The sequence below is a fragment of the Caenorhabditis briggsae genome, assembly GCF_000004555.2.
Source record: "Caenorhabditis briggsae complete genome, chrV, whole genome shotgun sequence".
Classification (NCBI taxonomy): domain Eukaryota; kingdom Metazoa; phylum Nematoda; class Chromadorea; order Rhabditida; family Rhabditidae; genus Caenorhabditis; species Caenorhabditis briggsae.
The window spans coordinates 14259640-14329459 of NC_013488.2; the positions used below are offsets into that span (position 1 = coordinate 14259640).

The 69820-nt window shown below is 38.4% G+C and overlaps 14 protein-coding genes across 14 annotated transcripts in view; 7 read left to right on the forward strand and 7 right to left on the reverse strand.

The window, feature by feature from the left end:
* Positions 1-6113: 6113 nt before the first annotated feature.
* Positions 6114-12368, forward strand: Cbr-srg-54 (the record flags this gene model as incomplete). Its single annotated transcript, XM_045238086.1, has 14 exons — positions 6114-6184; positions 6229-6310; positions 6353-6493; positions 6542-6748; positions 8350-8463; positions 9283-9380; positions 9427-9545; positions 9595-9807; positions 9856-10113; positions 11285-11368; positions 11420-11624; positions 11940-12036; positions 12091-12246; positions 12294-12368. The coding sequence occupies 14 exons, from the start codon at positions 6114-6116 to the stop codon at positions 12366-12368; spliced, it is 1920 nt and encodes a 639-aa protein (XP_045094603.1).
* Positions 12369-12452: 84 nt separating this feature from the next.
* On the reverse strand, positions 12453-14471 carry CBG11609 (the record flags this gene model as incomplete). The annotated part of the gene is made up of 4 exons (XM_045238087.1): positions 12453-12805; positions 13907-13955; positions 14016-14213; positions 14265-14471. 4 exons carry the CDS (start codon positions 14469-14471, stop codon positions 12453-12455), a joined length of 807 nt encoding a protein of 268 aa, XP_045094604.1.
* Positions 14472-16843: 2372 nt separating this feature from the next.
* On the reverse strand, positions 16844-24366 carry CBG27214 (the record flags this gene model as incomplete). The annotated part of the gene is made up of 11 exons (XM_045238088.1): positions 16844-16871; positions 16974-17093; positions 17146-17204; positions 21754-21850; positions 21892-22169; positions 22217-22310; positions 22358-22474; positions 22523-22728; positions 23248-23338; positions 24054-24154; positions 24202-24366. 11 exons carry the CDS (start codon positions 24364-24366, stop codon positions 16844-16846), a joined length of 1356 nt encoding a protein of 451 aa, XP_045100815.1.
* Positions 19554-21658, forward strand: CBG11611 (the record flags this gene model as incomplete). The annotated part of the gene is made up of 7 exons (XM_002637695.2): positions 19554-19653; positions 19701-19849; positions 20860-20952; positions 20998-21129; positions 21176-21359; positions 21406-21509; positions 21554-21658. 7 exons carry the CDS (start codon positions 19554-19556, stop codon positions 21656-21658), a joined length of 867 nt encoding a protein of 288 aa, XP_002637741.2.
* On the forward strand, positions 22945-23502 carry CBG27215 (the record flags this gene model as incomplete). The annotated part of the gene is made up of 3 exons (XM_045238089.1): positions 22945-23136; positions 23296-23371; positions 23408-23502. The coding sequence occupies 3 exons, from the start codon at positions 22945-22947 to the stop codon at positions 23500-23502; spliced, it is 363 nt and encodes a 120-aa protein (XP_045099200.1).
* An 850-nt stretch (positions 24367-25216) lies between the features above and the next one.
* Positions 25217-25641, reverse strand: CBG11613 (the record flags this gene model as incomplete). Its single annotated transcript, XM_002637696.1, has 3 exons — positions 25217-25276; positions 25405-25535; positions 25584-25641. The coding sequence occupies 3 exons, from the start codon at positions 25639-25641 to the stop codon at positions 25217-25219; spliced, it is 249 nt and encodes an 82-aa protein (XP_002637742.1).
* Positions 25642-26367: 726 nt separating this feature from the next.
* CBG11614 lies at positions 26368-27023 on the forward strand (the record flags this gene model as incomplete). The annotated part of the gene is made up of 2 exons (XM_045238090.1): positions 26368-26642; positions 26975-27023. 2 exons carry the CDS (start codon positions 26368-26370, stop codon positions 27021-27023), a joined length of 324 nt encoding a protein of 107 aa, XP_045094605.1.
* A 1731-nt stretch (positions 27024-28754) lies between these two features.
* On the forward strand, positions 28755-31449 carry Cbr-haf-7 (the record flags this gene model as incomplete). The annotated part of the gene is given in 4 exon segments (XM_045238091.1): positions 28755-29256; positions 29466-29663; positions 29712-30523; positions 30541-31449. The coding sequence occupies 4 exon segments, from the start codon at positions 28755-28757 to the stop codon at positions 31447-31449; spliced, it is 2421 nt and encodes an 806-aa protein (XP_045094606.1).
* A 185-nt stretch (positions 31450-31634) lies between these two features.
* On the reverse strand, positions 31635-31995 carry CBG11617 (the record flags this gene model as incomplete). The annotated part of the gene is made up of 3 exons (XM_002637699.2): positions 31635-31772; positions 31819-31911; positions 31960-31995. 3 exons carry the CDS (start codon positions 31993-31995, stop codon positions 31635-31637), a joined length of 267 nt encoding a protein of 88 aa, XP_002637745.2.
* A 1012-nt stretch (positions 31996-33007) lies between these two features.
* Cbr-tag-333 lies at positions 33008-52736 on the reverse strand (the record flags this gene model as incomplete). Its single annotated transcript, XM_045238092.1, has 22 exons — positions 33008-33161; positions 33216-33684; positions 33728-34840; positions 34890-35181; positions 35753-35918; positions 40508-41029; positions 41700-41781; positions 42509-42676; positions 42727-42826; positions 43028-43193; positions 43911-43995; positions 44092-44220; positions 44701-45099; positions 45151-45282; positions 47592-47683; positions 47920-47990; positions 48065-48290; positions 48356-48528; positions 49247-49398; positions 50450-50553; positions 51630-51901; positions 52368-52736. 22 exons carry the CDS (start codon positions 52734-52736, stop codon positions 33008-33010), a joined length of 5436 nt encoding a protein of 1811 aa, XP_045094607.1.
* A 5198-nt stretch (positions 52737-57934) lies between these two features.
* On the forward strand, positions 57935-58992 carry CBG11621 (the record flags this gene model as incomplete). Its single annotated transcript, XM_002637703.1, has 5 exons — positions 57935-58044; positions 58093-58191; positions 58239-58449; positions 58747-58817; positions 58953-58992. 5 exons carry the CDS (start codon positions 57935-57937, stop codon positions 58990-58992), a joined length of 531 nt encoding a protein of 176 aa, XP_002637749.1.
* Positions 58993-59202: 210 nt separating this feature from the next.
* Positions 59203-61450, forward strand: CBG11622 (the record flags this gene model as incomplete). The annotated part of the gene is made up of 7 exons (XM_045238093.1): positions 59203-59413; positions 60172-60352; positions 60405-60486; positions 60528-60674; positions 60717-60838; positions 61122-61314; positions 61358-61450. 7 exons carry the CDS (start codon positions 59203-59205, stop codon positions 61448-61450), a joined length of 1029 nt encoding a protein of 342 aa, XP_045094608.1.
* Positions 61451-61811: 361 nt separating this feature from the next.
* Positions 61812-62324, reverse strand: CBG27216 (the record flags this gene model as incomplete). The annotated part of the gene is made up of 2 exons (XM_045238094.1): positions 61812-61878; positions 61936-62324. The coding sequence occupies 2 exons, from the start codon at positions 62322-62324 to the stop codon at positions 61812-61814; spliced, it is 456 nt and encodes a 151-aa protein (XP_045099201.1).
* Positions 62325-62359: 35 nt separating this feature from the next.
* Cbr-ret-1 overlaps positions 62360-69820 on the reverse strand; it is a gene marked incomplete at both ends in the record, with an annotated part of 14864 nt that continues 7403 nt past the window's right edge. Inside the window, 7 exons of the mRNA XM_045238095.1 lie at positions 62360-62514; positions 63670-63822; positions 65819-65899; positions 65946-66762; positions 68210-68281; positions 69140-69433; positions 69489-69607. Of these exons, the coding sequence (XP_045094609.1) occupies positions 62360-62514; positions 63670-63822; positions 65819-65899; positions 65946-66762; positions 68210-68281; positions 69140-69433; positions 69489-69607 (1691 nt within the window). The remainder of the gene's footprint in view (positions 62515-63669; positions 63823-65818; positions 65900-65945; positions 66763-68209; positions 68282-69139; positions 69434-69488; positions 69608-69820) is intronic.

Here is a 69820-nt window from a genome sequence, read left to right on the forward strand (position 1 = left end):
GAGAAATGCAACATTTTTGGGTTTGTTTTTGGACTCGAAAAAATCTAATCTAATCTAGAGCTCTTTGCTAGAGCAATGAATCAAAAAGAGTTTCCCGAAATAGAGAAAGTCATAAGAAACGACGACTTAGTAGAAATGGATTCTTCTTTTTTCCAACAATTTCACATTCTTAGAGCAAAAAAAGCATTTCAGAGAGAGTAGAGAGTAGAGAGAAAAGAGAAATCGATGAGTAGCTTGAAGGGGCGGCGTACGGAGAAGAAAAAGAAAAACGGGAAGAAGGGAAGAAAACGAAACGAGAGACGACGTGTGTTGGAAAAGGACCTCTCTCTTCTTCACTCTTTCCTTTTCTTCCTCCCAGAGAAAGACTCTTCGAAGCTCTCAGAGCACACATTGAACCACAAAGAAAACGCCGACGAGACAAGAAAAAAAAACGAAAATGGAGACGAGATGTTGTTGGGAGGACCCGAGAGGACTTTGAAGTATTTTGAGAGAGGAAACAGAAATCGGAAACATCCTGGAAAAAAAAGATTTGAAAGGTCCACATGGTTCAGACCACTTTTGAGGATCTTTTGTTGAGGCAACCCTTTCTTTGAAAATTTAACGGAATTTCAGAGATAACCTTCATAATTTAATAAACCGTAAAACCTGTAATAGAAGGGTCCTTCTTAAAAAAATTAGAAAAATGGTTAATGGAAAAAATATATAAAATTTTAAAAATCAGAAATTCCAAAAAATCGCAAAAGCTCTAAATTTCTAATAGTCGAAAATTTCGGATATTCCAAAATTGAAATTTTTTAATGAAAACAGGAATCCAAGAAGTTTGAAAAACAATCAAAGTTTTATAAATTCGGAACTTCAAAAAAAATTCCAAAAACCGAAATTTCAAAATACCAAAAATTGTTATGCAACCACCGAAAGTCCCAAATATTAAAACTTTCATAATCCAAAAAATGGAATTTGGAAATTTCAATACATTGAAATCGCGAATCACAAAATTCCAGAAACTCCTAAAAACCAAAAAACTGGGAATTCAAAATATACAAATTTAACCTCTTAACTGTAAGCCAGTTTATCTCGGTCAAAGATTTAAAATAGTTGTTTAAAACAATTTATCTCGGATTTAAAACAATTTATCTCGGTTACTATCAGAGATATGAAAAAGTTGTCAACTGATAAATTGTTTATCATATTATCACAAACATTTTATCAGTTGACACATTTTAGATATCTTGCATAGGACCCAGGAAAAACCTGCTCAAACATGCCAGTGTGTCCCTCTATTACAGGCGGGCGCCCTTCTATTACAGGCGGTGTAGTATTTTTTCGAAGATCAAGAACTCCAACTATCTCGCTCATAACCTCTCAAATTAAAATTTTTCGACCTTATTTAAAACGTAGAATTCCAGAACTTTAGAAATTTCCATCACATCGTAAGAGCAATTTCTGATAATCGAACGATTTTACGGTTGGGTAAACTCTTTGAAGGAAATCTTTTAAATCACAAGCAAATCCAGAATATGAACTTTCATTTAAGATTTTTAGGCTTAGCGCAATCAAAGTATTTAGGTAACAATTTAGAGAAAAAGGCTTTCAAATTATAATAAAGTTCAGGGGCCTCTTGATAAACTTTGGCTCCTATTCCTAGGATTGCGAGTAAGCCAAATATTCAAAGAAGCAAAAAAATGTGTATTGCATCGAAACGTAAAAATGTATATCCAGTTCTTCTTCTTCTTATATTTTTCTCTGTGACGTATGTTTGCGTTCCTGTGCCATAATCCTGGATTTACGACAGCTCATTAAATTGGCATGAAGAAGAAACAAGAAGAAAAAGAAGAAAACGATGTTCATCAAAGATGTGTGATCTCGAATCTCTCAAGAATAGCTAACAGCTGTTGGCCTTCTTCTTGTGCAAAAGTGTGTTGCGGTTGATCTGTCATCCCAACTTATCATCATTCCTGTTGTGACGTGACCGTCCGCCACCGCAAGGACATAACACTTCCTTCGAATCCCTTCAAGCGGCGTGCTATTTTTGAAATGTTTGGAAACATTTTCAGGCGTGAAGAGAAAGTTAAACAGACCTAGATTAAAAACTTTATTTATTGTAAGAGTGATTTTTATGAACGTTTTCAAACCTCAACACATATTTTTTGTTTGACCAGAACAAGACAACCAGAAGAACACAACCAGAAGGACCACTACAAATACTAGGAAAACAAAGACACCGAATTCCGAAGAGGAAGCGAAAAACCGAAGAAACTGAAGAGTCGAAGAAAAACACGCGCGCAAGAAAAGCAAAGAAACAAATCATAAAAGAAAGTTCGCAAAGTTTTGAAATCCTGATGTTCCTGATGCATCCTGATTACATCCTGATGATTTGCTCTTTGGCATCCGGAATCTAAAACTCAACTGATTAATTTTAGGAAACCTATTTTTCTGACCTAGTCGAACTTGCATGAACGTTTCTGAAATCCTTTTTCTGCGATGTTGACGGCGTATCTGTCGGGCAACCTGAAATTATCATTTTCAAAAAAATATAATTTTTCAAAACTGCTATATAAATTTCAGAAAGTTTTGATCGTTTTTCGAAAAGTTACAACTAAACCTTAAAGATGTTCTAACCTGAGAAAACTTCGAAACTTCACTGACTCCCATATCCTCACCTTTCATTCTATTTGGTCACTCCTGTCATCTGAATTCCAATCCTGTTAGTCTCGGAAGCTGTTCTCGAAATCTTGGTAGTTTCAGCATCCCGAACACCCAACAGCTCCTGGAACTTTAACTTCATTTCCTTTCTTATTTTGAACCATGAATTTTGCGCTGGATTTTTTTCACTGATTTTTTAAATTAGAAATTTTTCACATTTCGAAAATTCCGGGCAAAAAGTCGCGACTTAAGTTTTCGAAAAGTTGTTAAACAATTTATCGAAAGATTTCTTAGGACATGCTCAAAATTAAAAACCTATGAAAACAGGGTTTTCGAATTTTCAAAAAACAGAACCCGCGAATTTAAAATTTTTCTTTCCGAATCCCCATTTCCTTACCTTTCGTCACTCCTGTCGTCTGAATTCCCATCCTTCTTATCACCGTCTTGGAAGATGTCCTCCAAATCTTCGAAGTTTCTCCATCCGGAACGCCGAGCAGCTTCTGGAACACTAACATTGAAAACTAAAAATTTAATTTTCCCTTACTTTCAGCTACTCCTGTCGTCTTGATTCGAATCCTGCCAGTTCTGGAAATCGTCCTCGAAGCTGTCGTCGACGTCTTCGAAGTTGGGGTGAGGGATCTAAGAAATCAAGACCCCTAAACTTGAACGTTGTAAACTGTACTGATTTTTCGTTGTTATTATGAACCCTGGACATTGCCGCATTTTAATAGGCTATCACGGAGGCACTTTACACTGACTCTGAGTTCACGAGGAATTCGAATACCGTAAAACCTGTAATACAAGAGCCCTTAACTTTTACCTTTTAGCCAATTTATCTCGGTTACTATCAGAGATATGAAAAAGTTGTCAACTAATAAATTGTTTCTCATAATATCACAAACATTTTATCAGTTGACACAATTTTAATATCTTGTGTAGGAATTGAGATGATTGAGCTCAAACAGGACAGTGTGGGGGTCCTTCTATTACAGGTTTTACGGTAACTGTTCTGTTCTGTGACTATAGTTCTATAGAAGTTCGAATAAGCCAAAAGAAAAAAATTACACGTTCTAACCTACCAATTACTGAATTTCAGAATCTTAGAAACCCCCACAGAACTATGTCCCTCCTTTCAGAACATACAAAATCAAAATACCTAGAAAAACGTCTGGTGAAAATTGAATCAAAATATGATTTGATAAATAAGTTCAAAAATATAAACACGAAGCATTTTTTTTCTCTCCGTGCAGGTGTTTGAAAAAAGTAGACATTTGAAACTGAATTGCAGGATATAAACTATTTCCGATATTTGCCATATGTATATAACTATTTTTTTGATTTTTTGAAAACTTTGCGTATTTCTTTTTTCCACTTTTTCATAAGGTCATATTTCCGTTTTGCCTCTGTTTTGATTTCGCATCAAAACTGAAAGTTTCTCAATATTTTCTAGGAGCCAAAAAAACATCTCCCACGCTTTCTGTTTTCAGGTTTTTCTAGTTTATAGTAAAAAAAATTCAAAAATTTGAATCTCATTAAAAAAATATGAATGAGTGAAAAAAACCGTCACGGTTCGTGATAAAATCTCACTATCAGACATGTATCTCACATGCCAAAAACAAGAGTTGATGTGTGCACTGGAGCGAACTTTCTTATCCTTTAACCTTGTTACAGTGTACCCTGCTACTAGCCTAGTACTCAAGACATTTTGAGCCAAGATGTTTCACTTTTCAGAGAACAACCTTTATTTTTTAGACACAGGTGATTCGCGAACAATCCGTTACGGACGCTCAGCGTTCGCGCGCGGTTGAAATAGGAACCGCATACGGACCGCACGCGACCCGTTTTCAGAAAACCACAGCCCATTATTTCGTATTCCTCCGTATTCTATTCTTTCGCGAACTCCGTATCCGATCCGATTGCGAATGATGAACAAACCTACCCGTTCGCGAACTCAGATTCGCGAAACTGTCCGTAAAGGACCCGTTACGGATAGAAAATCTAGTGAACACCGAAACGGATCCGTCCGCATTTTACCTGTGGAATTATCTTTTGAGGTCTGGTACAAAATGTTAAGAAACATTTCACTAAATCATATGTTACACATTTGATTATAGATTTTGAAATTTGGAATTTGGAATAATTCTCTTCTGTTTATATAAACATCACCTTATTAAAAATCTTTAGTCTTTCAGATAGAATTCGTTTCAATTGGTTAAACTGAATTTTGAGAAAAAAAGCCAATTCCATTTTTCCCACGATATTCATCTGGGCGGAGTTTGTTTTGTTCTTTCTCTTTTTGCACAACACACTTTTTGATTCATTGTTGTTTTTCTCCTACTGCGAGATTGTGGAATTTGTGTTCTGGAAAAATGAACCAATTTCAGATGAAATTGCTCACAGTCGTACAGTTGGTTTATGGAATTCCCTCGTTTTTATTACTATGTTTTTTCTTTGGACTACCATTTCGTTACCGGAAAAAGTTGAGCAATCCATTTTATAGATTGTTGCAAATCGACATTTTTGTGGTGAGTTTGAAGTTAGGCTTCCATTCGGTCGGGAACTTAGCCGACCGACTGACCGCCAACCCAACCGACCAAATCTGTGCGTCAACATGACAGAGAGTGTTTGCGTACTATGCATTTTATTTTATTTTGTAGGTTACGAAATGCTGTGTACGCAAACACTCTCTGGTACGGTGCACGAATTCGGTCGACGGTCGGTCGGCGGTCGCCAATTTCCAACAGACCGAAATGGAAGCCTGAAATTCATATTTTTTCATGGAAAATGAAAAAGTTCTTTGATTTTCACATATTGGGTTACGGGCAGCCAAATTAACTTCCTTTCTGACAGAAGGCCAGCAATTTTTTTTTAAAATTTTCCTCTCCTGCTACAGTAACCCAAGCATTAGTTTCAAAATTCGAATCTACTATGAAATGTTGGTCCTTAGAAAAAATGTTGATGGATCTATAAAAGGATCTACATTTTTATCGCTACTTTCTAATACCTAAATTATATTTGAGGACCAATGTTTTTTCTAAGAACTCAAATTTCGTAGTAGAGCTCAGAGCTCTTTCCTAAACCTAGAAACCAGAGTATTTAGTATCAAAAAGTTCAAAAACTCACAATCAGTAAATGGCAGTTTCCGTCGTAGGTGGTCTCCCACAGCCATGACATACTAACCATGAAACCTCAAATTTTCTCACAATTTCTCATGTTTTCCTTCATTTTTCTTGTAGACAATGTTGCTCAAGTTGATTCAATTCAAAAAATCAAAAGAAAATGACTAGTATGTGCTTTGAATGAGATTTTCTAGAAATTCAGGAAGTTTGGAGTTCTCACTCATGTTCCCTCAAAAACATCTGCCTAGTGAAAAATTTAAGAAACAAAATATGAACTTTCGAAACTTCTAGAACATCACATGTTACATCAACACATGGATATCGTTGCGCTTGGAATCTTTCGAAACTGGGATGCGATTTTTGGTGTTTCTGGAAACTTCGATTCCTGGAGTTTTGACGCTTTCTCGAGTTTTAGTGACAGCGTAAGGGATGTTGTGATTTAAAAATCAAATATTCTTTTTTTCAGATATTTTCATATGCAAAATGTTACTGGACTTTCTCTAGTAGCTTATAGATTCACATCGGTTTTATTTTTAAGATCCGAACAGGTTAGTTTTTCCCAGAAAACAAACCTAAATCTGAGTTTTTAGTATTGGAATCGTTGGTACTTTTTGGTTCCAATTTGCGGAGTAGTCTACTCGTTTGCAGTAATTTCTCCATGGTGGCTGTTCAATAACTACACTGGAACAGTGGAAATTAGAAATGGAACTATCTATAAAAATGTGAATGAGGTGTGATTTTGAATTTCAAATATGAGCTCTTTTTTTCCTAAATTCCAGAAGGCAATGTTCACTCAAGCAACAATAAGTCCAATCTTCTCAACATTTTATTTTCTTATGATTTTGCTGATTGGAGTGTGGACAACTATGGCAATAGAGGATAGAGGAAAGAAAAGTCAATCGAGTAGACATCGTCATTTCGTCAAGAAATTGACACGAGTTATCGTTTGTAACAGCATTCTCATGTCGGGAAACTTGCTATTTTTGGTGAGCAATCAAGGAAAATAGAGCCATAAACTATATTAATACTTTCAGATTATTTTGAGTGTAATACAAATATTTTACCGACCAGCAGCATTAGTGCCGATTAAATCAGTTGTCGTCACTTTTACATCGGATATGGTAAGTAAGAAAAATGAAAATTTGAATAAAGAATATGCGATTATTTGAAGTTAGTGATTATTGCAGAAAGTCATGTTCATATTTACACATAAAAAAATATTCAAAAAAAGATTGATTTAGAAAAACGCCTCAAATAAGCCAAACGATGGCTCGTGGCTGAGTATGATTTTTCTAGCCCCCGGCCAGCTCGCGAAAATTTTGAGTTTGAATTTTTCAGAGTTTTTTTCTATCTCCAACCGTTTTCTTTTCTTACGGAATTGTTTATTTCTATAACTTTTGGATATTGTTTAAAGAAATGTCAAAAAAAATTTACCGAGGGAAACATGTTGGAAGTCGAAAAAATAACAGAAAAAATCAAATACAAAATTTTCTCGGGACTAGTAAACTCACACTCGGCCGCCATACCAATTTGCTTTTTCGATGGAATTTTCCTAATTTTAAAATTTTATTTTGGAATTTTTTCTTTATTTTTATGTGAACCTACATACCGTAAAACCTGTAATAGAAGCTACCTCAGACTGTCAAGTTTGAGCTGACTTTTCTTGGCTCCTATGCATGATATCAAAAACGGGTTAACTGATAACATGTTTGTGATATTATGATAAGCAATTTATTAGTTGACAAGTTTTGCATATCTTTGACAGGAATCGAGAAAATTGGTTCAAAGTGAAAAGCTAAGGGCTCTTCTATTACAGACCTTACGGTACTTTTCTTTGTATAAAGCGAAGCAATAAAAAATTTCCGCACACCACCTTTAACTTTGAAAAACCGCAACAACTTGTTAGAACCTACGATTGTTTGAGGTCAAAAAATGTTCTCACAATCAGCTATCATGAAAGTGTTCATTTTCATCTGATCGGTCATCTCATCATATGATAAACTGGAACATTTTTCGTAGAAAACAATGACTCATTGAAACTGTCCGATCTCCCACATGTTCTGCTTCCAATCTCTATTAATTTTCCAGGTTACCCTCCCAATGCCGTATATTCTTTTTGCCTTCGATTCCAACGTTCGACGAATTTTAAGAATTGACAAAGTGCCAAATCTGAGTGAACGGCTGAATACATATACTGCGAAAACTATAACAAACTATGCAATAAGCTAATTGAGTTTTGATTCCCATTTGATTTTCTATGTACCGATCTTCGATTCATACGATGAAGTGATATCATCAATCTATCGTCTTCTTCTTCCCAATTTTTCTGTTCTAACCCATATCACTATTTTTTGTTCTGTCTCTTCTTCTTCACTCAATCTTACCAAGTTCGGCGAGAAAGATGAAAAAAATATCGATTCCAATTTTCATTTGTCTTCTCTTCTGTTTTTGTTTCGATTAACTTTTTTTCTGTTTATTTTGAAAGAAGAGATCAATTTGAAAACCTGTTAATTTTCCCTTGTTTTCTTTTTTAGTCTTGTGACTTCTAATGTCAGTTATCATTTATAAAATCCTATTCAGGTCATCCATGTGGCATATTATTTTATTGGGAATCGTTGGGCTGGTGACGGCTGGAAGTCCTGGAACAAATGGGGATATTAATCAGCCAGAAATTCAAAAAGAGTTATTGGAAGAGGCGAAAGTGAGAGTTTCCAAAAATAAAAATTTCAGAATTAAAAGGTTTCAAAGTTAGGGATCTCTCTATTTCTCAACTTGCTAATTTTTTACCGTAAAACCTGTAGTAGAAGGGTCTCCTTAAGTTTTATTTTTGAGCCAATTTTTCTTGGTTCCTGTCAAAGTTATGAAAAAGTTTCTAACTGATAAATTCTTTATCATAATATCGCAAACATTTTATCAGTTGACACGACTTAGATATCTCTTATTGAGCTCAAAATGGACAGTGTAGGGACCCTTCTATTACAGGTTTTACGGTATATCCTGAAATTTCAAAATTAAAAAGTAAAGTGGAATTTCTAAATTCCAGAAGTTTAGGCACTCCAAATTTCGAAAGTTCTGAAACTAAAGAAGTTGAAAACTCAAGAATTTGAAAATTGAGAAATTCAAAAGATAGAAAAACTTGGACGTTTGGATTTGGAAACCTTTCTGAATTTTGAAACTCTCAAGTTTTCGAACATTTTTGAATTTTCAAATCTCTGAACTTACAAACTTTGATGTTTCGAATTTCTGGATTCCCCTATTTCTGACTTTCCAAATTCTTCAAATTCTGAAAATCTTGATTTCGAGATTTTGAATTTCGAAATTACTGAAAGTCCAAGTCTTCGAATTAGGAATTTCTGAAACTCTGAGTTTCCTGATTCCCAAATTTCCAAATATAGATCTTGAAAAATAGTCCCTGAATAAAAATGACAACATTTTTGAAAGCTTAAAGATACTGTAAGCGGACACCAGGGTTTGGTTTATGTTCGAACCGAAATTCGACGAAATTTTAAAAATTTTGCAGGTGTATCTCTTCAAATTCGGTTACATGATTCCTGATGCTCACCAACCTGTAAAATCAGTTCAGGAGCCAACAGCACAACAAGTACACGATGCCCTTGTGTATGGGTTCTCTTTTAGTCTCCACAATCAAAATTTTCATTTTTAGGCGCTTCCAATCTGCCTTCCTATACTATTCTTCCGGTACTGTTGATGTTCCAACACAAGCAAAAATGAATGAATGGAGATGTGCGAATAATGATATGGATAGAGGATCTCCTATTCCTCGTAAGCTTTGTTTTAATAGGATAAATAACAGGAATTCAATCATTTTCAGCTGCTTCCAAGAAAGAATTATGGACCAAAAAATCGCTGACTTATAAAATTGTGAACACTCCAAAAACACTATCCGAGGCACGAATCAGATCAGCAGCTCACGAGGCCTTTGCGCAATGGACCAGAGCCAGTGGATTCAAGTTCGTGGAGAGCACTGGACAAACTCCAGATATCACGATAACGTTCTATGATGTTCCACAGAGCAACTTGAGAAGTTTGAAAAAGTTTTCAGAGAATTAGGGATAAATCAATAAATTTTCAGTAGCCGGCAGTGCATCCAAACCTCTGAACAGTCATATTATTCTGGATAAGAATCAAGAGTGGGCATACAAATCACAAGCGCCAATGGGAATTTCTCTCTACCACACACTTCTTCACGAGATTGGACATGTTCTCGGTCTTCCGCACACGTTTTATAGAGGGTCCATCATGCACCCAATTTTCAAGCCAGTCCTTCTCCCATTCGGTACTTTGGACATTGTTCCGAACGTTGATCGTTTGGCTATTCGTAAAATATATGGTGAGTAATGCCCTATTACTAATAGGTGAAAACGGGAAAATCGTAAATGAACAATCATCACAATTCGGTCAAGGAAAGTTGTTGCCATGCAGTAAGGTCATTTTGATTTTGATGTTTGAAAGTTCAATTTTGAAATTGAATGTGTAAAGGATCGTATTGGGGCACATACTGTTGAAAATGCATTAAATATATGTTTTTTGAATCTAAAATTTCCCATGCGTCTTCAGTGAAAAAGCAAATTTCTCGACTTCACAGACGTTTGTTGAACAACGCTCTTTCTCTCAAAAAATTTCTTGGTTTTGTTGAAATTTGATCAATTTTTATAAATTTTGAACGAAAATACCCCCGAATTTTTGGGTGAAAATTGAAAGGCGTGGTTTTCTAATACAGGTTCTATGGTTTTTCGACTTGCAACACAATTTTTGTCCTGGGGAAAACTTTAAAATGTTACCTTCTATTACAGGGACCCTTCAATTAGAGTTGGTCCTTCTATTGTCTTGTCAATTTTTTCAAAACTTCCGTCAAAATTATAGTAAATTCAGATTCAAAAAGGCATAAAAATCTGTCAATTTGTGAGCAAAAACAAGTGTTTCAATAAACTTCTATTAAAGGGGCCCTTCTAATACATATTTTACGGTTTAAGTAATTGTCCTACAAAACCAAGAATCCGCGAAATTATGTTCTTTCGCCTTCGCTTCGTTTCAAGAGTCATTCCTGGGTTTTTTGTCCATTTCGTGAAGAACAGCTGCTTCAACTTCTGCTCTTTCCTCTTTTTCTCTCTAATCTCTCTTCCTTCCATTTCTAAAAAAAAAGAATTCATTTTTAACTCACAATCACTTCTTCATTCCGCCTCTCTATTTCTAAATGAACTGGAATTTATCTTTATTTCTTCTGGTGTCCTATAATGTCATCTGTACACTCAGTGGACCTCCAGGAATTGAAATAAATACTAACGATGTTGAGAATAACCCGAGTACTCAAGAAGAAGCATCAGAAAGAGGTTTGTCATATAAATTTTGGAATTTTAGAATCTTGGAATAATCTCTAGCTTCATTTTACTTGATTAAAAAAGGGTTTTGCCAAAGAATGTGCACTCAAAGAATCTGTGGAATCTTAGAGCTTGACCGGAAACATGTGACATGCTCACTTGTCAGATCATCTATCTTTTCAGGACTCTCGTCCATTGATCACCCATCCCCAACATCCGATGTTGCTCACTCCAAGTGCCCGAAGCATGTCGACTCGGTTGTAGCCAGTGAGTCTTTCACAGACACCTTTTTTCAGGAAACACAATTCATAATTCCAGTTAACGACCAAGAATGGCTCCTATTCCGTGAAAACAAAGTGTACAAACTGGAAAACAGAAAGTTCGTCGACTCTGGCCGTCCGATCCAACAAGTCTTCCCACGTGGACCTCAATTCGTGAATGCTACAGTTTCATCTGGTCAATTGACTCTTCTGTTTGTTGAGAGAACGATCTATGGATACGAGTTCGATGGAATACAATTCACGTCAGTTTGAAAACAAGGGCCCAGTATCCAAGGGTATATCGAAAAGGGTTTTCATAGTTCTTCGGGTACATTGGTTCCAGGGGTACATGATTTTGTGATACATGTGGGAGGACGAAAAAAAAGTTTACAGTCGCTAAAGCTTTTTGCTCGAAATTATAGGCTCACGCTAAAACACCCTAGAACCCAATATCCAATATGCCTTCTTAACCAACGTACCCTGTAAGAGCTCGATGTACCATTGATGCATTCTTTTTTGATGTACCTTTGGATCCTGGACCGAAAAAAGGCTAATAAAGCATCAATAATTGTTTTCAGAGAGGCTCAAAACTATCCAAAGGAGCTTCATGATCGTGTACTGTTCTATCCACAAGGGGCGTTCCCATTAAACAATGGAAGTGTTATTCTCTTGTCTGTAAGTTTTTTTTGTCTAGCTGAAAATATCAGATGATCTACGATACAATTTCAGGGAAACGTGTTCGCCACCTACAATGTAAACCAAAACGCTCCATCATTCCTAAACGATAAGAACCGCTACTTCCCTAATCTTCCAGACGACGTTAGAAGTGGTATCGAGAAACGTCAAGGATCCACAGATGAATACTACATGTTTGATGAGGCTACAGTAAGCGTTTCAACAGGCTAAAGCCTCAAATAATTACGACTTTTCAGGTCTCGGACTACGATATGAATTCGAAGCAGGTCATCCAGCTGGAGAACATTCCGGACTTCTTGAAGTGTGTCTAAGCAATGTATATAAATGCACAAAGTTTGAATAATACGTACTACTAATAACGTTTTATTATTACACCAATAAACTTTTTTTGAATGTTATCTCTCTATAGTACTTGGATGATAGCATTCGATTGAAGCCACTCTATTCAAAGTTCTCTGCATTATCTGAATTCGATGTTCATGTCTTCTCGGCCTTCCCGATTCAGCAGTTGCAAATATTGATGGTTCTCGACTCGACGCTGGAGCAGATACGATGGCTTCTTCTTGCTGAGCAATCTCTATTTCATCATCCAAATTCAGATCACATTCGTCTTCCGAAGCGATATCACTGATAGTATTCAACTCGTTTTCACCGGGGAACATGAGCTCTTCTGCTGCATTTTCGAACACAAAATTAGATTCCGCTGATCGCTGACTCTTTGTTTTTTCGCCGATTTTCTTTTCAGCAGCTACAAAAAATAATCTTGTTTTTCTTGTTTTGGTGATGTCGTAAAGAAAAAAGAAAGAAAAAACAAGCAAATCTCTTACCAAAAAACGTTCCGATTCTATCTGAATTTTGGCGTCGGTAAAAAATATAAAAGGAAAGAAGAATGCAGGTGCTGAAGATTTGGATGAAAAATAAGAGGGTGTCTCGGATAAGGGATGGATCGAATAGGTTCAATAAGAGGTTTCCGATATAGAAAATTCGGATGAAATGATCGAAAAAGAACTTGAATAGCATTGTGAAATATATGAATAGTTTTCCAAAAGCATTGTAGGTCCCGCATTTCATAAATGCTACACATTTTTCGCGGAATAGAATCACTGAAAAAAGAAATCTAGAGATACCGTAAGGTCTGTAATAAAAGGTCCCTTAATTTTTAAATTTGAGTCGATTGATTTCGGTTCCTGTGAGAGATATCAAAAAGAGGTCAACTGATAAAATGGTTGACAATTTTTTGATATCTTTCATAGAAATCGAGATAATTGATCTCAAAGTGTACATAGAGATTGAGATTTAAGCATAGGTGCAACGGGCCGGGCCGAAAAAGGAATAGCCAGGGTATGCATTCTACCGTCACGGTGTACAACGCTTAATGTCACTCTGCGTGCAGCTGTCGTCCTCGCCTTTATGTATGCAATCGGGCTACCGTTTTTTCTTTCCCGCGTGGCTCAGTCGGTAGCGGCGCCGCACCCGGAATCCTCGCCCCCATAAGTTCGACTCCTCGAGGGGCATATTTGAACGGAATTTCGAGAACATTATTTTTTTCATGTCCCCCCCCCCCCTTTAAAGGGCCGGACCGAGATTTTGCAACTATGGCTTCAAGCTTCCATTTCGGATGGTCGAAAATCGGCGACCGCGGACCGATCGCCGACCCAGACGACCGATTTGGTGCTTTTGCGGATCAGTCTGCCAGAGAGTGTTTGCGTTCATTAAAAAAAAACCAGAAAACCCACACTCTCCGGCATGTTGACGCGCAAATGCACAAATTCGGACAGTGCGGTCGGTCGGTCTAAATTTTCCGAACGAATGGAAGCCCCAATCATAGTGTTCTCTTTAAAAAACTCACTTGAGATCACATGTAGTGCAACAACGGTTGTTAGATAACACATTGGATTCTGAAATCTCCTCTTTTATTCATTTTCGTTCATTTCCTTTCCTTTTTTTTTTGAACTCACCTCAATAACAATCAAGAGAACCATGGCAACAATAACTGAAATCAAATTGAGCGCCGAAAATTGAATTATAACCTTGATTGGGAGTTTGAAGTCTCCATAAAATGTTGAGTAAATTATAAAGTTAGACATGATGACGTAGAATACTTCAATCGCACAAACGATTCGTAGATTAATATTTTCGGGGAAACTGGAGAAACGCTGGAACAAATTGTGATTTTTGATATTTTCTATAGCTGGTCGAAAACTTACCTCAACACCCTCGAACATAAAATAGTCCATGAATATTTTGACAGTGAGAAAAAGGATAACCACTACTGGTTGAGAATAGTATTTTCTCTGAGCAATAACTACAGTAATACGGATAATTAACAAAATCGAAGTTAAAATTGGAGACCAATTGGAATAGACAGCATCATTCCAGGGTATTGAAGAAGATATTGATGAGGTTTGCAACATTTTTATTCTGGAAAATTGATCAGTGAGTCGTGATAGAAAACGGAGACGGAAGAGGCAGACGGAAAAAAATTTGGAAAAAAAGGACATTTAAAGAAAATCTTCGAATAGAATTGAACCCTCTTCTACCGTAAAACCTGTAATGAAAGGGCCCCCTCACTGTCAAGTTTGAGCTCAATTATCTCGGTTCCAGTGCTAGTTATCAAAAATCTGTCAACTGATAAAATATTGGTATTTGGATAATACGACAAACATTTTATTAGTTGACATACTTTTGATATCTTGCATAGCAATTAAGATAATTGAGCTCGAAGTTCAAATATATTAGTAAGGAGTTATTTTCTCCAGACTTCAAAAATTTTTGAGAAAAAACTTCCAGACGATTTTTCCTATGGCCAGAATTCACAATCGAATAATAGTCGCAATTTCCATTCCTGATAACTAACGTCATTCAGAATTTTGTTCATTTCGAGCAATCGAACTTTTGGATTCAATGTTATTTTTTGGAAAAAACCAACGCCTCCTATTTTTTCGTTATCACCTGATTATTTTATTCCTAGAAATAGTCTACCCAAACCGGTTAAAATTCTTGAACTAACTTTTGAAAAAAATTAAGTTATGCATAAGTTAGAGAGCTGTACTTGTAGACAAAAAAGTTTACCAAAAATGACAAGTTTCCAAGAACAGAGTTTGTGTTTTCCAACCAAAAAAAGAGGCATGAAAAGAAAGAGATCTCTTAATGAGAATTCCCGTTGAAAAACAAAAAAAATCCCCTTGGTGGTGAACACAAACACTAGACGTTTAGTTTCCGGCTTTGTCTGTGAGCACTTCGAAGAATATTACAGACAGAAGGAAATTGGAATTGTATAGGAGTAAATCACGAGTAATTACGAATGCACAAAAATCCAATCTATGATCAATTAGTTCATCAATCAGATGAATGGGTTCAAATGACGTGGCTTCTTTCAGAGATGTATTCTCACTTCACGAGGTGCTAACTGGCTCTTTATCTGGAGGACAGCTAGAAAGTAGAAGAGGTGAAAAAGAGTTGAAGAAAACCGGTGATTATTGCTCGATATACACATACACAGCAGCAGAAGGAGACCCAAATTTGGCAGTTTTACATGTTCACCTGTCTATCTGGAGAGCTATTTTGTTCTATAGATAGAACGACGACGACGTTGATAAGGAACTGATTATATTTTAAATTTGAGATGATCAAATTTGGTCGAAAGTCTGACTAGTCTGATAGTGACTAGGTTTAGTTAGAGAAACTTTCAATAATGGAATTCCGAATTATCACGAAGCGATTCTAAGGGCAACTGACATTTTTGATTTTGAAGGAGAATGATTATAGTGTGCATTGAGAAATAAAGTTCAAAATGGAATATGTATAAGTTTTTCGAAGTATGATTTCAAAATTGGGTCTCAGTGGAAAAGAATTTTACCTGAAAAAGAGAAATTCTGTAATAACTTCGAATGCCCTTAGGAATACAAGGAACTCTTGGTTAAATTCTTGTTCAGGAAATTAGACTTTAGTTTATTCGCAGGGAGTTCTCCGTAAACGTGTGGCGCCCAAGTTTTCGGACGCTTTTCCATAATTAGAAAGGTGTTTTCCAAAGCCTAAAATATGAAACCAAAACCGCAATATTCTGGAAAATTTTCGTTGATTTCTAGGACATTTTGGAGAAGTTCAGTACACAATTTCTAATTTTAGGACCCCCCCCCCCCTCCAATCCTACAGTTAACCCATAACTGGGACAAGACCGGCATTCACTTGCAAGTAGTCACCTTGGCAAAACTCCCTTGTCCTATCAAACATTAGGGAATCCGGCAAGCAAATGAAAACCAATGGAATCTTGGCTTACCCTGCATTCAAAATGTCTCGATAGAAGTTCGTTGCATATTTCAAAGTCTGGAAAAGACTTTCACCTTTAAATTATCTACAGAATTCTGAATATCCGAAGATCTAAGTCAAACCAAAATTCCCGAACAAAAAAAGTAATAAAGTGAAAACAAATAATGATAACTGAGAAAGTAATGATTGTCTGCTATAGCTCCTTCTTCTGTTTCTCCGCCTCCATTTCCGCTTGTTTTCGCCGTTGTGCCCTTCGGGAATTGATGAACTTTGGATGGGCTCTCACATGATCTACCATCTGAAGTTTGTATTTTTGGTAAATAGGAAAGTTCGAATGTATTGAGTAAGCACTACTTACAGATTTCACTTGTTCCCGGAATTCGATTGGATCCACATGGTAGTTGGCGAATTTCAGATGTTTTTCGCCGCTTTGAGGATGCTTTCCTTCTTCATCGGAACGGATTAGATGGATCTGAAGCTTTGAAAAATAGATATCAGAATAGGAACTATACAATAATTACTTTCTCTTCAGGCCAAGTGAAATACTTGACTCCTCTCAAACGAGCCAAGTCTGAATAGCATCCTGGATCTCCACAGTTGTAACTGAAAATTGAAGACTAAATTAACAAAACAATCTTCAATCTCACATTTCAAAAATTGCAGCCCAATCTGGGAGAAACAGGAGATGTGTGAGTCCTGCTCCATGCATACCAATAAAAATATCAGTTTGTGAAGTGGTGTTCAACTGCCGCAAGAATGGTATACGTCTGGAAAGAAACCACTTGAATTTCACTGGAAGCACTCAACCTTTGAACTCACTCATTATAATCAACAACTCGAGTTGTCACATTTGGCAAGTGTCCAAGTGATTTGAGAAGCTGAAATGGAGACACTTTATGACAACTGATATGTGGTTTCCTCGTGATTCCGGTGCCAGTCGGTATCAGGTTTCTGTTCCCCCCAATAAAAAGTAGTATTACTACGTTCGTTCGCCTTTCTTTTTCTCTCTTCAATTTTCCAACGTTATGATTATATTCGAGAGGCCATTCAATTGCACAAGATCGCCACTTCGTTTACACTTGTTCCTCCCTTTCTCTATCAATCTGTCAGTTGAGATCATCGCCCGGAGAGAATATGTTCATCAGCTCACATTTTGTTGTTTAGTCTTATTCAAAGAAATCCTTTTCTTTTCAAAATGTCTGGTTTTTGGTATTTTCTCCTTTAAAATCACGACTAACATGCAATTTTAAATCCCAAGATACATTTTTTATTTTACTAAAGAGTAATCAAAAAATCAATTGATTGAAAGACTTTTCAGACTGGTCCCAATTCAATTTTTAAGAAAGTTCTCGCATACCGTAAAGCCTGCAATAGATGATCCCTCCAACTTTTAACTTTGAGCCAATTTATCTCGGTCCCTGTCAAAGATACAAAAAAGTTGCCAACTGATAAAATGTTCATCATAATATCAGAAATCTTTTCTCAGTGAACACATTTTTTATATCTTGCATAAAATTTTGACATAATTGAGCTCAAACAAGTTAGGGGCCCTTTTAATACAGGTTTTTCGGTACTTGTAAATCTTAAGCTGAATACAGTACTGGAAATATGAAGCTCGATATTTACATTTATTTTTTAGAGTTTTTCATAAGAATCTAGAAACAGTAACCCAAATTTTCCGGCATTTGGTATGCATCATTTTTTGATTATAAATTCTGCGTACTGTTTGGAATCGTATCTCTGCAATTTAAAAGCTTTTTTAATCACCGTGTTTACTCTAATAAAAGCCCATCCAAACCTTTAACTTTGAGCTCAATTATCTCGATTACTGTGAAAGGTAGCAAAATTTTGTCAGCTGATAAATTATTTATCATAATATCACCAAAATTTTATCAGTTGACAAATTCTTGACATCTTTTACGGAAATCGGGATAATTTAGCTCAAAGATAACCGAGATTTTTCTAAATCTCAATTTTTGAAATGTAACGCTGTTTTTACGAAAGCTGTTTTTGTCCACAACTGCAAAAAAAGTTATTTAAGTTTGTTAGCATTTGATTATTCTGTAACTTGAGAGCAGATTTCGATTCGATCCATGTTGAAAATAAGATTTCCACTGTAGACTACCCTAATTCCTTTATATAGAAGCCCACACAAACCGTTAGCATTGAGCTTAATTATCTCAATTTTTATAAAAGATACCAAAAATGTGTTGATTGTTAAAATATTGGTGTGATTAGGATAAAAAATTATCAATTGACAAATTTTTGATATCTTTCACAGGAATCAAAATATTCGGGTTCAAAATTGATTATTCGGGTTGGCTTCTATTAGAGCAAATATGGTATTTTGCAACTTTAGAGTTGATCCCAATTCGATCCATTTGAAAACAAGATTTGAAAACTGAATTTTTCGGTAATTTAGAAATTAATTTTAGTCAATTTTTATCAGTTTCAAAACAATTGAATTTCAGAAATTTTTAGGAATCGGACAGCTCAGTAGGTTAGCAGATAAATGTAGAACACGGTCAAAGTGTTTTTCTGATCCCATCTTACTTCCTCTGTCAGCCATAACTCTTTTTTCACTCACTCCCTCTCTCACTCTCTCTCTCTCTCTCATGATCGATAGCTTACATATCAGATGCTTCTGGCAGAGCCAATTTTTCATTTCTCCCCCTCTCTGATCCCCATCAACTCCGACTAGCCCCAATGAAACCCACAAGACAGACACCAAGAGCAATGCAAAAACCGATGAGATCCATTTTCTAAATGATGCACTCACTGAGACGTGCTTTCAATTTTACAACAACATACAGAATATAAGCCAGGGGACCCATGAGAATGTGAGAAGATGCATTTTTGAGTCGTCTCTTTTTTTTCCTACTCCGACTCAAAACACTTCCCTATCTTCTCAAAAAATCAGAACTTTTCTCCTCTCTTTCTAATTCAATAATGGCGGCACCTGTGCCGTTTCGAATCGATCAAACAAAGGTATGTAACTTCATGATCTCATCAAAAAGCATTCCCTACTCCCTATTTAATGGTCCCGAGAGTGATCATAAACTCGACGATTCGATGACATGTGTCGTGCCTTTGACTATCATTTCCGCTCTCTTTTCATCCGTTCTTCTTTCTCTTTCTTTCTTTTTTCTATCATAGTGAGGAGCATTTAATAGAAAAATAGAAAGTAACAATAAACAAAATCATTAAAACTGATTTCTTTGCAGCCAATGCCCAATTTTCCGCCCACTGTCTACTATCGAGATACCTATGGATTCGATGATCGACCCAGTGAATCAGATAATGATAGTATTACCACAAAATCAACAGGTTTGGTGTTTCTCCTAAAATACCCATTTAGTTTTATTTATTTTTAGTAACCGTACGAACGACGTACAACATAAATCCGGGCGGTGGCGGCGGAATGGCTATTAATCCCACATATCAACACATTCAGAATCGAAACGGGAATAATGGTGATGCTTCGAAAATTATGAACTATTCACATGTCTCCAATTCGTTTCATGTAAGTCTACGTTTTTTGTTTGAGGTGGTGCATAATTACCTGGACTCAAGTTTGTACTAACACAAAATTTTATTAAAGCGCTGTATTAGGTTCAAATTTGGAGTGCAAAATTCAGAAAATTCATCAGTATTGTCGAATTAAAAAAAGTAGGACCTGAGAATTTGAAAGGCGTAGCTTTTTTTGATCTAGGAAAAAGTGCGGCAAAAAAAAAATAATATTTCAGAATTTCGTCTTGTTCAAGCTACTTTCGCAATTAAGTTAGGTTTTTCGATGAAGAGCAGATTTTAGAGATGCTAGCGATCATTTTCACACCAAGAAATCTAAATTTTGTCCCGAAAATTCAACTGAATTCACAGAAATAAGTTTCGTTTACTACTGTAGTGATTTTGAGGCAAGGCCTCGAAAATTGACCGGGAAGCCGCCGCGAAATTTTCAAGGTCCCACTTTTTTTAATTCGACAATAAACTGGTCAAAATGCAATTTATTAGATCAACTTTGAGCTGAGTTTTTGCTTGTCGAAATTGCATAATCTCATGAAAATCACAAGAAACATTACGCCGTTCATTTTTAGACAATCAAAACAAAACCTAGATTTGAGGAATCGCTTTGAAAATTTCAGCCGCTTTGAATCAAACGTAAAAATATACTTCTACCGATTTTCGAGCTTTCAAGATACTCATGCCTAAGGATATATCATAAAACCATTATTAGAAAGGCCGGACCTTCTATTTTTCCAAAGTACCTCCGCCTTTCTAAGGTACTTACTTCCAAAAATATAGCCAGATGTTGAGTATGAAAATAGTATTTCATCAACATTTCTGTGAAATTATGAGATTTTTAGACTATTTTTCACTGAAATCGGATGGAAATGGGAGCCCTTGTATTTTTCCAAACTTCTTTCGGAAGGTCCTCCTATTAGAGGGGGGGGGGGTCTAATACAGGTTTCACGGTACCCGGTTTTATTGGAGTGGGTAGTTGTGAGCCACCTTGTAACAAGAATTGATCTTCAGGTCGAGCAACTAGTGACATCAAAAATTCTGACACCGAATCCCAGAACAATATTGATATGTGTGTTGATTGCAGCAGCCAGTGCAATCCAATTGGTACAGTTCGACATTTACAAAAAAAACAATACAACATAGTTTCAGATGATCTTCGCAATGATCGCAGTTTTCTACGATGGACCGTTTCCATGGCCAATCTTGTTGTGTTTTCTGATGCTTTGTAACTGTTTGGTCATTTTTATTTTCATTAGATGTCTACCCACGAGAGGGTGGCTGGTAAGAGTGAAAAAGTTTCTAGAGCAATAATAGTTTTTTTTTTCAGATTGCAAGTCTGATTGCTGCTGCTCTATCGTTTATTGAATGTACGAGTCTATTCTTTTGGACCGCGCTGCTTATCAGTGATGAAGAAAAATATCTGGAAAGTGTTGGTGCCAACGATAACCGGATTGTAACGAGTACTCGAATTGCGATGTATATGTGTCAGATGCTATTCGCACCTATTCACTGTAAGTTTTTTTCCTAATTAGAGCGATTGAATAAAACTGATTTCAGTGATAGCATGTGGTTTGATAATTTGGAAGCTACGAACTCAACTATCTCCATCCGACGAGATAGTCAATGGATACTTTTTGAGTGAACCGGAACTTGGTCATCAGGTGAATAAAGCGAGCTAGTTAATATCTCAAGCATTACTTTTCAGAAAATTCTGGTTCCAATTGAGCTTCGCCAAATTAGAGATCAAAGCGATGATGAAACGGAAAACGCTTCAATTGGTGTTCAGACGGGTGGATCAAGGAATAATTGAAACTTAAAAAGATACGACTCAAAGTCTTTCCCGATTTCACTTATCTCAGTTGGCTTTCAACTACAAACTCAACTATAAACGATTTACGAACTAACCTCTTTTATATTCAGAATTCGACGATAGGCAGTGGATCTTGATAGAATCACAATTCGAACTTTTTCCAATTCTGCTTTTTGAGGTTTTATACCCAATCTGAATTTCAAAATTTGCTCCTAAATTAAAAACTAACCAACCTGTGAAGTATAAACTGCGAAAATGTTTTTAATAAGGTAGATCCGGAGCATCCATAAACGAGTGGACTATTATAGAACAATCCGCTTCTCTGTCGAGCCAATAATGGCATCATAACGTTTTTGAAGCAGACTCGTTTTTGATCTGAAAGTATATTTTCCGTAATTTCGTAGTTTAAAAATTCAAGGGACTTGCCAAATTCCTTGAGCTCAAATGGTTCGTTTCTGGAGAACGCTTTCCATGTGATACCATAGTAATGATCGTTATAACCTCCTGGATGCTGAAAGATTATAAATAGAACTGTCTTTGATTTCGAAAGTTGTATACCGTATCCCAAAGTATTATGTCAATGTCTTGATTAAAAGTTTGATTGATATGAAGCGAGGCATATAGATTTACGAAGTCACAAAAATGGTGATATCTGAAAAAATATTAATTTTGGAACAAAAAACTTTTAGTTTTACTTACAGATTTACAGCAGCATCTAGTTTCATGACTACTGTGGGCTTCTCAAAAATGACATCACAATGCTCTTTGTCCATTTTGAAATCCAGATTAGACTTGAAATGCTGCAACTCGTCGGCCCTTGAAAACAAATACGATTTAAGAGCGCATCTTTTTTGGAACACATACCAACTCATCAGATATCCTTTCACATTCAAATTGTTATCCAGCAATTTCCTATCAAAGTTTTCACAATTGCCTTCAACTTGTCCTGGCTGAATTACATCTTGTCGGTATCGAGTAGAACTTTTGATTTTCAAATTGGAAAAATCAAAATAGATGTTTGAACCGATGCAATGTGTCAGATGATCGGAGCAGGATAAACTGGATTTGGACTGAAAACTTTGTGTTTTTTAATTTTTGAAATATTTTGAACAACTTTTTTCATCCTTTATCCACCCTAAAAGTTCTAAATGACGAATTTTCCAGTTGGACATAAACAAACAGATTAATATAATCGCGACCTATAGGTATACTATAAAAAGACCCCCCAATTCGGAAAATACAGAAATCTCAAATTTTCTACTCATCCAACAATGCTCTCTACCAGAATGACTATTCTCCTTATCATCGTTGGCCTGGTCCTTGTTGATTCAACCAACCCAACTAACCCTAGCCCTGCTCCAGCTGGAGTTGCTCAACCACTTGGAGGAGGATCTACTGGAACCAATCCAAATGGACAACCACAACACAACCCAGTCAATGCTAACAACAATGCTAATAACAAAAGTGATGTAGATGGTGCTGGAAAACCAGTTATCAATTAATTTTCAGAAACGAAACTTGTGACAGTCATTTATTATCATTGTTCATCTTTTGATAAAGTGTTAATCAGGGACTAAAGGAATACTTACCGAATCATCAGAAGAACAGATACTGTGTTTGACTAAACGGGATTCTAGATATCCAAAGTCTCCTTGTTCGTAGAACTTTTCAGCAACTTTTCTGAAACTTTTTTGATTTTCACATACATTACCAGTCAATAAGATATACAAAACATACTTGCAAGCTCAGGGCTCGGCGGGCCCGGGTTCTCCGAACTTGGAAAAAATTTTGAAATTTCAGAAATTTTTTCAAATTTTTTTTTTGTGAAAAACGATTTTTATTGACAATCTATTTTTGAAAAGTTTTTTACTTGTTAGAAAAATCGTCCATTTTTTTCTGTTGACCCCGAAAAATTTTCGAAAAGACAGGAAAATTGTTTCTGAAAACCCGGGCCGGGCCCTTAAAAATCTGAAATAAGCCCGGCCCGGCCCGTTGCAAGTATGATGCAAAACATAGTTTCAGTTGATTTTTGAAGAGTCTTAAACAGACCTAGAATGAATACTTTTCATTCGCAGAACTTTTTGTGAATTTTTGGTTTTTCAGATATTCGCCGACACCCCTTTTCAACCCGGTTTTGTACGGAAAACGTGAAAAGCAGATGTCTTTCAGAAATCGGCAAATATCTGAAAAACTAGAAATTTTAAAAACATTCTGTGAATGCAAAGTTTCCAATCTAGGTCTGTTTTATATTCTCCAAAAATTTCAAAGTGATTGGAAACTTGATAGTCGAGCTCCAATCTCCTGAAAATCGTCAAAATGGCCGAAAATAAATTGAACAATACGTTTTTGTGTATCTTATTGACATAAACCGTATAACAAACTCTGAAACACTCACGGATTCAAATTGTTGTCACAACTTGTGAACTTGCTTCTGAATCCTAACGAATTCTCATTTATACAATCATCCTCGAAGCCAAAACATTTTGAAGCGTTGAGCTGAAATACATAGAATTTTTCAAGTTTCACTTATTTCCCAAACTCACATTAATCTTACATGTCGGATCCTCACTACATCTATCTCGAAGATTCTTATTTGAAGATATATGGTATTCTAACAGCTGTCTAGGAAGATTAAGATCTTTGACCCAGGTAGATTCGCAGACAATGAAAAAATACAGTAGGATAAATGTACAGAATAATGGGGACATATTCAGAGAAAGTTTAGCTATGGCAACAGAAACATTGGGATACTAGCTCTTCAAGTATTCTTTTCAAAAGTGGGGCTCATAATAGGGAAGAGAGAAGAAGAAAAAGAAGGAAGAACTACATAGAGATACGGAAAAATGAGAGATAGGAGACACAGACGTGTCAAGGTAAGACCAAATGGAAAGATAATGGGGGTTTATGAGACGGTCACAAACCCATCTCAAGGTGATTGCCCGAGAAAAAAACACATCGAGAACGGCACATTTGCCCCATCCTATCTATTCAATTAGGGCAAATGCCTTTTTAATGGGGAAAAAGGGAAATGCCTTCGTCCTTGAATTTCTTTTTTCTTGGAATTTTTTATGGTGTTGCAAGAGTATTGTGCAGTTTTCATGTCATTTTTGAAATGTTTGTTAAAGGTGATGTGGTATTTTATTGCTTTATTTTGTTAGAAAAAAATGTAGGCAGCCATAAAAATTAAGAAAACATTCAAAAAAATCCTAAAAAGAGTAAAACCGCATAAGAAGCGGAGGATTATCCGGTGACTGGCGGCCCAGTTTCAGTTTATTCCTCGGCCAGCGAGTCTCAATGAAAGATTTTTTTGAATTGTTTCTTCATTTTTAAGTGAAGCTACATACTTTTTTAGACAATATGAAGCAATTTTAAAAAAATCACCGCACAACACCCTCCAGCAAAATTGATATGAAATTCAGTTGAAAACTTTTGTAAATTCGAGTTTTGTTAATTCTTCGAAAACCTTTTTTTACAATTGCTCGAATAGAAAATAATGTTCATTTACAAATTCAAAATACACAATTCTCAGTTATCATTAGAATTTCAAATTTAAAAATTCTAGTTTCCAGTGGTATTGACAAGTTCCGGTGCACGATAAGCCAACTGTGTCATGCTTCCCTGAAAACGAGATTTTGTTTTTTTCTCTAAATAACTAGACGCTCACATTGTATAGTTTCGCTTTGATTCACTTTTCTCCAATGCAGTAAAAATAACAGATGCCTGGATTCCAGTGTTGCATGCTAGACTTTATTTCCAGCTGTCAATCCGAGTTTCGCGATCTTCGCATCCACTTCTTCTTGACTCAAAAAACCATTTGGACCAATAACGTCAGCCATTGGAAAGTTGATAGCTCCGGTTACATGGGATCTCTTAGCTTCTGCAAATTAAAAAGCAAATAAAGTTAGTCACACCAAAAGTTCCTTACTGGTTCCTGGGTATGTGGCCGAGAGAAAGTCCAGTGAATTGGGATGGGATACGGGCATCTATGTAATCAGAATTCTTCTCGGCAAGATGGTTGAGTGGAGCATCTTCGCATTAGCCAAGATTTCAGAATTCAATGATTGGATGTCAACATTTCCGAGTTGGGGCTTCACAGTTTCTCGATTCGTTGAACCTCCAGCAGCCTTCCAAGCATCCAAACCTTTGTTAAGAAGAGTCACATTTGTGAATCCGTAGACCTGAAAGAGTAAAATTGAAAACTTTTAACACTTGACTATAAGAGTCAAAATAACAAGAGATGACTATCCTAAATAAACAAACAGTTATAGTTTCAATAATTTCCAGAGAAAAATTATGAATCATTAACTTCCATAAATCCAAAATTGTCACTGTTCTACTCTCTTCTTTTCTCTTGTTCTCTCCCAAAGTTCACAAACATTTTTTCGGGTGACTAACCACTTTTTGGATTTGCAAACATTACTGAAAAAGATCACCATCATACATTTTGCTATATAATGTTCATGGTTTCAATTGTAAATACATCAATTACTATTCATTTCAATATGATGTCTACTAAACTGGCTGTTATTTTCTTAATCTTGGGATATTCGTTGGCTGCTCCATCTAACAAACAAGAAAGAAGAGCTTCTACAACATCGAGTGCAATTGGAAATGGAAAAAATGATTTGAAAAACAATCAGATGGGATCCGTAGGTCAGAATTCACAGAATGGATTCAGACAGACTACTACTACCAGCGGACAACGTCAGATGGGATCCGGGAATGGAGGTCAAAGCGGTGATAGAAACTCCAGAAACAAAAGAGCATCTGAATCAAAGGGATTCGGTGGACAGAATAACCAAGGTAGCCGAACTAAGTTTGGTGAGTTCCAAGGGTCAATCTCGAACGAACAAACGGAATCTGATCCGATACGCAGAAAAAACAAAATGGCTTCGGAGGATTCAGGCAGACCACAGAAAGCGCACAACGTGGATTTGATTCAAATAACCAGATGGGCAGAAACAAGAACTCCAGAAGCAAAAGAGCATCTGAGACAATGAGCTTCGGTGGACCGAACGGTCAGGGAAGCCAAAATGGATTCAGCGGCTTTGGAGGATCCAGCTCAAACGGTCAGATGGGTTCTGGATTTGGTGGACAGAGTGGTCAATCAGGATTCAGTGGACAAAATGGACAAAGTGGACAATCTGGATCAAGTGAATTTGGTCAATATGGTTTCAATGGTCAAAGTGGATTTGGTGGATCTAGCTCAAGCGGTCAAATGGGATCAGAATTTGGAGGATATGGCTCAAACAATCAGGGAACATCTGGTCAAATAGGAATGTTTGGACAAAGTCAGCGATTCGGTGGACAGGAAAGTTCTTCTTCAAACAGTGGATTCGGTCAAAATGGATTCAGTGGAAGATAAATGATAAACTTAAAATCTTCTACCTCATTTGTATGTTCCTAATTTTTATTTCTTAATTTTTCTTTGCGAACGACATGAATAAAATTTTCAATACTCGAAAAAAGAGCGTCTTACTTTGAAAGTCCATTAAGCCCTGAAGCAAACATCATTCCAGAAGCAGCTCCTCTGCTGTAGATGACCACTTGATCCTTGTTATTCACTCCCAACAGACGAATGACATTCTTCAACTCGAGTAGAGAACACTTGCACATTTTATATTTGCTGAAATTCTCATAATCCGGAATTCGTAACAGAAGTTTTGTCGGAAACTGGAATACGAAATTAGGAATGAAAAAAACATTGATTCCGGATCCGGAAATCTCTGGTGTGTATATAGACAATATCGGTTGCAGTCTAAAATAATTAAAACCCTTTGTCAGAATCTTCACTGAGTTCTAACGACTCCTTCTGCAGACATGGCTCCAGACCCAACCACACGCCAGTATAATAAAGTTTCCGGCGGAAAAGTTTCAAAATTTCTTTACATAGAATCATTTTCTACAATTTTATGATTCACCAATTCGTAGGGTCGTTAACTTTTTCTCCTTATTTGTCCCTCTATTGGTCAAAAGTTCAACAAATGTAAATGTTTGCACTTGTCCAATCTTTCGAAAGTTTTCGTTTTTTGATCATCGATACAGACAAACAAACATAGCGCTCACTGCTACAGAATACGATTTCTCATTTTCAGGTTTTTTCCAAAAATAAAGGATTTCTGGGAATTTCTGAGAGCTTTGATAAATAGCAATTTCAATATTCCAGGAATCACAGGAAATCCAATTTTGCGGTCTGAATGACGCTATCAAAAAAAAACACAGAGATCTATTTTGTATTTCGTATTATAGACTTTATCAATCAAGACAACTAACTACGATTTTTAGGTTTTCATATTTTTCAGTACTTGTTCTTTCAGTTTAACTGTAAAATCGTTCCGGTCTAAAAAATCTGAAAATAAACAGATCTTTTTTTGTAATTGAGTCATTTGATCGCCATGAATAATGCAATTGTTTATGTTATCTCTGTTGGTCTAAAAATCATGGTGTTTTTTTTTCAAAATGATAACATGATCGAGCTTCCTGTGGACCGTCGATGATCTGGCGAATTCGGCTACCAAACTGAGCTCAGCTACCTCAGAGAATGCCATACTTATCTTGTCCTAAAATCATATAAAATAGAGATATTTTTAACATTTCCTACTGTGAAAAACTACAGTAGCTTGATAAGATTCTGGAGAGTAAGCAACATCTGCAAAATAAAAAATCTCTCGCATAGATTTCTGTTCCAAATTTGATCTATTTTTTTCTTTGAGAACACCTGTCCAAAAAAACCTTGACAAGTTGCCAATGACAACCAAGTGTCAACACCTGGCTTCTTATATACCACCTCCTTTGGCTCAATATTGCGCAATCTCTCTATGTCCACCTTGTTCTCATAAAGGTTCGAATGACATCAGTTATTATTTTTTGTTCCCTCTATTTGCCTTTTCCTTCTTTTCCTTCTCCATTCCTCTTCTTCCCATTTTCCCTTTTCTCTATCTGCGTCTCCTCTTCTCTCCTTTCTTCGGGGCACTCAAATTTCGAAAGTTTCCGCCATCAATGATATAAATGTTCTGCGTCTAACGCCTCTCACTTACTCACCTCCTTTTATTTAAGCCACGAATATTTTCTAGGATTTTCATTTCGCAGAACCAAAATGCGACCTCTATTTCGGAAGCTATTAATGCTAATCCATTTTGTTCTGGATGTTTCCATTACGATATGCTCACTTGGATTTTATTCTCCCGGATGGCATTTCAATCTCGATGACATCTTCAAAGCTTTCCATTTTGCTCATTACTCCTACTGGACGTCTCCATTGGATTACGTAGTTCTATGTCTTCTTCGTCAAGTTTCTCTTCTGATTGCAATCATTATCATAAGACGCGGAAAATCAAAGAAGCTCCGAAGTTGGATGTTGATTTATGATATTCTTGGAATCCTTGGGTATATGGTTGCCGTTGTGAAACTATTGGCATTTGACGAGACTGGTACAATGATGAGCTATCCAGGAATTTACATGAGCACAGGATCTGCAGTCTTCCTCACATTCTCTTTGCCATTCGCCATTCGTTATACATTATTGATTAAAGAAACTGAAGAGGTCGGATACGAGCGATTGCAGAGTGAGAGCCGAGAAAACACTAATGTGGAAAACGGTAAGATTTTCGAAATTTATAGTTTTTTCTGATCTGATTTTAAAAAACCATACAAACGGCTTTGCACTTTTTGCCATCCTATAACTTAAAAAGGACATCGTCCACTGATCAAATTTTCCAAGAAAAGGAAAGTAAAAAAAATGATAAGCATGTAATACAACGTTATCAGTTCTACACCAGACAACCATAAAAAACCAATTCTCTTTCAGGATCCACACCCGCTAACGGCACCGCTTCTGCCTCTGAATCCAACACTGAAAACAAAGAAGAAGATGACGCGGTCACAAAAGAAGAAAAAGAGAAACGACTTCCGTTGTCTAAACACCTTTGGCAAATTATGAAGTTGTGTGGAAAACAGTGGAAATGGTTCACGGCTGCTTATTCCCTTTTGCTCATTGATTGCATTTGTGAGTTTTTGGCTTTTCAGCAAAGCAAATATTCGTAATTCTTTCCAGTGAATCTTGTGGAACCAGCTCTATACAGTCAGATGATGTCAACTGCTATACAAATGAAATCTTTCGATGTTCTCAAAAGAGCTTGCCTGATTCTTGCCATCGTTCAATTCTCAGAAGCCACATGTAACACTGTCAGATATATCTGTATGCAGTACGCTGAAAGATTGACTGCTCGAAACATTCGAGTTGGACTGTTCAAGGCGATTCTACACCAGGACATTTCGTTTTTCGATGAGAATAAAACTGGGCAGCTCATGTCCAGAATCACTCACGACTCTGAATCGATCTCGAACTCTCTTCCAGTCTACATTGAAACCACTACCAATAATCTTTTCATGCTTTTCGGATCTGCTCCAATTATGTTCTATTGCTCATGGCAACTCTCAGTCAGTACTTTTATCACATTCCCAATCACTCTTCTCATGACCAAATATTACGGATTAATTGTTGAGAAATTGTCTGAAAAGGAAAATGATGCGACTGCCGTTTCAAACGAAACCGTCGAAGAAGTTCTATCCGCCATCCGAACCGTCCGATCCTTCGCCGCCGAGAAAATGGAATACATGAGATATACGAGAAACACGGATGCTTGGTTCAAAATCAGTATCAAGAGTGTTGTTTTGGGAACTTTTTATAACTATTTCTGGGCGACTATGTGGAATATTGAAGACGTAGTAGTCTATCTCTACGGCGGTTATCTCACTCTTCAAGGACGAATGGCTCCAGAATCTCTCCTAACCTACGTCTTCTACCATTGGAGACTTCACGCAGCCTTGAATGTGAGTTATTTCTCCCTAGTCTTTCTTCAACTAGTTTTTCTTTTTTTCAGGCCTTCAGTTCTCTCTTTTCCGATGTCATGAAGACGATTGGATCGTCCAGAAAAGTCATCCATATCATGAATCGTATCCCAGAATTGGATTATGAAGTTGGAACAGAAACTCCGGAAGTCGTTGGAAACATCATTTTCGAAGACGTCGAATTCGCTTACCCAACTAGGAAAACCGCAAATGTTTTGAATGGAATCAACCTTTCGATTGAGCCGGGTAAAACTGTTGCATTGGTTGGACCGAGTGGAAATGGAAAATCAACACTCGTCTCTCTAATCCAACAGTTTTATTCCCCACAATCTGGAAGAATTCTTCTGGATGGAACACCAATTCAACAAATCGATCATCATCATTATCACACGAAGATTGCTTTGGTCGCTCAAGAGCCAACTCTGTTTTCTGGAACAATTCGGGAGAATATTCTATACGGAATTGAAGATGGAACAGATGATGATATGATGAGGGTGTCTGAAATGGCAAATGTCCATGAGTTTGTATCGAAAATGGAGAAGGGATACGATACAAAATGCGGTGAAAAGGGAGTTCAAATGTCTGGAGGACAAAAACAGAGAATCGCCATTGCTCGGGCTCTCATTCGGAATCCTCGAGTATTGATTTTGGATGAAGCCACATCTGCGCTGGATGCAGAATCTGAATCGATGGTTCAGGAAGCGTTGAATCGATGTGCCAAAGAGAGAACTGTTCTAGTCATCGCCCATCGACTCTCAACTGTCCGAAGTGCCGATCGAATTGCCGTGATCGAGAAGGGAAATGTGACAGAAATGGGAAATCATGATGATCTAATGAAGAATCAGGATGGTCTCTACTACAAATTAGTTCACAAGCAGCTGAATTCATTGGGGACCAAAAAAGACGAAGAGGATGAGAAGCCAATTGTTGATTTCTTTTAGTTGTTTCAATTAATTTATTTTTTTCTTGTTGTGGGTTTTTCTTTTGCAAACCAAAATTTTCAGATTAGTCTTTAACTTTTCACCGATCTCTTGATGTTTTCAAGCATTTTACTTGTCTAATTGTGTTGTGATTCTGTTAATAAAAAGTTTCATTGATAAATAGCATAACTTAGAAAACCATGTCTTTATTTTTTATCCGCCTCTTCCATTGCTCGTGTCACATACAGATTGACCGTATCCAACAAATAGGTCATTGATGCCACATCCAGTTCGGCGCCCTTTCCAGCTAAACTGACTTCTAACTTTTGGCGTTTTGCCGGTATCTGAAAAATTTGAAATTTCTTGGAAAACAGGATAAGGATTGATTACCTCGGGTGCTTCATCTTCCAGACTGACAAGAGGCTCAGATGTAGATGGTTCGTTTTCCTCGGAAAAATCGTGGCGGATGAAGTCGACGTTTTTCTGCAAAACAATAATCTCCCCCTATTGTCTATTTGTTCTGTTTCCTACGAATGGAATCGGCATACTGTTTCTGACAACTTCCATTCCATCCTCATGTTTTCTTTGTACCAAATGTTGCCGATCGAAATGGTCCAGGCACAGATATTTGCGTCCTGTGGCCAGTATAACCTTCAAATGATTCGCGAATCCTTCATCTCCATTTGCCAACCGGTTCACACATACTTCTCTAAAAATTTAAACTGCATTTTTTATTATACTGGTGTGCAAAATCGGAGCTGTGGCAGAGAAAATCTGGTGGCCGCGGCCACAGCCGAACTACCGTAATTCGCAAGAAGGTCCGTTTTTTGGCAATTTTTCAAACTTATTAAAGGTGGGGGGAAATGAAAAAAAATGTTCTCGAAATTTCGTTTAAATATGCCTCTCGAGGAGTTGAACGTGTGGGACGAGAATTGAGGGTGCGGCGCCGCTACTGAGCTACACGGGCAAAGAGAAAGTGATCACTCGGTTGCATACATAAAGGCGAGGACGACAGCTGGTGCCCGCGCAAGTGTGATTCGTGGCTCTAGCAGACATTGGGTGCCATCCACGCTAACAAACGTGGCTCCTAATCTGAATTTTCAACAAGAACAACCAAAACTCTAAACTGTTACCCTTCTTTATGTGTTGTAATGAATAGAACAGTGTAAAATTGCGGGAAAAATATACAAATATTCAGTGAAAATCGAAGAGGATCACTGGATGATGATAATAGTAAATGCTGGGGGCTAATAAAACAAAATGAAATCGGTCACAAAGTTTTTGGGGTGCAAGGGTGTTTGGGTGAGACAAAAAGAAATAAAACAAAACAAATGGCTTAAAAATGAGACAATAAAAGGGTGGATGGAAACTATTTTGACAGATGATGATACCCATAATGGTAAAATGAGGAAGATTGTCTGAGTGATGGGGGATTTGTGGAGGTCAATAAAATACAGTCATATTCAGGGGGGAATTGTCTTGGAATTGCGACTGGGATGTGTAAAGCTGTTTTAAGTGGGATGATAGTGAATGAAACAGGGATCAACAGGGGAGTAGTTATATGAGACAATATTGAATTTTAACAAATAGCCGCTCTGGGCCATGCAATTTTAGCTTCGTGTCGCTTGTAGGCGAACATATGAGGCTTGTTTTCTTTTTTGAGTTGCTCGTGAACAAGGATTGGGCAGTCAGTTGGTGCCAGACATGACTCGAACCCTTCGGCAATCAAATATCTGAAAAATAAGTAAATAGGAACTTGAATTAGCAGAATAATTTAGAAAACTTACAATCCGTGCTCTTCTGGATTTGTGATTCCTTGCTGATGAGCTACAAGTCGGCTCAATTTCGAGGTCGTCAACATTGGAACACCTGAGAATGTGGCGTATCGAACACATCCAACGGCCTCATCTGGGACAGCGATCTTGACGAACGCATCACAAGTAGCAGCAGAGATCATCTGAACGAGACCAGCGGATGTTCCACGTGTTAAGGTAGCAGTGGAAAGAAGTGGAGACGCGCAACAATGGCGAGAAGAGTCCAGTGATACCAGGACTCGATGATCGTTCTCGCAAAGACGACGAATGGCTTCAGCGCTTTTGAGCACATGAACAGCGGACCAGAGAGATGTGAGATAGTAGGAGGCATCACTTTGGGTGACGATTGGTTGAGGAAGAAGCTCCCACATGTACCATGCTTCGACTTCACATCCAACGGTGGATGAGCGGGCAAGGATGTACACAAACCAACGGACAAGATCTGGAATCAAAATTGTATTCATTTCAAAAGGGAGAAAACTAACCATCTCCTGGTGGTAATCCTCGATGCCCACCGTTCATTGCATCTGTTGGATTCTCGTTTTCATTTCCATTGAGTTGGCACGCGAGAACCAACCCAACTGCTTTCATGAGATTCTCCAGTTTCTTCATTGGCGAGTAATGATTTTGCATCTTTCTCATGAGCAATTTCACTTGGTCCATAATCGAAACAGAAGGTGTCACAAGTGATTCAGGATTATTGAATCCAAGCTCTGTGAGATTCATTTTACGAACCAATGCTTGGTTCTGTGATATCAGTTGGAGAGCTCCTGCTTTTGAGTGCTCTTTAATCATAACATGGTAGAGAAGAGGTTTCACTTCCCGAAGTAACAACTTGTGGAGAACAGCTTCAAGAACGGCGTCAATATTCAGAATCTGATTACTGTTCAGTCTTGAACTCTCTTCGTCGATGATCCGATGCAAATCTCCTTCACCATGCTTCACCAAGTAGTTCTTCATTCCATTTATAAACTGCCGAACATTCCGTATCACAACTGCCGGATCTGTCTCTTTTGTATCTGTTGTACACTGAACGAATTGTCGAAGAGTCAATCCGAAGCATGCATTGTCTCCTTCTTTGACTTGTGCCAACTCTTCTACGTAATCCTGAACAGCTCTTCCGATTTTCTCATCGGTACTCGAGCTACGTGGAAGTGCTGCTCGTGACACACGGCCGCTGAGCAATGGAGACATCGATGGGAGTGTTGTAGGAAGGTCATCAATGGATCCGCACGAAGCAGCAGCACTCATTCCATTCATACCAATCGTATTAGAGAATCTGGATAGAGCACGTGGAAGACTTCGAATCGACATTGATCCTTCTGGCTGCCTTCGGAGAGTGCTTCCAGCAATCGAACCATTCTTTGATCTACTATCTAGCGTGTTGAATTTGGAACTTCCCGCATCCGAATCTTGCTCCCATCCTTTTACAGTAACTCGATCACTCGGCAGAGGTCTTCTCATTCTATCCGAATGCCACCGTATCTCTTCGTCTTCTACGTCATCGTCATCTTCATCTGAATCCATTTGACATGTCGAATCTCCACCAGCAGTTCTATCCGAATCAGAGTCTTCTTCTTGAATCGGTTCACTGACTTCTAGAAATAAAAATGTTGAAAAACGGTTAGCAACAAGTTCAATACTTACTCAATCCCATTGTGGATTCATCTCCATGATGAGCCAAATCGAGCAGATTTTCCCATACGTTCGAATCCCATGGCTCGTTGAAAACGGTACCAGCTACACTGACAGCATCGTCCTCGATTTTTGAATGCACATCCAAATGCATCATTCCATTCTTCTCTGTAGACGAGGCAGCGAATTCACAGAGCTGAGCATAATCACTGGAACGTCTGCAATCTGCCATCGATGGTCCGACACCTCCAACGATTGACATGTTTCGATTGTGATGCCCACGTGGTTGAGGCGTTGGGAGAACCTGGAAAAAGAATAAGAATGAAAAAATAATAAAAAAGAAGGCGTTGTTTTCTGACTGTCAAAATAAGGAGCAATTTTCGGATTGCATATATTTTGAAAAAACAAAAACAAAACTATACACTTTGCGCTATACTACAGTAGGCAAAAGAGGAAAAGTCGAGAATTTCAAAGTTTAAGAAGAAGAAGAAAACAATGAGGAAAACAACAAAATGATTGACAGTGTCGTCTGTCGTTTTGACAAAATGTGGATGGGGTAATTATACGGAGAAGAGGAGACGCCCGCGAAAAGTTCCTTCGAAGAGTGGGGTCAGGTGGGAAGTTCGAATACAGTGAGGAAGGGGATAATTCTTTTGAAATTGCGTTGTAGACTGATTGATCAGATGAAAGTAAGAAGGATTTGTCTTTTTTTCTCTCTGTTTTTGACCGTTTTTCGAAAACTTTTTCCGTCAAACTTGTCTTGTTTTATAGCCGCGCAGTAGGAAATAGGCGGCAAGCGTTTGTTGTTGACTTTATCAAGAAAAATTTATTACAATTCTCGAGAGTGAGATTCAGAAGAAAGATGCATGTCTTACCTTGGCAATCTTCTGCTGTCGATTCTTGAGCTCGTGATTCACAGCCGACCACTGGGGCGGACCCGAAGACTTGGATTGTGGTGGAGCGGAGTGTTTGGCTCTTCGCCAAACCAGCTCACTTTCCGATGGTGTTGGCGGTGGCACAAGCGATGGTGGTGTAGGAGTTCTGGAAATATATGGAATTATATATAGATCTTCTCTATAAAGATTAAATTTATTATGTTTGCAGTGTTCAATATATTTCAAAGGGAAAAAACTATGAGGAATTGATACAAAACAAAATTATTCAGGCGGTTTCAGGGATTTTCGGAACGGAATTTTTCAGAATTTTCTTCGGAATTAAATCTTTTTAGACTACAGTATGTTAAAGGCGCACGAGAAAAAGACCATTCCGAACATCCCTGAGCGTTCTTTTCAAATAAAAAATAGAATCTGACATCTAAGAAAGTCCAAATAATCCATCTTCCTCGAGCTTTCCGAATCCGGAAGCTCGGTCTATTCTATTCACAATATTGGACCCGAAAAGTAGAGATGGAAAAGTGATGAAGAGTGGGGTACATTTTCATTCATTCATTTCAACAAAATAAGAGGTCGACTAATTATGCAAATGGAACACGAAGCGGACGGCCGAGTGATGAAAAGGGAGAACCGAACGTCATGGGTGAAATGTTGACAAAAGGAAAAAAGGAAACTAGTCCAGAGAGTGAATTAACAGGAAGAAGATGGGGAGGGAGTGACCTTGTCAGCAGCACTTTCAGACACTGGTCATAAAATCGTCTGAAAGCAAATTGTAACAACGAGACTTACTCAAAAAAGGAGGCTTTTGTAGTACGAAAAGGTAAGAAGAAGAAGGGAGTGATCAATCGAAAATGACACATGGTTGGGTGAGAAAGAAATGAAGATAGATTGACAACAACTGTGTGAGGTCTTCGTTTTCTTGATTCTCTTCCTTATAATAATAAACCAATTTGTGCTGCCAATTACTCATCCCTTCTCTATCATCTGTTCTCATTTTTCTTACTTCTGACAATTGACATCCTAAACAGAGCTACACAGAAAGTGTCAAGATGGATTAGGCAACCTGCTATTTTTCTTGTGTGAGCACAGATGTTGCTCCAAGTGGATTTTGAGGGGGGTACTTGGAGATTCGATTTCGGTATTCACAATTCAATGGGAAGAAGAAGAAGCAACAAGGGCGGTGAAAAGATATCATCTTCAAGACCCATGGTATCAAATTTCAATAGATTTAGAGGGGAGCAGAAATTATTAGGATACTTGATCATTCAGAGATTTAGGATACTTCAAAATTAAAAAGTTCGAGGGCGTCTTAGAATTTTCATTTTCTGATCTACTAACTTAAAAATTCAGACGAACTTTCAATGAACTCTATCGAGAAGGTGAGAACAGGTGAAGATGTACTAAAATCCACGCCTTCCTATTGTTATTGCGGTGCGAACAGGGAGAGATCTCGGAAGGAGGGTGGTAATGAAGGCGTCACTCGATATTAGTATTATCGTTTTGGAGTGCCAATAACAACCAGGATATACGGGAGAGGAAAGGAAGGGAAGGTGGTGGTCGTTGGGGGTCATAACGATGTGGTGCTAACGATCTCACAAATAATCCTTCTTTCTCTCTTCTTCTTGAGATACCAATATTCCGAGATTCATTACGTCAGATGGTTGGAGAGAAGAAGTGAGAGTGAGAAGAAAGTAACATGATATGAAGAAATACTAAGATCAAGAGTAAAAAGAAATTGAAAGTAAAAGTGCTTGATCTCTAGCCGTAGAACCATTGGAAGATAGGATAAGATAATCTTTTGAAAATACCGTACAACCTGTGAAAGACGGGTCTCTACATTGTCAGGTTTGAGCTCAATTATCTCGGTTTCTATAAGAGATATCAAAATGTTTCAACTGATAAAACACTTCTGATTGTATAATAAACAATTTATCAGTTGACAACTTTTCTATATCTTTTAGAGTAACAGAGATAAATTGGCTCAAATTCAGAAGACAGAGGATTCTTCCATTACAGGTTTTACGGTGAAAAATCATAATCAAAACTTCTTTGACTTTCCAAACAATGCGGGAAACTTTCTCATAATCATCACCTATTCACCCCGTGTATAATTCGAAACAGTATGTTGTTTTGCCGAAAAACCAGTCGGGAGCATAAGAAGAAGACACAGCAGGACGGACGCACATGAACAAATCGGGGGTACCTCTGTTGTTTCGGATTAGAATGGAAGGCGAGAAGAAGAAGAAGATGAGAAGGAAGAGTGGTTTCGGTGACATAATGAATTGGGTGTGAAATAAGAGAGATATGCTAATTATACTAACAAGAGGCTTCTGGAGCATCTGGAGAAGCAGAGAACCTAAAAATTTGAAATAAAATAAAACCGGTGTAAAGTTTTCACTCCTCAGCATCTTTTCCTTTTCTTTTTTCTTTTTCTTCTCCCGGGTGCCAACTATACACATTATTAATAATTTGTAAGGAAGCTAAGAAAAGCGGCGGCGACGGCAAGTTGCCCCCAGGGGGAGAAAAACAAACCTCGAGAGGAGCAACTTTTTGGTAAAAATAGGAAAGAGCATACTATTCCATTCCTTTAGGTTTCTTTAGGACGGGCAGGTGCAAAATGTATCAAATATGCACAGGCTTCTGGTACACAAATCAGTGGACTCGCACCTGTCATGTTATTGTGCATATTTGGGTCGTGCGGTAAATTAGTGTGATGTGGAACAGCCTGTTCTCAAATCGGAATAGGTAACGGAAACTATTAGAGGATTTCTAAAGAGATGGAAATTAATGGAATAGGTAGAACCGCCTAATGAGAAGGAGAGGAAACGAGTTGCATAGAAATGGGCCGGATTAAAAGGATGGGCGGTACGCAAGAACTGACGCAATCAAGCGAGGGATGAAGAAGACGTTGAGCACAGGTGTTCGGAGGTTAGACTAGTTTATACTGTTTATTCCAAAGAAGGCTTCTTATCTTGAAATAGTTCTAACAACACTTATTCAAAAGAATACCAGTTACAAGAAGAAGACAAAGAACAGAAGAGACCCTCTGATGGAGTGCTTACTACTACTTTTAATAATGATGTCAAAAACTAGACAACATTGGAGACATCAAATGCTTCCTTTCAGCATTAGATTGCTAATGTAGCTGCAGAACACACTGGGAACGACACAAAAAAAAACGAAACGGAACGCGGATGCTCCTTCAAAAACGTGAGGAGGAGCAGGCGTGTGATCATACAAGTGGCGAATAAAGGAATCGAGCTCGGAGAGGGAGCAGACTATCCTTTGCGTGAAGAGCAGCAGTACTGTGTGCCATTCCGTACGGAAAGAAGGGAAAGAGAGGCAGAACAAACCAGATCAAATTTTTGATTGAGAAGCTTCTCTCTAGAAAATCAACAAAACAGTACGAGACCGGTCAGTAGCAGTGATACAGTTCCTCAAAGAATCAGAACAGTCTCAGTGACCAAGAGAAGAACATAAAGTCTTTTGGCGCGCACAATCAAAATTCGAATAATTCTTTCAAAACGACACAAATGATGATGACAGAACCCAAAAGCAAACATACGACGGTCACCTCTTTTTGTCAACTTTTGCCAATAAGCGATCTCGACACAAAAGAGCAAAGAAGCAAAGAGAGTGAGGAATAGTAATATTTCCATTTTTGAGGAACAAATACCATTCTTCTGGAGGTGAGCATGTGCACAACGGATGACTAATAGTAGGCGTCATCAGAAATGTGTGCAGTGGATACAACCACTATGCTTGCGCAGTGTGCAGTTTGCCGTGGATTGAAAACTTTTGATGTTGCAGAGAAGAAGAAAGTGAGATGAATCATTGAAATTGACGTTCTAAATTTCTCAAGTATCTGACCTTGGGAATGTTGCTTTTAGCTTTTGGCAAAAAGCTTTTTGCTTTTTGTCGGCTTGTTAAGTGGATTTAGATTTTTCCAATGATTCTTTAAATGTCTATTCCTGTCAAGTCAAAGTAGGGTGCGATTTCTAACTCCTCCTTGATCAAAAATGATTCGGAGAACAGAAGGTGTCACAAATAATTCAAAAAGAGCAGAAGGTACAGGAGCCAAAAATAAAGAGTCGAAATGAATGAAAAATGTTGGATTGGGTGTTGTTGGGCGAAGACATAAGGGACATTGGTGGGTACAAACCAGCAGACGTGGCAATTATCTGCGAAACCCAAACCCACTCGTCTCAACACAACATGAAATTTATGGGCGGATCTGTGAGGGGAATAGAGAGGGGAAAAGGAGGACTACATCAGCAGTACCACAGTCCCTAGAGAGAACAGGTGACCTCGAAATAGGAAAGAGAGAGGGTGTTCGTTTGATTTGAATTTATTCTATGGTTTCAGTATTTGGTATTATTCTTGCACCATTTGAGTGAAACTTCTAATACTACACATTGCGAAAATTTAAGAGTTTTTTTGGTGGCAATTGCTTCGATTAAATAAAACTTTGAACCCGAGGTACTACTCAAATCAGCAACAGCCCGGTGTGAACACAAGGGTAAGCGGAATGAATATGAAGCATTTCGAATCGTCCACACACAACTGTTCCTCTCTTTTTATCCCGTTTCCGGTTTACACAGCGGGATGGAATGGTCATTATTTTAGAAAATTACCCAATCGAATACAAGATTCGATGATTTAAACTGATGTTTTTTTTTCAATTTAATTCAAAGTTTGAATTTCAAACCGAAATTTTTCAACAATAAAAAAACTCACTTTTTACGGCCTAACGAAGAGTGATCGGACGATCCACTTGACATTGAATCGGATGGATGGCGTCTCTTTTCACTGAGAGCTGCTTCCAGAGCTTCACGCTTCTTCATAACCTGTCCACCCAATTCATCCATTGAAGTTGTTGTTGTCTTCATAGCTGGTGCGAACGTTTTTCTTCTGACAACCGGAGTAACAAGTCCTTCATTGATAACCATAAGTTCTCCATCCGTCGTTCTGCCTCCTAATCGCTCTTTCAATGCTTTCGCTGACTGTCCAACACTTCCAGGTACCAATGGATCGGTTACAGCAATTAGGTTGGGTACGGATAGACGGTGGTCTCCTCCACGACCTCTATCGATAGCCGCAAAAGCATTACGACCGAATCCATTGTGACTGGTAGATGGAGATGGGAATCCGTTACGTCTTCTCATTGCGATTTGGGGACTTGCATGAGCACTGTGAACTTCTCCGTATGGATGTTTGGCGATTTCATTCGGAGAGAGCATTTCATTTGCAGATTGGAGTCTGAAACTAACTTTGTTATGATTTTTAAGCAACATGATGAAAAATATTTTTATATTCAACGTTCCTCATCAACATACTTTTGCGCACGGCTCACTTTAAATTTCAGCATTTTTGTTGTTTCAAAATAGGAATAATGATGTCATTAAAAGAGGCGAACTGTATACTAGTAGACTTTATGATAACCGAAAGAAAGACTTTAGATGAGTGATGCTCCGAGAGATGACGGGTGCACCGGGAACATGTTTGCGCTATTTGGAAAAACAAATATACTCATCAGCCGAGAGTCTCCTCGATTTTTTCACTGTTTTTAACTTGTGCCAATGAGAAAAAATTAGAAGAAAAAAAAAGAGTGGAAAGAAGTTATGCAAATATCTTGTTTTGAGAGAAAAAAAATGGATAGATCACAATTTTTGCAGCTGGGTAATGGTAAAGTTTAGGAGCAACTTCTAAATGTATGAAAACTGAAATCCAAAACCGCTATTGCTGCGAAAACGCTACTGTCAAAAGAACGACGTGTGTCGTTTTGTCGCCGCCGGAAATCAAGACAGGTCACATTTGCATAATAGTGTCAATACTATACGGGAATTCGAAGAAGTTTGCATTCATTTTATTGAGAGCCAGCAGGAAGGGAGGAGAAGCGTGATGATTGAAATGGAATATATTCTCTTACCGTTTTCGTCGCAACTCTTCCACACAGTTCTGCTGTACTTGAGGATCTGCTGCGTTCGCCGGTGGCGTCATCGGGACACGACCTATAAATTATGGATAATATGGAAACTTGAAAAATGTAGTTCAGACATGATACGATTTTTAAACAGCTACAATGCAATTATATAACGACAGTGAGCCGTTTTTTTTTTCAAGGCGCATAGTGCAAATCTTCTAGAAGGTTCTCGAATCTTATTTTTTCAATTCCCGCCAAAACTGAAAACTCCGAAACATTTGCGATTTTTTGCGATTTTTCGAGAGAATAATTGATTTTTTCTTAGATTTTTTTGCAAAATTTTTAGATCTTTCCAGGTTTTTCAGCGATTTTTGAAGATTCTTCTTCGATTGTTCCGAATTTTTTGTCTGAAATTTGACGGGATGATGTTCGCAAGGATTACTGTAGACTACTGTAGAAAACCTAATATTTTGTAGTTTTTCTTGCAATCACAATCACGTCAAATTGCAGACAGGAAAGTGTCTAACTGCAACCGACAGTAATCTTCGCGAACACCGTTCCATCAAATTTCAGACAAAAAATTCGGAAAAATCGAAAAAGAATCTTCAAAAATAGCTGAAAAAACTAAAAAGATATGAAACATTTGCCAAAAAGTTGGAGAAAAAACAATTGTTCTCTTTTTGGATTTTTTTGAAAAATTGAAAAAGGACATAAGGGTATTTCATCGGCCAAACTTTCCGTCTCAGGGCCTGAATCTTGACAATGGTCTCGCAAAATTCATTTAAACTACGGTATTTTTCACTCGGAACGCTTACCAATTCCGGAGGTTGTTGGCCCTGGACTGCTTTCATTGTGATGAGCCAATCGTTGAGCATTATTCTTGATTCCAAGATTCAATCCATTGCTCATAACTCCAAGATCGCTTCTTTCTCGTCGCATAGCCAAAGGTCTGGAGCGACTGGATGGTGATCCGGCGAGTGCAACTAAATAAAAACGATTCTTGATTTTTCTTTCAAAAAAAGAAAGTGCTCACCCTCATCATAATTGGGCGGTCTGAACGTTCGCATCGATGGATCCGTTAGATGATTGTTGTTGTGGTGTGGCGACGCCGTCATCTCTGCATAGGCAGCTTCCTACAATACGAAGAATATACCGGGGGTGAAAATTGGTGGAAAATGAAAGAGAATGACAACATGCAACTAAAAAAAGAAACAGAAAGGAGGATCCGCTGCTGACGATAATCGTTTGAACGAGAGCGAAAAGAAATGAAGATGAAAGAGGATGAACACCGGACGAAAAAAGTAAGAAGAAGGAGAAGAAGAATAGAGACAAACCTTCCAGCCACGCGTGTAATTGTCGTCGTCGAACATGTTGGATGATGAGGAGGAAGCGTTCTTTTGATAAACGGAACTCGGCATCACTCCATTTCGTTTTTTCGGTGTCGCGGAGCCGAAAAAACCGCGCGTCGGTGGAGTTGTGATGTCGAATGCAGAGCGAGAGCTGGAATAAATTATATTAGTTTTGGAAAATTCAAAAATTCTGTTTTTCTTTTTCGACGTCTACTGATTTAATATTCCTCTTTTACTATTCGTCGTCTACTGCGAAAAAGATCAAACTTCCTCTACGAGATCCTACTGTATTCTTGGCGAGACCCTAGACTTACCAACACCAGCTAATAAGTACAGAAGTCATTTTTGCACACAAAAAGTGTTGAACTCTTTCTCCCAGCAATTCGTAGGATGTGAGCGTGTGATTAGAATCACCACTCACAAATCACTACAAATCGGTTTTCTATCGAGAAGAGGAGCACGAGAAGAAGAGCAACAGGGAAAAGAAGTCTCCTCCACGTTCCCATAAATCTTGAATTGAATTCGTTTTAAATGGGGTGGCAGCAGTAAGGGTGTGCCACACAGGGATGATCAAAAAAGATACTGGCTGATGATATCTCTTTTATCAATTTCTTCGTGCCTCATATATATATTTGAAGATCCCCGAGCAGTGTATGTCACTGGTTAATTAATTGTCCCATGTCTCGTCTCTCCCGGATTTATCATTATCCCTACATCACTGACAACACATGTCACATCATCTCTGTTCGTGTATATCAACACGAGAGTAGAAACACGACCGACTGAGCTGAGATGATAATAATGATGAGATCGGAGGAGGTGAGAGGTCAAAATGTATCTTTTTCTTTTAAAAGGCTGAAACTCTTACGTTCTAACTTGCATATTCGAACCGTTTGTGTCCCATGGAGTAAAGTATTCACAGTTGGCAAGACGTGGTGTTGAATCGATATCTACTGAAAATATAGAGATTTCCGGAATCCTAGAGCCACCTGCTGCAGAAAGTGCAGATATCAAAGATGAGCAATCATGGGGGAATCAAAAAAACTCACAGCTCTCTTTTCTCTTGTGCTCCTTATTGGAAGAGCCAAACGATAAAAGTGATCGAAGGAAGGATCTTGGTCTGGAGAGTGTGCTGCTTGTTGATGATGGTAGGAAACCAAGCTTTGGTGACGACGTAACTGTAAATTAGAATGTAAACCAGAATACAAATGGGCTATAGAGGATCATAAATAAGGTGGTGGGGGATGCCTCTCCCAGCATGACTTCTTGATTTGCCAATGAATAACTGGGAAGGAATTGGGGCTAATTTTGATTTATTCTGATTCTCTAAACATGTTCTTACTGGAACCTTTGGGGTGACTTACCACTTTTATGGGATCTGACTGATTGTGAACGACGATCGCTCCTTGAGATGTGCACTGCAAAAATGAATATTACAGCGGTGAGACGAAGGACTCCTTCGGAAGGAGTATAACAGTAGGAAGACTGGTTTCTTTTTATGCTTTTTCATACGGGATCATCCTCTTTTTCGGCAACAATTTCTCTACTGACCATCATCAGAAAAATACAAAAAAAAGTAGGAAGGATTAGACACTCAAATTTGACATTAATCCTGTTATGAAATCATTCTTTTTAGAAATTTGAATTGAAATTCTTACCATCATCCAGACGATCATGTTTGCTTGGTGGAGAATGGGTGCTCAATCCACTATCAGTTTCATCTGTGTCATTTTTTGATGAGACTTTTCCACCATTCCAGTCATCCAGCGAAGTAAAGTCTCCAACACAAACTGTAGCGAATCGAGAGTTTGAAGAAGACGATGCACGGGAAGAGGATCGACGCTTCTTTGACGTCTTCTGCTGACCAGCGGCAGTTCCCAATGCCATTTCAGGTGTCAGCAGAATGGCGCTACTTCTTCTAGGAGAATTGTTATTCTTCGCATTCTCCGCATAATATCCTCCTCCAACTCCAGTCTTGCTACTTATTCTTGGTTCCACTTCGTCGTAGATCGATTCTTCAGGACGGTCCATAAACCATGTAGATGTGTCAGATGTTACTGGAAATTTCTAGTTGTTATTTTTCGAATTCGAGAAAAATTAAAACTCACCATTGCACTTGGGCATTGTATTATTGTTATTGGTGAGGTTGCTGCTTCGGAATGACGATGCAATCGAATTCCGAGATGAGGAGGTCGATGGTGTCTTCTTCCTGGACAATGACATTTCACTTTGCCAGAATTCTGCAAGAAAAAACAACAATACGAGGTGTCATTAGAAATGTCACAGAATGTTGGGGTGGTTGTGAGACTTGTAACACTTCAAAGGCGCGAGAATTCTAAAGGATTCGAGGAAGAGAGAAACAGGCGTATCGGGAACGAAATCGCATAAAAAGTTATGGGTTTTTCTTTGCCTTTACTTCCACCGCATGATGATGGGAATACCCAGGGCTTCGAATTTGGCATGATATGTTTTAAAATTCAGAAATCTAGGTCACCCAAATCTCAAGGTTTTGCAAAATCGACTCTCAGGAGCACAGAGACACAAAGTTCGTTTGGCTGTGCCTCTCTTTTTAAACGGGAAAAAAATAAGGGGATGAGGAGAAAATGACATTCGATACTTTATCAAAACCTCAAAAACGGCCGGCACTTGTTTCTTGAATCACAGCAAAAACGGACGGAAAGGAGGATCTTGTTTTCTAACAACATCAACAAAAATCAAGTGTATTTGAATAGAAAGGATTTTTGGAAATTTCGTTTTTGGGTTTCGGATGGAAAGATCAGAGAATCGGATGGGCTGCCAGATTAACAAGACGCAGTTGTTTCTAATCGAAACTAATTGGGGATAGAACGAAGATCAATTCACTTGACACATCAAGAACTTCAATCAACCTAATAGAGTCTTTACGGATGATACCTGTACAAACCGAAAACATCTTCTAGAATCACCCTAATACGTGTTCGTGTAATAAACTCATAATCGTGGTCACATAAATGCCGCATGGCCAATCAGAAGAGATAGTTCGCCGCTCGTCGTCCTAAAATTGCATCCCGCGCGCGGAACAATAAAACTGTAATAAATGACGGTACATGTGAAAGTACGTTCTTCTTCGTCTACCGCCACATACAACAAACAGATAAACCCACAAAGTAGAGAGAAGAGATGGAGAATGACCGGAAAACGAACACCTTTCTCTCGTTTATGAACACGTCAAGGCCGGTAGATCCGATAAGAGAATCTATAGACTGGCAAATTGGTAATCTGACTAGCTGAACGGAAGGAAGGGAACTAGTGTCGAGATTAACGAGATTCGACGGAGTGTCAATCAATCATAAGAGAAAAAATGAGAAATGGAAGAAGGTGTTAATGGTGTTAATTTTAATACCTATGAATGAGATATGAAGGGGTGAGGTATGTACTTGTCGAAAACAAAGAGGGAAAATAAGAGGAAAAATGAAAAAGTGCTCTATTGAATTTTAAATGATCGTACTGCTTTCAGATTGAATCAAAAGGCGGAAAATATCATTCGGGTACAACATATCGGAGCTGTGGGATCCGGTGGCCGTGGTCGAAGGTCTCGCAGCGACAACTTCCGTAACCTAAAACTATTGTTATTCGCTGGATTTCAGGTTACGGGAGTTGTCGCTGTGGGACCTTTATTTCTCTTCCACAGCTCCGATTTTTTGTATCAGAATATGGAAATCAATTTGATAGCTCGGGCTATAAATCAATCTAGTCCAGCTGTAAAAATCTCCAGAATGAAATTGAAATTGAAGGAAAAAGATAAAATGAAGCATATAATACAACATGTCGATAATAATCGCCTACAGGAAGAGAGAGGGATATGGTTGCGGGAAAAACGAAGAGAAAACACCAGGAAAAATGAAAAAGAAAAGGCCGGTGTCACATATATACTGAACAATGGACGAGGAGATGCAAATTTCACCGACAATGAGGTCTCTTCATTTCTTGAATATCTAGATTTTCATCTTCCATTTTGAGGAAGGAGAAAGACACCGTTTGTTCTGGTTCACCTCATTTTCTTTATCACGCCGTAATCATGATGGATGTGGAGATGATTAGAAGATCCAGATGCAACAATTTCACGGTAATTACGGGAAGCGAAAATGTACTATGTCAACAGAGAACTAATGCATTTATGGGAACCGAGAACTGAGAATACTGAAAGCTATAGCTGAGCAATAAAATATATACTACTGTTCTTCGTCTCCACTTCCAGAATGAATAAACTGAAGTCAGATGAGACGATAAAACGACAGAAGGCTTCTTCTGTCAGAAACTGCTGAAATGAAAACAAAAAACTCAAAACTACTCACAATATGTGGTGCACCCCTCAGCTACTAAATGAACGAAAGAAGCCAGAATGATGCGCCTCGCAATAAAAGTAAAAAGAGAAAGAAGAGGAAGAGTTAGCTTGGGAGGAAGAAGAAGCAGCAAGTCACACATCTGGCAAGGATTCGCCACATCGAAAAAGCTTCTCATCGAAATCCGATGGATTCACTTAATTTCTACAATATGCTCAAAATCTCACCCTGCTCCATAACCGCGATACTCAGAAGTTGCTTAGTGGTCGTGCATGCACGGATGGCTGATGGAAGTTGAAGTCGATGTTCGAGCTCGTCTCTGGAAATTAAAAAATTGAGAGTACGTAAAACCTGTAATAAAAGGGCCCCTAACTTTTAGCTTTGAGCCAATGTTTTTCGGTTCCTTTCAAAGATAAAAAATAGTTTTCAACTGATGAATTCAGAAATGTTTTGTCAGTTGACAAACTTTGGATACCGTGCATAGTAATTGAGATAATTGAGATCAAATTTGAGGGCCCTTCTATTACAGGTTCAAACAAAGGTGAGAAAACTCACTCATTAACACAATAGTGTTCAATTAAAAGAGGAAGTGATCGAAACGTGAGTGGGCTGCCTTCCAGTCGAACCTATAGAAAAAGAAATAAATTAGATTTATTGGATTTCTTTCAATCAGTGATCAAGCTCAATGTTTCAAACCTACCGCTTTCGCTGTTGTTACTTGAGGAACAACAGAATCTGCAGCAGATTTGAGTGGGACGACGAGCTTCTCGATGATGTAGTGATCGATTTCCACGTGTGCTCCAGGAGCCAATCTGACCGAGAGAGCCATGCAATTCTCACGAGTCGATGCTCGAACAATGAAGTTCCCGGGTTCCATTCGACGAAGGAGGTGGAGAACTTCAGGACGACCCATATGTGGGAGGTACCTGGAAAAAAAGTTTTTAGATATTTGAATTGATAGCTTATCCAAAATGGGCAACGGGAAACTTACCATACTGCATGTGTCCGTATAATCTGCTCCAACAACGTCACACTTTTTCCATTCATAGAAGACGTCGACGAGTTGCGTTTGAGCACAAAATCTGAGTAGACACTCTCCTCACCACGATCCGTTGACGATATGGAGGTGTTCATGTACATAGCCGGGATCGGCGGCCGAGGTCTCTGCAATAAGCAAATGGAATGAAAAAAGATCTGGTGGCCTCTGAAGACGAATGGTCACCAATTTGCCATTTGATTCATCTCGTTGGCGGGAAGGTCATCACAATGAGAATTAGATGGAAATTGGGAACGAAGATGAGGAATACGGAGGGGAGGGTATGGTTTCAATTTCACCTCTTTCAACCTTTCGGGAATAAATGATGGGTGAAAGAATGGGGGAAATGATTGGTTTAATAATTGACCTGACTTCTTGATGCAAGCGATTACATCTTCAGAGTCTTCATAGAAGACGTTCTCATTTATTTTGAAAGTAGGACTACGGTAGTGAGGTGAAAACTAGAATATTTAAAATAAACCATAGAGACAATACGATTTGAAAGTCGATTTTATATTTTCCCGGAAGGAGAATTCTGAAGAAAAAAAAAACGAATTTTAAAACTCATAAAAATATATACAACCCCCATTTCACAAATAATAACAAGTGATAAGGACACGCGACTCGTGCTTTCTTTCTCTTTACCACAACAAGTGTCCATTACTTCTAGTCGCCTTCGATGATAAATTGGAAAACGAGGAGAAACTGGACCCGAGAGTGTTTGTGTACTCTTTGTGTTACACTTACGAATTGAATAGACATAGTGGTGATAACCTCCCAGACACTTTTTAATCTATTTTTCTTCTTCAGAGCAATGATTCAGAATTTTTACAACTGCTCTCTCACCTCTTCTACCTCGCTCTGGGACAGTTCCTGTGCTATTGGACTGCTCGCATATTCGATCGGTACCGCCCAATCCGAGACTCGTCGGATACCATTGGACATCAAGCTTTCGTTGAGAGCACCTTCTGTGATGGTTTCTGTCGACGTTTCGCCGTCTGAAACAAAAAAAAGTGATTAATAAGGAAAATGAAGAAATGGAGAAGGAGCTATTTTTATAAGATGTTAATTCATTATTTGATTTTACAGAGAGCTTTTTTCGTAAAAACTGTATTAAAAGAGCATTTCTAATAGAAGGGCTCACCGAGAGATTGTTGGGAAAATAGAAGGGTCGCCTTAAAAACTCTTTGTTTGAAATTAAACATTTCCATGGGTTTTCAGTTAAAAATAGTCCGGAAATCTTACAATTTCGCAGAAATTTAGCTAAATATTTAGTTGAAACACTCTTTTTCGCTCTAGCTCAATTTTGATAAAATTGACAGATTTAAAACGAGAATTCACCGATTTTCTTGATGAAAATTTTTGTAAAATATGGCCGGACAAAAAAAAGAGCCCCCTCTAATTGAAGGGCCCTCCGGAGGTACTTTTGAACAATAGAAGAGCTGGCCCTTCTAATACAGGTTTTACGGTAGATAGGAAGTCTTGAATCTAAATGCAGAACAATAAACAGGAAAAGACGCTCGAAATGTTTCAGGATCAAAAGAGTATGAAGTTCGGAAGAGAAGACCCTCGGACAGCCTGTCCGCCTGCCATCAGAGCGCTTAATCAAAAGCAAACAAATAATGATCGGAAGAGGGGAGGCAGGTGGGTGTTGCGCATGGCCAGTCGAAATGGGGACAAAGAGTCAAATATTGCAATTCCCTTGGCGAAGAACTCTGAAGATGTCAGAGAATAAGCAACGTGAAGGAATGAGGATTCATGCGAGACAGCTTGTCAGCAGCGGTCGAAGAAGAAGGAAAGACAAGTCCATCGTTCTCTTCTCGCTCTATTTCACATGGATAGGCCGACGCAACGTTACTAGTCATCATCAAGCCATTTATTACAAGAAAAAAAGTAGGCGCATGTCTCATTTGGCATACTGTCGGGAGTAGGAAAACTTGAGATTTCTTTATAAGGATGACCGGTTCTCAGCCAGGTATCGGACAGAAGGATTGGGGGGGGGGGGGATCGAGAGAGCCAAATGAAAATATTTCTCACCGAAAGACCTACAACCGTTCGGCTGTTTCTCGTCGTCATCCTCCTTCATCATTACTCCAGGAACCGACGTGATGTCTTCCACTTGTACTCGAATTGCTCCAAAGTCCGGGCTGAACCTGTAAATTGACAATTAATTGGTGCAAATTGGGTATTAGGTTGACATTATTCTACTTCACACTATCTAATAGACAACAACAGTTGAAAATGAAAAAAGGTTCTCATGGAGAGAAAGTACTAACTAATTATGACTGGTTATGAATCATAGAGGATTGGGAGAATGAGTGTGAGGTAGAGATTGTATTTAGGTGAGAATTATACACGAAAAGCAAAACTTTTTTGATTAGAGAAATCGGGGAAATTATTGCTTCAAACGTGATAAATGCGCTTCCGACACAGAAACTAACAAAAACAGACAATTTTAAACGGGTTTGAATGATGAAAAAGAACAGAAGCTGTAAAAATTGGAAATTTTCGGTTTTCGAAACTCTCTAAATTTTGAATTGGCGTCTGTAACACCCACATGTGCGCTCTAATGATAAAAATCCTGGAACTTCTGAAAAAATTTGGCTTCATTGCAGAATTCAGAAACAAGAAGGCTAGCTTTCATATTTCAGAAAAATTTGTCGACTGAAAATTCTTTTCGATTGAAAAAAAAACAAAAAAAAGACAGTAAAAAACGGAGCTTAATAGAAAAAGTTACAGCGGGTCTCGACGCGACAACAGTAGTACGAAAGATATTTTTTTGAAAATTGTCGCCGACCGAAACTAAAAAGTTAAATTTTTTGAGCAAAGCGGTGATAAATAGGAATCTGGTTGAAAATGCTTATTGTTCTGGTACAAAAAATCAATCAATGCTGTTCAACAAAAACGCTGTTAGCCGTAGCCGAAGGTCCTCAACGGCAACTACAGTAACCTAAAAATATTCTCATTTTCAGTAAATATTCATTTCTCTTTTTTCACTGATTTTTGTCGATTTTTGTGTTATTTTTTCCCCAAACATGTCGAAAAATACATTTTTGATAGTGAAACGATTGACTGAAAATGCGCGAAAATCGAGATAATGAATCCGGAAAATAGCAATATTTTTAGGTTACTGTAGTTTTTGTTGTAGGACTTTCGGCCACGACCACCGGCTTCCTCTTCCACAGCTCCGATTTTTGCATATCAGCAAGATCAATTTCAAAAAACTCACTCTCTACCAGTTATATCATCACTTTTACGCCTTGTCATCGTCGACGATCTATTAGCACTTCCTGCCACAATGCAATCCCTATAGTCCAATTCCATTATGGGCATCACCGCCACACTCGCCCTTCTATTCTTTCGCTGTCGTGTCGCTTCTGCCGATTCTTCATAAGCGGACAACGGTCGTTCGTTGCTAAGACTACTGTAGTTCGTTGTTGTTCCACGGTTTCGAGCGATGGCTCTCGCCGACATTGTGAAGTCGTCGGGAGGACAAGGTTCCTTGAAGAAATAGAATATTGATTAGAGATAAAAGAAGAAAAACAATTGATTGAATGAAAATAGAAAAGAGATGATCAGAATGGTGGAAGAGACACACTTTCCCATCACTATTCAAACGAGCCCACAACCAACGATTCCATTTTATTAGTTTGACTTTGCATGGAAAAATACACTAGGGGGTTGAGAGACGCAGAGAAGGTCAGAATAGCATTCAAAAGTGATATTTCACACGAGGAATGGGTCACTGTAAGTCATTATGAAACCTATAAAAATTTGAAAATTACAAGTCTTTGTCTAGGTGTGAAATTCAAAAGTAGGGTACTGTAGTTTGATTGATTCTGACTCATAGTCTGAGATCTCGTGCTTTCGAATGTTTTCAATGTTTTCGAAAACAGCTTCCAGAAAATTTTTATAAAATGATTTCTATTTTTAGACCCTGACCGTCTTATCTCAAAAAAAAACTCACCTCTTGTTGATTATGATAAGAACTGAGTTCCAGTTTCGAACTTTCGAAATTAGGAGAAGATCCAATTGGAAAAGAACATGGACGGGTTTTAGGGCTTTTTAGTTCTGGTTCAGCAACTTCCAGAATCCTCTGAAGCTTTTCTCTTTCCATGAATATTGGTTGATACGTATCACGACGAATCAGGCTTTTTCGAAGACGAACTTCCTCGCCTTCAAGACTTTTTGCTTTGAGTAGCGACTTCCTAGGACATGGGACTGGTGTCTTTGTAGCACCTTGGAATACAATACGTCTAGGTTTTGGCACCGGAATAACAGTAGCTGTTGGAGGAGGACATGATGTAGATGTAGATGGTTGAGATGTTATCACCATCATCCATCCGTTCGAATAAATCGAATATAATCAATGTGAAATTGTCTCTCTCTCTCTCTCTCTCTCGATTGTAGAAGAAGAGGACGACAAGAAAGAGGTGGAGAAAAAAGAACAAGGGGGCAGTGGCGGTGGCGTCGAAAAACACACCGGTGACTCACGCCCCCGGCCGGCGGTCAGCGACTTTTTTGCGACAAAAGAACGACGCAATCGGTTGCGAAAGAAGCTTCACACGGGGTCGCCGACAATTTTGACGTGCCGTTCGTTGAATAGAGAGAGTACAAGTTTCCGGAGTCTCTTCTTTCTTCACGGTCACCTTCGTCCGCAGAGTAACAAATCAATCGAAAGATGGTCGCAGCGCCATGGTGGTGGTCACTTTTGCCGTGTCGCCCATCAAATGTGCCACTTTGAGTGTCTCTCTACGACTTTCGACACCTTGACTCCAACAGTCGTAGTTCCTAAGATCTTCACAAAGAAAACAATTTAAACTACAGTAACCCTTTGCCTAGCAAGCTCAATAGAAAAGAATCTTGTCAATTTCGATTAAGCGTATTTTCTATTTCTTCAGCCTTGTACAGTTTTTTAATCGAATCAAGCTGTTGTCATGTCTTGTTCCAATCAATCTAACCATCTATTTCTCCAATCACTAAACACCCACAGAATTGAAAGTAAATTGAAATAAAAGCTGAACAAAAAAAACGATGATAAGAAGAACCGGAAGGAGGGAAAGATGAGCAAAAAGGTGAGGAATCGGAAGAAGAGTACACCTAACCTATTGTCGCGCCTCATTTATTACACCTCCCCATCACCACCACCAACCACAACCATCACCAGTTCGCGCGTTCGGTGTCCCGATGTTTGCGGAGGTGTCGAATGTGTATCAATGATTAGCATAGAAAGCGAGGTGGTGGTGACGACTAATTATTTTTTGTTATGATAGCGAATTTAGATTAGCTGGTAATATAAGATAGTGACAGTAATTCAAAGATTTTCAAATGTGAATACTGTAAATGCTTTAAATGAAGAAGCTCACCTCATGAATAAGCATACTTTGAGCTCAATTATCTTGGTTCCTATAATAGATATCAACATTTTGTCAATTAATAAAATGTTAGTGATAATATGAATAAGATTTTATCAGTTGAGGGATTTTTGATACCTTTTACAGGAATCCAGATAACTGAGATACAATATTTTTGAAATTACCATAAATTTTTTGTTAACACACCATTTTTTGATACCTTTCATGAGACCTGAGAAAATTTGTTTCAAAGTTGATGGTCTGGGGCCGAACTCTATCTTATGATGTGTTGGTTCAAGAGACATCAAATAACTCATTACTGAAAATTTCATGTCCATTTAAATCAACACAAATGCATACTTCAAGATAGTGCCAATATTTTATCAGTTAACAGATTTTTGATATCTTTCATAGTAACCGAGATAATTGAGCTCAAAGTGCAAGTATACACTGGGCTTCCATTAGAGCAAATGCGGTAAATCCCTTTAATAACAGGATCATAAAACTGAAATTCTTTAAAGATCACTGTAAAGTAGTAAGCAGAAAAGGTTTTAAAAACGAAGTAGTGATTGCAGAGAACCGAGTACAAAAACGAACACAGAAAAGTTAAGATTCCAAATAGACCAAACACTTTTCCAAACCCATTAGTCTCGTCAAACCCATTATCGAAAAAAAAGACAACAAGATGAAGATTCCTAAGAAGCGTAAATGATAGATTAAAGAATTTAGACAAAATCCTATATCCATTCTCTCGATATCTCAAAGTTTTGAAGATTTTGGCGCTTTTGAAAGAGCGAATCGTTTTCCGAACGTTCAGCCGGCCAATGATGATGATGATGGGTGAAAGATGCTAAATGTGCAAACAGCGGAAAAGTCGGTGCTAACCGCTCAGGGCGCTGCCGGTCTTTATCTTAAGCGTGGAAACCGTGCACTTTGTGAAAAAAACGAAGGAAGAGAAAATGAGCCGGTGGTGGGAAACAAATCCGTGAAACATACAAATTACTGGACTGGTACTTTGTAAGGTCTAGACCAGAATCTTCAAGAAGGGGGCGAAAAACATAATGAGGGGCTGAACAATCAAAAATTTAAGGTGTTAATGAGCCAGCTAGGCATACAGCCTTATTCCAAGATCTTTGAATAAAAAACACCTAACCTCAAACAAGCGTATAGTAAACCAAGAACAAAACTGGAACCTTATGAGGTAAAAAAGAACAAAAAGAGCCTTGGAGCGTCTAACTATACAAGGTAAATAGACCATTTGTTTTGTGTAGTCTATGCGAACGGAAGCCTCTTCTTCACGGGTGCAAATAAGAGCCAATGGACGGAAAAGGGAGCTAAATATGGGATGGTATATAGCAAAAAACAAAAAAGATTTACTCAATTTTGATCTAGACAAATTTAGATTTCTCTACTGACAGGTTGATCGTCTTTATTATGCAGCCTGGGAGAATCCAAAGTGTAACAAAATTTTCAAAGTTGAAAAGGTGGTTGGATGGGAGAGGGAGAGTTGTTACAATCGGAGTAAGTGATAAGTTGGACTTGGGAAATGTAACAGAAACACTCGCTCGTACTTTTACTACTTATTTCGAATACAACACGAACTTCAACATCAGGAACAACAACAACGCGAAATCTGATGAAAATTGGCTGTTTTTGAATCTGAAACAGCATCAAACGATACAGTTTTTCAGATTACTGTAGGTAGATTGTTTTCATAAGCAATTTTGAAAATCAGATACTTTAAGTTTAAAAATCGTTCGATATAGTACATACCGTATTTCTTTTAAAACGAGCCCATCCAAACCGTCAACTTTGAGCTCAATTACCTCGATTTCTGTGAAAGATATCAAACATTTGGCAACTGATAAATTGTTAACCACGATACCAATATTTTATTAGCTGAAAAGTTTTTGATATGTCCTACAGGAATTGAGATAAGTGAGATTAAAGGTGAAAGTTAGGGGCTCATTCTATTAGTTTACAATATTTGTATACCGTTTCAATTCACAGTAACGGGCGAAATCAATGAAAAATGTACAATTTCCTAAAACTGCTTTTAAGAATCTTAAAATACCAATTGGACAAAATGAAATTGGTTTCTAAATAAATTCGGAAATTAAATGCTTTTGGTCTGTGAGTTTACTGTAAATCCAGTAATAGAAGGGCCCCACAATGTCAATTTTAAGCTCAATTATCTCGATTCCCGTGAAAGATCATTTGTCAACTGATGAATTGCTTATCATAATGGCACAGACATTTTACTAGTTTAAACATTTTTGATATCTTGCATAAAAGCCAAGAAAAATAGATCAAACATGAAAGTGTGGAGGCCCTTTTATTACAGGTTTTACGACACTTGTTACAAATTTTCCGATCTTTATTGTTCTGAGAATTTTACTTTCCACAAATGGTTTGGTCTAATATTTTCAATATTTTTTCTCTTAATGAAGATCTCTTAATAAATACTTTTCCCCCGAAATGACCGTTACATTTTATCAAATTACAGCCCGTTACAAAAACATCTCCAAATTGAGTGCACACCAACTGCTTCCTATAATTCCGATTCTCTCCAAAATATTCAATTTTTTGAAGACATGTCCCGTCTCTATTTATAATTGAGTTATCCAATAATAATATTGTTCTCTCTCCCTCGTTTTCCCATATGATCTGTTTTATTTCCACTTATAAAATTTCATCTCGTTTTCTCATTTCTATGACTCATGCAAACATACCGCCTTCTTCGATTTCCCAACAACTCATTTCTCGCGCATTTACCATTCGTTCATTCCCAAATAAGAACTTTTCTTCGTCTTGTTCCCTTTTTCTAACTTTTCCACTTCTTTCCTCCTAAATTCCCCCTTCTTCTTCCCCTGGCTTTCCGCCCCCACTGATCTCTTCTCTTCCAACTGATCCAAAATCTTTGCGATGGCATCGAAATAGTTTTGATTCTTGAGAGACTCAGACACAAAATAGAGAAAAGATACAGAAGAGGCGAGAATGTGTGTGATAGAAGAAGAAGAGCCCATGCTGCTGTAAAGATCGAAAAAGAGGGAAGAGGTGGAGCTGATGGGATCCTGGGGAGAGTCGGAGGAAAGAGAGAAAGAGAGATAGAAAACACCACAACAATCAGTTTTAACTTTGATTTCAGTATCGTTTTCAGTATTGATTATTTTATTTATGTTCTTGTTAAGCTCGCTTTAATCGGAACTTGATACAGTATCCCAGTTGGTTCATTTTCTTTTTTTTCAGTTATTTTTTCTAGCCCATTTTGATACCGATTTAAACGACTCCAATATATCATCTGGGACCCTAGTTAAAATACCGTATAAACTCAAATAGTAGCCCACCCGAACCGTCAATTTTGAGCTCAGTTATCTCGACTCCTGTAAGAGATATGAAAAAGTTGTCAACTGATGAAATCATTATCATAATATAAAAAATATTTTGTTACTTGACCAATTTTTGATATATTTTACAGTAGTAGAGATAATTGACAGTAATCAAGATAACTTTACAGTAATCGAGACCTAATTTTACAGTAATCGAGATAACCCCCATTTTTGTAAATACTCCGATATACCAGCTAGGATCCTAGCTCAAATATTTTTTCCTTGTTCAGATGTTCAGTAATTCAACCAATCACTCTGATTGGATCAATGTTACCCTACTTACTACTCGTCCTCAGAACTATTCGTCCTCAAAAGATGTTTAATTTCTTTCGGGTGTGTTCCTAAACAGCAGAAATGTTCAAAACGACTTTTTTGAGAAACGGAATCCGAGATAAACAAATTTCTCGAACACTTTATCATCGAATTCGGACAAATATACATTTGACGGAATCTAGAATCTGGAACGCAAAAGGCACGAAACCTAAATCCGGACTAATCGGAACCTTCTTCATAAGCAAAGATGCTCTCTACTCCTATCCTGAATAACTTGATTTTTTTCATCTGAAACTTATTCTGCTAACTTCCCGAGATTTTTTGTAGTTCCTTTTCTTCTTTTCCACTCTCTCCCTCTCATCAAAAACATTTTTTAAACTTCTCTCCCGTTCTTTCACAAAAAATCCTCCTCTGATCAGCTCTCGTTTGAAAATAAGAAAAACATGTGCAGACTATAACGTTAGTGTGTGTCGTTTCGTCTCAACTACTACTTGAAAATACTTTTCGACAAACTTCAGATGGTCAAGATTGTGACAGATGGGGAATATGTTCCCTGGTACAGTCGACGGGCTCCACCAGTGTTCTGCTTCCCATGTCTTCCAGCTTATATGGGAATTTGGCCAGCCAGGTATTAATTTTGAATTAAAATTGAAATTTACCGAGATCCCCTTTCCAGAAAATGCGTTCTGATCATCGGTGCCCTCCTATTCTTCTTCGGTGTCATCATCCTACTTGCCATGCTTTTGACCTGTATTGCTGTTGAATGCGCCGGAGTGTAAATATTCTGAAGCTTTTTCCCCTCATCCATTTTCAAAATTTCAGTGCATCTGCTCTGATCCCTCTTGCTCTGATCCTCATCATCGTCGGAATCCTTCTTTTCCACTGTGGATACGCTGCTCATCTTCTCGACAATCATGGAGAGATTCCAATCAAGAAGACAACAACGACTACGACGACTACAGTTATGGATCCAGAATCTCATGAAGACGAGATTCGACTTTTCGAGAATGTGCACAGAGAAGAAGTTCCACATGTGAGTTGGGTCTTGATACAAATGGAGGCCAGTTAATTTAAGTTACCGTTATTCCCCTAACTTTGCGCTCAATTATCTCCATTCATGTGAAAGGTATAAAAAATTTGCTTATTGTTGGTGATATTACCACAAACATTTTATCAGTTGACAGATTTCTATTATCTCTTATAGAAATTGAGATAATTGAGCTCAAAGTTGATGGTTTAGGTAGGCTCTTCTATTAGAGGAAATACGGCATGATTGAAAAAAATGGGAGGAAAAAATGGGAATTAAATTTGTTTGAAATACAATTTCCAGGTGAGACAAGGCTATTGGCAATTCGATGAAGATCTCTCATGGCAGGCTGCTTCCAACCCATACCCAATTCAGTAAGTTTTCGAGAAACTAACATTTTCCCAAAATCAAAAATTGATCTTTCTGATCTTCTTCCTCGAACAGCTATACAACCTACATCACTACAACATACAAAACACATCAGCATCATTTCAACTTCTTCTTTTCAGACACACTCTCAAAAACTGCCTTGAACGTCACCCATACTGATCAGCATCCCAGCTTCTTTTTCTCTTTTCTTTTCTTTAGAATATTCATCTTTCTTGCCATCTATTCTTCCAATTGTTGCCATATTTTTTCAAATACTATAAACACAACTTTTTGTATCGGAGACCCATAATAAATCTGTACAGTCTTGTTGCTGCTGCGTCCACCTGTTAATCCATCATAATTCCACCTATTTTCCTTTGGAAAACAGTAATGTTGATTGGTTTACTAGCGTGTCTAGGCGCATGTCTGCTCCTAGGAACTCTATTCGTTCCAATCAAATCATGTCCACCAACCGATGGATTTGCAACACAGTTGTTCATGTGTTTGGGTAGTTATACCACAAGTTTCGGCGTTTATGCGTACATGGAATTTCCGGGAATCTATAGTTTCGCAATGATTGGTGGAGCAGTTTGGTCAGCGAGTGAGTTTGACAGATTTTAATATCTCATTGTGAGGTTAGGACTGAAGATAATGAATCAATTTGAAGCATTTGATTACCGAATGTCCCTTAACTTTCAACTTCGAGCCAATTTATCTCGATTTCGATACATATGAAAGTTGTCAAAAAGTGGTCAAGTGACCAGATATTCCTGATGTCATGATTAAAATTTTGTCAGTTGATAACTTTTTGGTATCTCTAAGTGTATCTGTTACATAAGCTGAATACCTTCCGGATGGTTAAATAAAAAAGAAGTGGAAGTTGATAACATTTTTTTGAAGCAAATGTTCCTTGGAAAATGATTTAATGTTCTGCAATTTTTTTGTTTCTGAGTTGTTCTGTGAAAACCTCGGCAACTATAAATTCAGTTTGAATTGTCGTCTGCTAATTTTGGAATGTTCCAGAACAATCCCAGTTATTTTTCAGATATTGGGTTGTGGTCTTTTCCACTAAAAATCATTATTTTTTAAATACCGTAATCACTAAAATGAAAGTTTACCCAAACTGTCAACTTTGAGCCAATTTATCTCGGTTCCTTCGAAAGATACCAAAAAGTGATAAACTGACAAAATATTTTTCAAACTATGATAAACATTTTATCAATTGACAAAGTTTTAATATCTTTTTAAAGAGCCGAGTTAATTGAGCGCAAAGTTAACAGTTCGGGTGGGCTTCTATCAGAGGAAGTACGGTACTTCTTTTCCACCAAATAATCTGAAAATTTGTAACGTTTTCTCCAGCTAACTGCTTCGCTGTCTCAATCATGACTCATGTCGGAATGGCGATGTTCATGCTGTTCGCTTCATCAATATCCTGTCTTACCGGATGGGCGATCTCTAGATTCGGACTATTTGGAGTTCCTCCCTCTTTTCCTATGAGCAGCATTCTCAATTATTCTGGAATCGTGCTCTTGATTTTTGGGTAAAGATCCCTTCTAGTTGGGAAGCTATGAAAGTCACTTTTCTCATTTCAGGTCCGCTATTTATCCCTTCATCAAAATCAACGTGTTTCGAGCTGTGAAACCAATAGATCCTCATGTTCAGGTCTTGTCAATGGTAGGGATTATTTGTATTCAAGACAAGAGTTTGAGTTTTAGACCCAACTATCAGAAGTCAATAAATCTAAACATTCCAAGGAAGATATCGAAATGAGCAATTCTTTAAAAAGGATGGCTGCTTGGATTGGAACAATTCTAGTTGGATTATCATTGGGTGTCATGACAACTCCAGTTACTTTATTAATGGTAATCTTGATCATATTTTAAAATTTAAAACGGATTCTTAAGACTCGTCACGACATCTATCCACTGTCGACTGAAATCACAACATCCGTTTCGTTTCATTTTTCATTTTTCACTGGAGTTATTCTGGTATCCGTTGTGATTTTCGTTTTGTATTGTTTACTCAGGTGAGTGAATTTTTTGAGACATTGACGGTTTTGAGACACACGGTGTTTTTACGGAGCTTCTTGTAAGTGCGCTCTGACGCTAAAATTCGAATACCGTAGTGAACAGCCGTTGGTCTCGACGCAAGAGCTTCGGATGGAATTGCTGAATTGCATAACACCGTAAGACTCGCCAGTTCAATTTGAAGCTTTCGCGTCGAGACCAACGCCTCTTTGAAAAATTAGCGCTCGAGCGCATTTACATAACGTTCCGAAAAAATGATCTATAAATTTATGAATTTTCCAGGAAAGGTAAACCAAAAGTTCCATCGAAAATCGTGCTTCCATCGATGCTCAGTGGCGTCTTCTTCGCTTCTGCCATGGTATTTTTCTTCGTGGCAAATGAGCAATTATCACCCACTATCTCGTATCCGATTTGTATGATGGCTCCCGGATTGGTCACTTCTGCTTGGAGTGTTTTTTATTTTAAAGAAATCTCGGTTAGTTATACATTTCTTGAACCCCATCAATCTTATATTGTAGGGACGCAGGAATCTTCTTCTCCTTGGAGCTGCATACATCTTCACACTGATCGGCGTCCTTGTGATAACTGTTTCTCGTATAGTCGAGTTATAAGACAAGCTTTATATAGAGAAGATATTTACGATAGACAAAAAAGACAATCTTGGGGCTGGGGGAAAAGAGAAAATGTACCAATTGTGACAAGATATACAGTACAAATAATTATGTGGGGGTGCGAGGGCAAAGTGTAGATTATGGGGGTAAGCAATAGCTGGGGTGCTCGAATCTACTTGATTGACATTACATTCTACAAGAAGACACGCATTATGGAAACAAAAGCCTGAAAATGTCAAGAAAATTTAGGGAAGCAAGGATGGGTGGATTTTTTGGGGTGGGTGAGAAATAACAAAATGCGGAATTTTTGGGATGAGGAAGAAAAATGGCAAAGTGTTCAGATGGCGAGAATCGATACGATTTACTGATCCTTCTTCTCCTCGGCGGCGACTGGAGCACTGCGGAGGAATGGAAGCTTCTCATCGATCCTGCAAAGTCATTGAAATGAATATTGAACACACAAGAATTAACAAAAACAAACTCACAAGTTCTGGACGTTCTTGAGGTGTCCGGAGACGGTGGCGAGATGGGGGTCGATGGCTTCCTGGTTGGCCTCGTACACCTTTGGGATGGAGAAGGTTCCGAGAAGGGCGAGAACAGCAAGAGTGCATCCAGAGAACCACGAGGCGACGTATGTCAAAGACCAGAGGATAAGTCCGAATTTGATAGATTCCAATGGGCTCTCGACAAGGATCAACTTCTTCAGCTTGTTGGCAATGCATGTGGCGTGCTCGGTGAAAACATCGGCTTGAGCGTGGACCTTCTCTTGTGGAAGGGAGAGATCGTTGGCGAGAATCTCTGAGAATGGGTTCTCAGCATCCGTCTTCTTGATTTGGGATTCTATCTTCTTGTAGGCACTGGAAATCAAACTCATTAATGGTTGTAGCCTTTTAATGATCTTTAAATCACTTACCGGAATCCAGCGGCAGCTCCGAGAGCAAGGAGAAGGGAGTAGGTGATGACGGTGAGAAGTGGGTACTTGGCAAGGATGAAGAGAGCGAGAAGGGCCAACGAGAGAACGATGGCGGACTTCTTGGCATCGCGCCAGTAGATCACGTCCAGGACTGAAAATTACAGAAATTATTGGTAATCCTATCAACTTTTCTTTGTTTTCTCTGCTGCATTTTTGGAACTAAATTTGGAATATGGTCAATTTCTCCATATTTTCTGTACTTTGTATCTTCTTCTTTTGCGAATTGACATTTACATGACCAACGATGACTGCGTGTCCCGTTAGCAATATGATAGACACTTTACCCGACACGATGTTTTCTTTGGGTGTGATAAGAAACGAGATAGGAGAAAAACTCGCCTTTCTGACACGGACAACTCATGGTCAGCAATTTTTCTATAGGAACAGAGAAAAAGTTACAAGGAACTGTGGAGGATCGATAATCTCACACGTGTTTCAAGAGAAGTGTACCCCTTCAACTCCGAAACGAACAAACAAAAAATTAGAGCAAAAGAAAAGCAAGAAGAGATGAGTAAAAAGAGGCTTCACCTCCCACCGACACCTGTTTTCTCTAGCTCCACCCGCCCCAGACATCACTCACTTTTTCCGAAGAAATCGGTAGCTGGAACCCATGTCGGCTGCTTTGAGTACTTTTTGTTAACGAAACGAGTTTGAGCCATTTTGGAATATGAACTAGCACTCAAGACGAGAGTAACAACGAAGACGATCGACCGAGTGACTGAAGAGGCAACAGCAAAAGCGGAATAGATCGCAACGAGAAAAGTGACGGGGAGACGAACGGCCGCGTATTTGTCTCCACCCTGTCTCTCTGCGGTCACCGTAATCGGCAACCGATCAGCGTCCGACGCTCTCCGCGCAACAAAAACTATCTCCGCGAGCGTATTGTCTGTCCCTCCGGAATCTTTACACTCTTTCGTTACTTTTGCAGTTTTGAGACCTCCAACTGCCACATAGAAAACAGTGACCGCGCTCTCTCAATATGCTGCTCTCTACGTCTCAAGCGATTTTTCGGATGTATAGATTCGTATGCATTGTATTCCGATATCTCTATCTTGTTACGACCGGGTCCCGAGAAGAACCACTAACAACTTCCGAGGTCACCAGTATTCCCCTTTCATAAAAACCAGCTCTATTAAATCGGCAATGACCTAGTCTATCTTCTCGAATGGTTTCATTTCACACAATTAACATTCTCTGTGATCGTCCAATTTTGTTTTTTCACTTCATTTAAACCAATTTTTCTCACCCTCTTTTCTCTGAAGAACTCCCGAGCTTTTCGTCAACTTGTAGGCTTCGTGAGCGCTGATACCGACACCAGCTACAAGTGCGGCGTGAAGTCCGACTTTCAAAACAATATTGACAACGAACGCAATGAGCGCGTACAGTCCGCGTCCGATCGCTCCCAATTTACTCATCGCTGCTGCTTGCTCTTCGGTTCCAGTGGGTGTTTCTGATCTGACGCACGTGAATGATGAGTTAGAAAGAGATAAACGATAAGAGAACGACGGAGAGAAAGAAAGGAAAACAAGGGAGATAAAGTAAAGTAGCTAGGAAGAACATTCTATCCCTAGGGAATCTTTCATTTTGAGTGCTACTAAAAATGTTGCAAAATTTTTGGCGATATTTAGTAACGGAAAAATTGCCTTAGAAAATTTCGAAATCCTTTCATGAAAACATAAGAAGCAAGCAACAAATACAGGCGCTACGGCAACTTTCCTTTTCGGATGGATGACCTTCCTACCAGTATCTATATTATAATAACAACACCCAGTGGCAAAATATGAAAATGGGAGAAAGTATGGAAGTGTTGCGAAAGGCACGTGCCTTCTAGTCAATTATTGTCGTTGTCGGCAGTGCGACCAGCGGCGCAAAGACTTTGGGTCCATGAATAATTAGGCATCAGAGGAGAGAAAGAGTGAGCGTAAGCGGACGCAATCGAAAATTGAGCCATTCCGAGCGGAAACAGTGTGGAAATACGCATTAAACTGATTGGTTTGTGATAGAACTTCACTATTATTAAAAATAAGAGAAGATTGATTGATTAAAAAACAGAAAGAGTGAACACGGGACGGTGTGTTTGATTACTGGCCAGGGAAGGAATAATTTTGTAAACAAGAATTGCGAAATGCATCTAATTCACTATTCAAATCAACATATACAGCACAAACCCTACAATATGAATTGCGTATAATCAGCTCAAAATGTTGTGCTCAGCGCGGATGAGGTGAATTCTAATTAACCAAACGGATATTATTCGAATGGAGCAGTGTGCGAGCGTACACGCTGGTAATTTTCGGATTAGAGAGATGGATATTCATGGGATAAAAGCTTCAGAATGCGCAGACTGAAGAAAATGTTTTCGAAAATGGTAAGAAAGGGCACATTTCAATGCAACTGATGAAATGGTGCGCAGGCAGCGAGTGAGTGCGCGCCAAAATTCAAATTCGAATTGGCTGTGCAGTTGGCGCCTCTCCGCCAAAGCTGTACTATTTCACCATTGGTGCAACACACGGGCGATACATTCTTTTGTTTCGCAAGAAAAAAGTGTCGCAATTCAATTGGAAAGTGGCCAAAAAACGAGTGACACACACTTGAACAACTTCAAAAGAATTCTTTTGAATGCTCACCAAACGAGTAAAGGCGCAACTCAAAAGTTGTCTAGGTGGTCACACCACGAAAACGAAAACGAAAAATCGCAAATATAAATATTCAGGGCTTCTTTAAATCTAGATAATCCAGAGTTAGGGATAGGAAAATCTGGATTCCAAATGCGCATATTGTAAAAGATGGTCATGTGGTATATTTTAAATTTTCTGAAACAATGACGAATTGGGATTTAGAAGAACGAAGAACGACTAATAGAAAATCACACTTCCACCCAGAAAAACACGAGAACAGAAGCAAAAAAAGAAACACAAGCTCTCAAAATAGTGCAGACACAAATATGGGAGACCTCCGTTAGCATTACTGGTCGTTGTTGTTGTGCGTCGTGCTTCTTTTTCTGGGCTCTCCGGACCATGTGACCACGCCGGCCATCTGCACCCTCCGCCCTTCACCCGTCTATCCTCGCGCATCGTATCGACTTAGAGTCGTGCCAAATTGAGCGCCCCTTCCTTCACCCAGCTCTACCCGCTTCCCACCCTCTTTCCAACATCAGTCTTCCACCATAGATGGCCAACAGCTTCTTCCAACCACCCCGCCGCCGCCCCTATTATTCTTGTTGTGTATGTTACTACTGCTTTTGAGCTGCTGTTGGAAGCTAGCCTTAGCCGTCGTCGACCGCAATTCCTCACAATTTTGTTGCGAGACAAAGAGCAAGAGCAGATAGACAATTGGGTTGGGTCTCATTTCGAATGCCTTGCACACACTTTTTCATTAAAGTTGCTATAACTTACCACATGGTGGAACCGTCTTGAAGTCAATCCAGGCCTCTCCATGATGCTTAAGAATCGAGTGATGTGGTGAAGATGGATGAGCTGAAAAAAGAAAGTAAACTATTTGCTAGCAGGAAATTAAACATACAGTGATGATGAGCTGGTCCCAAATTGACAGTGGATGGCTTCACATCCTCGTCACTGATGTCCTTTGGTGGAGTTGGTGGACGTGGAACAGTTTCGAACTTCTGATGTCCGAACATCTCTTCCTCAGTAAGAGCCTCTGAAGCAGCAGCTCCAACGGCAGCTCCAAAAGCAGCTCCAGTGTTAGCGGTGACGAGTGGATCAAAATCATCCAAATCCTCGACGTGTTGATGAACAGCAGCGGCTCTCTCCACTTCCTCTGGAATTGTCAGTGGTCCCTTGCGATCGAATGTAGTCTCATCCTCTTCTGGAGTCTGATTTCCAAAGTGTGGCTTATCATCAACTGGTGCATTTTCATCTTCTTCCACAATTGGTGGAGTTGGTTCACGTCTCAAGTAGTTGTCGATCTCATCATGAACCTGATCCACTGTGTCGTGGATATCAACTAATGGTTCTGGAGTTTCGACTTTCTCTGGAAGTGGACTTTCTGGCAATTTCTTCTCGACTTCGTGAATGAAGTCGTCGACAGCTTGTGGAACGGTCTCGTGAACAAAGTCTCCCATTCCGTCGTATGCTTTGTGGAGAGCATCCTCTACTGGTTCCTTGACTTGCTCAATTTTTTGCTGAACGTTGTCAAGCAATTCGCGTCCGATCTCGTCACCCTCTTCGACAGCGTGTTTCTTGTATTCAGAAGCCGATTCGACGGCATCCTGAACGAGCTTGCGAGCTTCTTCGGCGATCGGAGATTCCAGAAGCTTTGCGGTAGCCGCATCGTCCCCGAAATAGTTCTTTTCGATGACGTCGTCGTGGTGGGAAGACATCTGGAAATTGAAAAATAATAGGTTAAAAATGAAAGTGCGGGTTGTGGGTGACTTTTGAAGACAAAACGGAAAAGTGTTGTTGCCGGGTTGTACTAAACATATAAACACAAGACTTTTGGGAAGAATATAGACAAGGGGAAAAGAAAACCAACGGAAAAAATATTGATATTTTTAGTTTAAGTGTTGTTCTAGAAACTTTAAGAAAATTTGATAAAACTTCGAAAATAAGTGATCAACAAAAACTCTCGCAGTACGAATCGGATTTCATTTTTCAGAATTAGGTTCAGAAGACTATCGAAAATTCAGCTTTCTGAAACTTTGAATCGATGGGGTACTACGCTGTTTCTCATTTTTGTGGGTTGGCCAGCTGCTGGCGTTGGCGTAAAAGAGATGTTTGAAGACAAGGCAAAAAAGTGTAATTTTTTCTCCGGAAACTTCTAAAGGTTTCCTCACAGGTGTTCACTTCTCTTCGGTTTGAAAAGTTTCGAAATTGCCGTGGAAAACGGAAACAAGCGTATTTAAGCCGCCTGCTCAAAATGGCAACATAAAACAAACGGAGAGAATCTTTGTTTCCAAAAGCGAACACAAAAGGAAGAGCATTTAGTGTTCGCTTTTCTCTCTTTCCGTCGTCTTTTCCCTATCCGAAAACGACAAAATAACAAAAAAAAATGGCGAAAAGAAAGGGATGGAAAAGTGAGAAGATGCGAGTCATATAGGAGAGGAGAGGCGCGCAGGAATTGGTTCCCTGCGCGCGCTCCGTTTTGCAAAAAGGCACATAAATTTTCGGAATATTCAAATCGATTCTTTGAAATTCAAAATCCTTGTAGTAGTCGTGAAACTTTTCGAAATTGTTGTGAAGAAGTCGAAAATGAATAGTGACCGGAAAAAGCGAGAGAAAGGGCGGATTTTGGAGAGTGAAAGAGAGAACACAGAAGACCAAAACAATTTTGGCGCGCGGGCAGAAATTGAGTCATTATTGAATGCGACAATTCAGTGGGTTTGTACAAATTAAATATTGGTCTTCTATACGTATGGAACAACACTCTCCCCCTTTTAAATATTGTGAAACTGAAATATTGTGTGTACAAGTTCCTTTTAGCAGAAAAATGAAGAAAACTTATCGCTCAGACAATTTCTCAAAACATTGCTAAGAATGACTCAATTTAACAGGTTTCAGTGTGTCTAATCAAACACTTCTATCGGTCACAGTTCACTATCAAGAATCATAGAAAGAAACCAACAAAATAAAATGACCGTATCTATTTAGAGACCACTTATTTTCTGCCTCTTTCAAAATCTGTTTTCCGTTGATTGTTCCTATTTGAGTCATGTGATATGAAAAAAAAAACAAAGGGGAAGTTTGAGGGGTGTACATAGACAAACATTGTTGACGACTACTACAGAACAAAAAAGAGCAGTGATTCAAAGTAAACATCATATATAAAACCTTCTTCGCTCCTTTGCTCGCCTCGTTACGCTCGATGATCACGAATCCGTCGTCCTGTTGTGACCCGGCCTTCTGAATAGAATAAGCACATCACCTCACAATTCATGCATTTTCGTTTACAATATCAAGTCTTTGTCATCATCACCAACAACAAAATACATGGAACGAAATTATTATAGACACCTGTTCTTCTGCATTTCCACTGTTTTCTGATAGTATCACTGAAGAAGCGCCGAAAATCATGGTCATGGTTCTCTGACTCTGATTCTGGATTCTTCTCTATTAACTCAGTGGGAATAGTCAAATATAGAAGAAAAGAAGGAAATTTGAGAATCTTTACCCCCGATCCAGTTACCAAATTCCAAAAAGAGAAGAAAAGAAAAGCAAAGTGCGGGGACTGCAGAACCGCCCAATTTTATAATTTTACACGCTTCGGGAACTTATGGACGGGTTCTCGGAAGAGAACGGAAAATGGACAGGTTCGGATTCTGGCAATCTTCTTTTATAAAAGTAACGTACTGCGAAAAAAACCTATTTGTTGGTTTTTCCCTTTTTCCTTTTCCACCCCATCTTTCATGTGTGCATTTGGAGGAAAAAACTTAGAAAAGGATGGAGAAAAGAACAAAAAATGCAGCCAATAAAATTTGATGGTTTCTCTAGAAGATGATGGAAATATGCGGAAAGGGGAATGATGCAGTTTTTATAAAGTTTTAAAATTTTTTGAAGGAACAAAAATTCAATATTTGTAAGGAGCAAATAACGAATATTGAAAAATGGAATGCATACTCCAGAACTTTTGTATACAGTAGGCTATATTATTAAAAATCAGGAATAGAAGAACAGATCCTAATTTCATTCCATGGATTTCCTTCCATCACACCGATATATTCTTTCCAAACATTAGCCAATAAAAAAAAACTAAAAACTCACCATATCATCTTCAGCAGTAAGACTTCCGAACACCGACTTTTGCATTGGATCCTCAACAGAAGTACCGTAGTCATCGAGACTCTCATGGTCGACCTTCTCGAATCCACTGGAATCAATAGATCCCTCAGCGGATGGACGATCCTCTTGTTGCTGCTGCTGTTGGAGCTTCTCCAGATATTGAGCAGTATTCTCAAACCCGACTGGCGGAGCGTTTGGCGACAAATCGGATGGAGAATCCATTGATAAATTGGTGACTAAAAGTTCTTTGACAGATGGATCGAGGAATTGGGAAACCTGAAATTTTAGGAATTGAAAACCAGAGAAAGAGGTTTAGAGAAAGGAAACGAACAGAAGATTGGAAAGGAAGCAAATCTTGGCGTATATTCTCAATGGCAGTTCGAAACTTTTGACGGTCTCCAAATGAGGAGATTGAGGAGAAAGAGTCGCGACGGATAGATGGATCGTCGACTGGAATTTAGATGAGAAAGGGATGTGAGAAAGAACGAAAAAAATGAAGAAGCACGGCAGAACAATTTTCAAGATGATGAAAAAAAAAAGAAATTCAAGTGTTAAGAAAATGGTTCAGAATGGGAAAGAAAACGAAAAAAAGTTAGAAAGTTATGTGTTAACTTTGAATCACTCATTTAGGTCAATAGTTGTCTTAAATTCAATAATTAAACA